Source organism: Coffea arabica, chromosome 6c (assembly GCF_036785885.1).
Source record: "Coffea arabica cultivar ET-39 chromosome 6c, Coffea Arabica ET-39 HiFi, whole genome shotgun sequence".
Classification (NCBI taxonomy): Eukaryota; Viridiplantae; Streptophyta; class Magnoliopsida; order Gentianales; family Rubiaceae; genus Coffea; species Coffea arabica.
This window is the reverse complement of record NC_092320.1, coordinates 32,517,323-32,589,411: the sequence shown is the minus strand read 5'-3', so window position 1 is coordinate 32,589,411 and position 72,089 is coordinate 32,517,323. Positions and strand designations below refer to the sequence as shown.

The 72,089-nt window shown below is 37.8% G+C and overlaps 2 protein-coding genes across 2 annotated transcripts; one reads left to right on the top strand and one right to left on the bottom strand.

The window, feature by feature from the left end:
- The first annotated feature begins 21,970 nt into the window (after positions 1 to 21,970).
- On the top strand, positions 21,971 to 23,129 carry LOC113694137 (uncharacterized). Its single transcript, XM_027212992.2, has 2 exons — positions 21,971 to 22,441; positions 22,627 to 23,129. Exons 1-2 carry the CDS (start codon positions 22,013 to 22,015, stop codon positions 22,738 to 22,740), a joined length of 543 nt encoding a protein of 180 aa, XP_027068793.1. The 5' UTR covers positions 21,971 to 22,012; the 3' UTR covers positions 22,741 to 23,129.
- Positions 23,130 to 23,568: 439 nt separating this feature from the next.
- On the bottom strand, positions 23,569 to 24,132 carry LOC140008737 (putative UDP-glucose flavonoid 3-O-glucosyltransferase 3). Its single transcript, XM_072053600.1, has 2 exons — positions 24,017 to 24,132; positions 23,569 to 23,878 (listed from the first exon to the last, which is right to left on the bottom strand). The coding sequence occupies exons 1-2, from the start codon at positions 24,130 to 24,132 to the stop codon at positions 23,569 to 23,571; spliced, it is 426 nt and encodes a 141-aa protein (XP_071909701.1).
- Between the last annotated feature and the right edge of the window lie 47,957 nt (positions 24,133 to 72,089).

Sequence of the window (72,089 nt, the reverse complement as noted above, 5' to 3'; positions counted from 1 at the left end):
CACTAAATCTACCCAATTTACCCTGGACATAATTTCAGTGTGGTCAGTGCCTTTCCTAAGATTGGCAAAGAATTGATATAGCATTTCAGGATAATAAACGTTAGGCATAGAAATGATATGTGACCATTTCTGGAATTCAAAGAGACGCAGAATGGACTCTAAACCTATCTTGCGAAATTCAGAGGGATTTATGGCACGTTGAGGAATAAAACCTTTTTGGGATATCCAGGAGTGTTTTTCTTTGGCAGCATCATCAAAGAATGGGGAGACTGTGGTTGATTGGGAGAGCGGTTGAGATGTAGTCCCTTGTCCGGATTCAGGCTGAGAGGAAGACTGTGAAGTTTGAGCCTTTACTGCTCCCTTTTTGACGCGTTTGGAGAATCTTTTGGCCCTAGGAGAATCAGCATCCTCATCCCTGAGTGTGTTTTTGCGTCCGGCAGTCACTTTTCCTCCTCTTAAATTCACCATTGTGTGAAATGCGTGAGATGTATGATGCTAATGATGCACACAGTAGTATGGGAGCGAATTACACAAGAATTTTGGGGTAAACAAGCCTTGAAAATGATTGAACAGAGTGGCTATGAGAAAATAGGGTTTTGAGGAAAATTTAGGAACTGTCGAAATGTGATGAGATTTGGTAAAAAGATCAGGAAAATGAACTCGCGATGATCAGGAGAAGTTTTTGGTTGAGTCAATTTTGGAATGAGTGCTTCAGAATAGCATGAATTTAAGGTGAAAGGAGAGACAGTTTTTAGTCCGAGAGAGAAGAGAAGAAGAAGGGTCTGAAGCAAATGAGGAGGGAAGTTACTTAAAAAAATGTACCGTTGCACTGTCGGACGGCCGAACGAAGTCGTGCGTCCGACAGTTTCGTCCGAACAGGTGCTTTCTGGGAAAATAGCTGAAGAACATTATTGGACGTCCGTTCATCTGCTTTCGGACGTCCGAAAGCTTTGAATAGGAAAAAAAAAATTTTAAGATGATTTTTCAATTATCCCTAATTTTGATCTTAGATGTATGAATTGATCCAATGACAAAGCTTTTGTAAAAATATCAGCAATTTGATCTTTAGAACAAACATAATTCACACAAACTTCACCTTTTTGAGCAAGATCGCGAATAAAGTGGTGCTTTATATCTATATGTTTCGTTCTAGAATGCTGAATTGGATTTTTGGTCAAATTGATAGCACTAGTATTATCACAGAATATAGGCATGCAGTCATATAACAATCCAAAATCATTCAAAGAATGCTTCATCCATAAAAGTTGAGCACAACATGCACTAGCGGCAATATATTCCACTTCGGTTGTAGACAAAGAGATTGCATTTTGTTTTTTGCTAAACCAAGAAACTAAGCAATTTCCAAGAAAGTGACAAGTTCCACTAGTACTTTTTCTGTCCACACGACAACCACCAAAATCCGCATCCGAATATCCATATAGAGCAAATTCACAAGTGTGAGTACTCGTAAAAACTATTATTTTATGCCTAAATTATGGCTTAATGTGAGAACCCGTAATTTTTCCATTTTCTAGGTTTTATTATATTTCCAGGTTTTCTTATTTTCAATGGTTTGTTTTCTGCACTTTTTGTATCCGGAAAATTTTCTAGATAAATTTTATGAGTAAATATAATTTTTAAAATGATTTTTCTAGTATCGGTTAGTTTTTGAGAAATTAAGAGTGTATATCGGACGTGGGACCCACTAGTGCGAAAAGTTCGGAAAAATTCGGCCAGTTCGGTTAAGTTTTGGATACTGGGTTTAATTTATCGGGTGTTATTAGATATTTAGAGGTGCCAAGTGCATAGGTGTGAGAAAGACAAAAAGGTTAGGCATGACATTAATGAGAGGGACAAGTGTCTTGACATGTGTCACTTGGAGATTAAATCCTACAATTGACTTACTATTCAACCTTTTACCAATTACTAAATAAAACCAAAAATTGACCAAATATCTTCCATTTTTCTTCAAGCTTGGCTGAATTTCTCTCTAGGAAAGGAAGAAAGAAAACCTCTTCAACTTCTTGATTCTCTCTTGCTCAAATCCAAGAATTCAACCATCTAAACTTGTTTTTGTTCCATAGAAACACTTAACGGAGTGATAGTGAGTTGTTTGGTGGAGTTTCTTGGAAAGTTAAGGTGACCAATAGCTCTCTCTCTCTTGTTCTTAAGGTAAGTTGTGAAGAATCACCCTCCTTCTTTAATTGATGCTTAAATCATGATTAGTGGTGGTATAAGGTGCAACTTTACGGATTATTTCTTGGCTTTGGTTGAATTGGTGAAATTTTATAATGTTTGGGGATTTTTCTATTTTCATATGAGTATGATTATGTGGTCATGTATGATGATTGGAAATGATGTTTAAGGACTCTATGAGGTGGAAAAAGTGGACAATTGCAATCAATTTCTGTTTTGGACCAAAAATTGAAAAATTAGGGTTCTTGATTCTTCATTCTGCCCGAATTTATATCTCATAGTTAGAGGCCGAATTGGCCTTAGCTCAAAACATGAAAGTTGTGTAGAATGATATTTTATAGGTGCCTACAAAAGTTCAGATCAATCAGAGTAGTGTAGAATGAGATAAGTCGAAATTACTATTGCTATTCTGGTTTTACCCGAAATTGGGATTTGTGACTGTTATTGGTTGTTTTGGTCTAGATTGCTTCCGAATTAGTTGTTGAGACCTTCTGAAGAAATTTAACCCTGTTTCTTAGCTTTCATCTGGTTTTGGAATTTCTGGATTTGGACTTGTAGAGCCTGAGTTATGATATTTCCGCTAGAATGTGTTTTGGTGAATCTGTTTTACGTTTTTGATGTAGTATTTTGCATTTTTGACCTGTTTTCACTCAAAACTGGGCTGAGTGACCTTCTGTGATGTTGTATCCCTGTCTTTTAGCTTCGAAATGGTGGGTCTTACACCTTCATCCGATAATCATAGGGCATTTGGTGCCATTACCGCAAAAAGAGGTCAAAAACTGTTTTTCAAGGCCAAAGCTAATTGCATTTTCGAATTTTCTGGTTTTCTCTACTGTTTGTATATGTTCATGGAACCCTATTGGGGTCATATTTGGCATTGATTTATGATCAGTTATCGAGTCTCATTGTACTTGTTTGTATGTTTTAAGGCTTACTTTTATTCCGGTCATTTCCTAGTTAACTTTTACTTTGAGCCTAGTGAATGACTTTTGGGAAATGAGATGACTTTTGTGTGAGATGTTGGGACTGATTTGAGGAAATAATGAAGCCTTAATGGCTGGAAAAGTAAGGAATCCAGGGGAAGTGCTGCCCAATTTTCTAGGCCGTTTGGTTCTTTAAGTTGGATTTGCCTCTTGATAGAAATAAAAGGCTTTTGGGTTGTTTGGCGCCTAGGTCTTCATGTTATCTTTTTGTTCCAAGAAAATCATGTTTTCCACCCTCGCACTAGTATTTATTTGGCAAGGCGTACGACGTGTAGTCGAGCCTCACTTGCGCATTCCGTTTACTTGATTTTGGATGTGAAACCTTCAATTGGTTTATTTTGATTATTTTAGGGTTTTTGGCGATTAAGGCCAATCTGAAGTGAAAACTTTTGAAGTTGAACCGGTGAGTGTACCACTCCCCTCCATTGCTGTTTAACTTGATTTCTGCTCTGCAATCTGTTTAATTTGTTTGAGACGAGGGTGTACTTTATCACACTCGTTCTCTTGTCTGTTCATATGCCAATTTTGAGTGCCTATCTGAATCTGCCGTCTGAATCTGCTATCTGAATATGCTATTCTGTATCTGTATCTGAATCTGTTATCTGTGTCTGCATCTATTCGGATTTCTATGACCTATGAGCTCAATCCTGTGGCTAAGTTATTCGAGTCGGGCCGGCAAGGGCCTGGACGATTAGATAACGAACCACGGTAGTCTGTTCGGGGATTTTTGGGTATTGAGACCCTTGATTCCGGTATACTCGAGTATTACCATTTCTGTTCGGTTACGGTGAGCGGGCCCGATAAAGGGGGTGTTTGGTGGACGGAATTCGGTGTGAAGAGGGGTCTACGGACGTTTTGGTTCTATATACGTTGACGGAGAGTCAACCGGTTTGGATCAAGTACTGCGCTGGAAATTTGGCTCCTGAGAGCCACCCGTATCCTTCTGATTTGAATCATTGGTTCCTTTGCTTTACATCTGACATGTGTATCTGATTTGTAAAATGTGAAATGCCATGATTTTTCTGCTATATGTTTGGTACCTCATTGAGCGCAAGCTCACCCCTTTCTGTCCCTTTTGTTTTCCTTACAGGAAAATAAACACTTTTGGTCTGGATTTGACAAATGGCTGCCAAATTGAGCTAGTGGAACATATCTTTTGTATAGCTCATGTATTAAAACTCTAAGTGTACTTTTGGGGCGTTTTCTCTTTTGATTTGGCAAATCGTGTATATGTATCAACTTTTGAAAACTTTTGTATGTCATTTTGGATTGTAATCGCTAAAGTTCAGATGTGAATGTTTGCGTGCTCTTTCGATTGGGTTCTGACGGGTCGGTTATGTGAGGCCCCAGTTCGTACTACGTTGATATATTCATTAATTTGGCGGTAACGTTTGGTTTTGGGAGTATTTCGAAAACCCTAAGTAGGAATTAAGATTTAAACCCTAAGTTCCGGTTAAGATTGAAAACCCGTTTTTTTTCTACATTTTTTTTATTAGAAAATTCCCCAGATAATTTTATGAGTAAATATAGTTTTTAGATGATTTTTCTAGTATTAGTTAGTTTTTGAGAAATTAAGAACGTATATCGGACGTGGGACCCACTAGTGCGAAAAGTTCGGAAAAATTCGGCCAATTAGGTTAAATTCCGGATACTGTGTAAAATTTATCGGGTGTTAAGAGATAAGTAGAGTGTGTGAAATGATTGATGTGAGAGAGAAAAAGAAGTGATAAGATTGCATTAATGGAGTGACAAGTGTCACACAACCATTGGTTAGACTTTGTGGCAACTATTCACACTTTTGACTTTTGACCAAATTGAGTAAATATCTTGAAAAAATTGCTAAAAAATCACCATTTCCTCCTACTCCATGGCCGGCTCTCACTTGGACAAAGAAGAAGAAACTCTTCAACAATTTTAGCTTCCATTTAGCTCAATCTTCCAAAACCATTCACCTAAATTAGTTTCTACTCCATAAAATCCTACCACTTGGTGCTAGTGAGTGCTTTGGTGAAGTTTTTGTGGAGAGCTAAGGTGTTCTACAACTTCCTCTCTCTTGTTTACTTGGTAAGTGGTATATGAACACCCTCCTATATCTAATGATGTTGAATTTATGCCTAATGGTGGCTATTGTGTTAGAAATTGTGGTTTATTTCATGGTTTGGAATGATTGGTTGAGTTTTTATTTTTATTTTTGGAATTTTCTGGTTTCATATGATCTTGATGGTGTGGTTGTTTTTGATGGTTGGTAATAAGGGGTTTTGGCTCTAGTAGGTGCATTTGATAGGAAATTGCAATCAATTTTGAATTTGGAAGAATTTCTGGAAAATTAGGGTTCTTGGTTGAACATTCTGTCCGAAATTTTAGGTCATAGATAGAGGCCGAATTTGACTTTGCTCAAAACATGAAAGTTGTAGGTATTGATGTGTTTGAGGTGCCTGTAAAATTTCAGGTCATTTGGTTTAGTGTAGAATGAGATATGACGAAATTACTGTAGCTGTTCTGCTTTGGACAGAATGCGAAAACTGTACTGGTAATTGGCCATTTTGATTGGAATTGGTTTGGATTTTGAAGTTGGTGTCTTCTGATGAAATATAGCCGGATGTCTTAGCTAACATATGCCTTTGGAATTTCGGCATTTGGACTTGTATGGACTGAGATATACCGATTACAGTTTTCTGTGTTTTGCAAACCTGTTTTGGTAATTCTGGTTTCGTATTTTGCATATTTGACCTAGTTGTGCTAGGATTTGGACTGAGTGGCCTTCTACATTGTTGTACCCCTGTTTCTTAGCTTCGAAACGGTGGGTCTTACACCCCCATCCGATAACCGTAGTGAATTTGGTGCCATTACCGCATATTGAGGTCAAATACGGTTTGTGATTCTGGTACGTTTTTGGAAAGTTTATGGCTGGAACTTTGGCTTCACATTTGACTGAGTTACAAGCTGTTTGGGCTTCCGACCAAAACACCAAACTTATAGCCCTATATCAGAGCTTTCTAACGCCCTTGGAATTTCATGAATCGGATTTATAAAACCTGAGATATAGCCGAGCAAACAAGGCCTGCCCGTGAAAATGACCAGAAATCTGTTTTGGTCCTGATGACCAATTTCCGTTCCGAATTTGGATTGCCGACCTTCATGAAAGTTGTTCCATTTGGAATGAACTATCTAACTGCCAATTTTCAGCTCTTTTGACCATGTGTAGCATAGAAAACAGTTTGCGCTCAAAACTGACCATTTGTGCATTGGCCAGATTTCGTAAGTGATTGTGTTTGGTTCATTTGGGACTAAAGCCTCCAGTTTCAGTTCTGGATGTCTTCATAACAGTTGTTGTTCATCCTTTAAGCTTCGATTTGGCATCTCATCCGCCTTAATCCGATATTCGTAGCTCAACTTATGGGTGAACTAGAAATGAGTATCAAATCTGCCGTTTGCCGTTTCCGCACGCGTGCGTGTGCCCTTTCCGTACTTGCGTGTGCCGATGTTGCTGTTTTATTTGTTTTGGGCACGTTAGTGGCCGTTTATGACATCATGTGATGCAATCTTCTATTTCAGATCGTGGTGAGCTAGGCGGAGCTGGTGGGCCCTACTAGCGAACACGCACGAAGTGATTTTCACGTTTGTACTACTTTTGTACTTTGTGTAAGTATTCAGGCCAGTTTGGTGTGTTTTCTTTGCTATGTGTTTGAGATATGTGAAAAGGGCACTTAGGCGAGGGTGTACTTTATCGCACTCGGCCTAAACCCTAATTTGAATGTATAATTGTACTTGGCATATGTATATGAACCTTTTGGAACCAAAACCCTTGAGCTTGTGGCTCGGGGCGACTTTCGAATAAAGTTTGTGAAGTTTGCAAAGTTTGTGATTTTGAATAATTTTGTGAAGTTTGTGAGTTTAGGGCGAACTCTTGACCTGGTTGGACTATTCGAGCCGGTTAGGGCTTGGTCGAAGGCAGTCCAACTTAGTCTGAGGTCACCAAGTTTGTAGGTTCATTTTATGAACCAATTTTGTGAATCCGGTTCACCGAGAAGGTGACCAAGTTTGTGACCCGAGCTTGTGACTCAAGCTCAAGTTTGTGATTTCGTTCGCCCGGGCAAGTTTGTGAGGTGACTGGCCAGTGAGGGTGATAAGGTGTCGGTGGGTGTACAAGTGAAGTTCTACGGACTATTATTTGCAGTCGACGGAGTGTCGGCAGGAGATCACGCATGGCACATGAGGTGGCTTTGGAGCCACCTGTATCCTTATTATGTGATGTTACTTTTCTGCTTTTGCTTTACTCTTATTGTGTAACTGTTACGTGAAATTTATGCTTTCGCCCCTGTTTACTTACTAAGCATATAGCTTACCCCATTCCTTTTGTTTTCCTTAGCAGGGGCCGACGCGGGGACTTTTGGCTCGTATACTAGTATAGTTAGATTGGCTTGTAATAGTTGAATAGTTAGGATGTTTGTTTTTGTTTTGGTGGTTTGACTCGATACTTTTGGAGAATGTAATTATAACTCTTTTGGGGTTGTATATATTGTTTTTGGTGCTCTTTCGAACTTTAAGTTTTGAGTCCTGGCGCGAGCTAGGCAGGCGGCCCGCCGATACCCTTGGGTTCGCCCTTGGGAGAAGTGGGGTCGTCACAGGTTACTATTCATGGCCGACTCCGGATTTCATTTTTTTTATTTTGGATTATTTTACCATTTTAACTTGTTTCCACTCGTTTGTAAGTTCCAGATCACAATAGATAGCTCTAGTCTGCATCGTTAGTCCTGGCGAGAGCTGGGCAGGCGGTCCGCCGAACCCTTTGGTTCGCCTTAGGGTGAGGTGGGGCTGTCACAGGTGGTATCAGAGCCTGCTTCGCGTGGTCTCTGCGCGGAGTGAGCCTGGACTAAGTGGTGAATAGGTATGAAAAAATAAGTGCTCGTTTGAGCCTAAGCTCTGAATTATGAACGTTATAGGCCTTAAAACTTTTCCGTGGTAATTGAGGACCATAGATAGGTACGTCTGGTAGGAATTTCGATTGTAGATGGTTTACTCTTGGGACTGGCCAGCTCGAGAGGTGAATTGTCTTATTTCGGATTCTTGTGCCTGAGTACTCCAGAGTTGAGGCGGTGTTAAGTATGTGAGATTTGCATTTTGGGAACATGAATGGGCTTTGTTCGGCTGGAATGAGTCCAAGAGGTTATTGGATATCGAGTTTGCATAGTAAGTGACGTGAGGGATCGGACGGGGTTATTTTAATTGGGTCTGGGACTAGGTCTGGTTACTTTAAATTTTGAGGGTAAAATTTCGAGGGCGAAATTTCTTTAAGGGGGAGAGAGTGTGAGAACCCGTAATTTTTCCATTTTCTAGGTTTTATTATATTTCCAGGTTTTCTTATTTTCAATGGTTTGTTTTCTGCACTTTTTGTATCCGGAAAATTTTCTAGATAAATTTTATGAGTAAATATAATTTTTAAAATGATTTTTCTAGTATCGGTTAGTTTTTGAGAAATTAAGAGTGTATATCGGACGTGGGACCCACTAGTGCGAAAAGTTCGGAAAAATTCGGCCAGTTCGGTTAAGTTTTGGATACTGGGTTTAATTTATCGGGTGTTATTAGATATTTAGAGGTGCCAAGTGCATAGGTGTGAGAAAGACAAAAAGGTTAGGCATGACATTAATGAGAGGGACAAGTGTCTTGACATGTGTCACTTGGAGATTAAATCCTACAATTGACTTACTATTCAACCTTTTACCAATTACTAAATAAAACCAAAAATTGACCAAATATCTTCCATTTTTCTTCAAGCTTGGCTGAATTTCTCTCTAGGAAAGGAAGAAAGAAAACCTCTTCAACTTCTTGATTCTCTCTTGCTCAAATCCAAGAATTCAACCATCTAAACTTGTTTTTGTTCCATAGAAACACTTAACGGAGTGATAGTGAGTTGTTTGGTGGAGTTTCTTGGAAAGTTAAGGTGACCAATAGCTCTCTCTCTCTTGTTCTTAAGGTAAGTTGTGAAGAATCACCCTCCTTCTTTAATTGATGCTTAAATCATGATTAGTGGTGGTATAAGGTGCAACTTTACGGATTATTTCTTGGCTTTGGTTGAATTGGTGAAATTTTATAATTTTTGGGGATTTTTCTATTTTCATATGAGTATGATTATGTGGTCATGTATGATGATTGGAAATGATGTTTAAGGACTCTATGAGGTGGAAAAAGTGGACAATTGCAATCAATTTCTGTTTTGGACCAAAAATTGAAAAATTAGGGTTCTTGATTCTTCATTCTGCCCGAATTTATATCTCATAGTTAGAGGCCGAATTGGCCTTAGCTCAAAACATGAAAGTTGTGTATAATGATATTTTATAGGTGCCTACAAAATTTCAGATCAATCAGAGTAGTGTAGAATGAGATAAGTCGAAATTACTATTGCTATTCTGGTTTTACCCGAAATTGGGATTTGTGACTGTTATTGGTTGTTTTGGTCTAGATTGCTTCCGAATTAGTTGTTGAGGCCTTCTGAAGAAATTTAACCCTGTTTCTTAGCTTTCATCTGGTTTTGGAATTTCTGGATTTGGACTTGTAGAGCCTGAGTTATGATATTTCCGCTAGAATGTGTTTTGGTGAATCTGTTTTACGTTTTTGATGTAGTATTTTGCATTTTTGACCTGTTTGCACTCAAAACTGGGCTGAGTGACCTTCTGTGATGTTGTATCCCTGTCTTTTAGCTTCGAAATGGTGGGTCTTACACCTTCATCCGATAATCATAGGGCATTTGGTGCCATTACCGCAAAAAGAGGTCAAAAACTGTTTTTCAAGGCCAAAGCTAATTGCATTTCCGAATTTTCTGGTTTTCTCTACTGTTTGTATATGTTCATGGAACCCTATTGGGGTCATATTTGGCATTGATTTATGATCAGTTATCGAGTCTCATTGTACTTGTTTGTATGTTTTAAGGCTTACTTTTATTCCGGTCATTTCCTAGTTAACTTTTACTTTGAGCCTAGTGAATGACTTTTGGGAAATGAGATGACTTTTGTGTGAGATGTTGGGACTGATTTGAGAAAATAATGAAGCCTTAATGGCTGGAAAAGTAAGGAATCCAGGGGAAGTGCTGCCCAATTTTCTAGGCCGTTTGGTTCTTTAAGTTGGATTTGCCTCTTGATAGAAATAAAAGGCTTTTGGGTTGTTTGGCGCCTAGGTCTTCATGTTATCTTTTTGTTCCAAGAAAATCATGTTTTCCACCCTCGCACTAGTATTTATTTGGCAAGGCGTACGACGTGTAGTCGAGCCTCACTTGCGCATTCCGTTTACTTGATTTTGGATGTGAAACCTTCAATTGGTTTATTTTGATTATTTTAGGGTTTTTGGCGATTAAGGCCAATCTGAAGTGAAAACTTTTGAAGTTGAACCGGTGAGTGTACCACTCCCCTCCATTGCTGTTTAACTTGATTTCTGCTCTGCAATCTGTTTAATTTGTTTGAGACGAGGGTGTACTTTATCACACTCGTTCTCTTGTCTGTTCATATGCCAATTTTGAGTGCCTATCTGAATCTGCCGTCTGAATCTGCTATCTGAATATGCTATTCTGTATCTGTATCTGAATATGTTATCTGTGTCTACATCTATTCGGATTTCTATGACCTATGAGCTCAATCCTGTGGCTAAGTTATTCGAGTCGGGCCGGCAAGGGCCTGGACGATTAGATAACGAACCACGGTAGTCTGTTCGGGAATTTTTGGGTATTGAGACCCTTGATTCCGGTATACTCGAGTATTACCATTTCTGTTCGGTTACGGTGAGCGGGCCCGGTAAAGGGGGTGTTTGGTGGACGGAATTCGGTGTGAAGAGGGGTCTACGGACGTTTTGGTTCTATATACGTTGACGGAGAGTCAACCGGTTTGGATCAAGTACTGCGCTGGAAATTTGGCTCCTGAGAGCCACCCGTATCCTTCTGATTTGAATCATTGGTTCCTTTGCTTTACATCTGACATGTGTATCTGATTTGTAAAATGTGAAATGCCATGATTTTTCTGCTATATGTTTGGTACCTCATTGAGCGCAAGCTCACCCCTTTCTGTCCCTTTTGTTTTCCTTACAGGAAAATAAACACTTTTGGTCTGGATTTGACAAATGGCTACCAAATTGAGCTAGTGGAACATATCTTTTGTATAGCTCATGTATTAAAACTCTAAGTGTACTTTTGGGGCGTTTTCTCTTTTGATTTGGCAAACCGTGTATATGTATCAACTTTTGAAAACTTTTGTATGTCATTTTGGATTGTAATCGCTAAAGTTCAGATGTGAATGTTTGCGTGCTCTTTCGATTGGGTTCTGACGGGTCGGTTACTATTCATGGCCGACTTCGGATTTCATTTTTTTTATTTTGGGTTATTTTACCATTTTAACTTGTTTCCACTCGTTTGTAAGTTCCGGATCGCAATAGATAGCTCTAGTCTGCATCGTTAGTCCTGGCGAGAGTTGGGCAGGCGGTCCGCCGAACCCTTTGGTTCGCCTTAGGGTGAGGTGGGGCTTTCACACTTAATAAGTTATTTAATTGGATTTTATTTCCAAGGAATATTTTCTAGTCTTATTAGACCTAAATACATGGTAATATAACTTCGTTATATTTTTAAAATGATTCGTTTCAAAAATTAATTTCCTGGAGTGCGTTTAGTAAAAATAGTGAATAGTGCTTGGAGATTTTATCCGCGTAGGAGCATAATAAGCTTGGAATATTTGAGACTTGTACTATGGTTCTAAAATAGGTAATCTTATGAATAAATACTCAAGTGATAGTTAGTAGTGCAATCGTTATAAGAATTTCTCGGAAGTTTCGCGTTATAACGTTAAATTTGACGGTACGCGTTTTCACACGCGCGACTTTATTTGAGGGACTTTAGACCCTTATTTCGGGACAATTAAGAGTGAAGAATATTTACATGAATATAAATGTATTGGAGGTTCAGTGCACTAGTGTACCAAACGCGCGAGAAAATCGAGCCCTAATCGCGCCAAACACGCCCTAATGAGAGTTGACTTTTGGATGAATTTACACCACTCATTTCACCTTCTCTTGGAAGCTAACTTGGATCAAATCACACTCTCTCTTCTCTCTCCTCATTGCCGACCAGCCCTCCCCTCTCTCTAACTCCATTGCTTCAAAATTTCACCTCACAAATCTCACTCAAACTACCCCCAAATCATCTCCAAATTCAACCAAACTTGCACCACACTTAGCTTAATACTTGAGGATCATTTTGAGCTGCAAACAAGGGCTGAAAATCACGGTTTTTCTGGGGTAAAAGAGGGCTGAAAATTCTGCTTGAACATCAAACCAAAGTAAGTGATGATCCACTCTTGGAAACTTGAAGTTTGGAAGCTATCTTACCTTGTTAAGTTCATGCATGCATTTGGTTAGCTTGATATGGTTGTAAAATGTGAAAGTGGGCTCTTTGTATTCCCACACTTGGGTTGTTGTTGCTGATTAGAGGATTAATGTTGGATTTAATGGTAGTTTAATGGTTATAATGATGGATTCATGGAGTATTATTGTTGGAAACTCAAAGTAGAGGTCATGACAAGAAATTTCCAAAACTGCCCCTGTTTTGTTCGGCCACTATAAGGCCAATTTTTGGTGATTTATTGGAATGAACCTGATGTTTATATGTTATACTATATGTGTAAAAATTTTCGTTGGAAAACATTAACGTTTGGATGGGCAAATGAATTTATTCGTGAACTAGGCAAGCTGGAAAATCATTTTCGGGTAACCCTGTCCAGCGGTAGCATTTTGGCCATAACTCTGTCCTCGGGTGTCAAAATCAAGTGCCATTGGTGGCATTTGAAACTAGACATTCCTGGATTTAATTAGAGATAAAATGTACATTCTGATTCTTTGTGAGTGATCCGAACCAAATGTTTTAAGATAGCTGTCCTGTCTCTCGGATTTGCTGGAATGGTTTGTAGAGGCAGCAACTTGAGGCTCAATTTTGTGCTGGTTGCTTGCCGAATTTCAGAACATTTCCTTCTGTAAACTTTTAGTCCTAAGAATGTATTTTCTAACGCCATAAACCATGCCTCATTCTGAGTTAAATTGATTGAGTTGTGACTAAAACAAGAGGACTGCCCTGTTTTGGAAAAACGTAGTATTTGGACTGATTTGGGGCAAAACTTGGGAATGATTTTATTAATTGGAGTTCTTGATGCTCATCACTTACCAAAGGTATCATGGATGTATCTTAGACCTTTATTTCACAAATGAACCATGGTTGGATAGTTTTCATGGTTAAACGATTTGAATTTGGAAATGGAAGTCAAAAGGCAGATTGCCTTAGAATTTTTCCTGAACTTTGGTTGACTAATTAACTATCTTTCCGAAGGTATTTTTCCCTGAAATTTGATAGAGTGGTACCTTTCATATGGGAGTAAAATAATGCCAATTTTAGTACCAATCCAAGTTCGTTTCGATACCTAATTAAATTTCTAGTGTTGGAGGTTCAAATCTGGAAATTCTTCTCCAGTCTTGAATTTCCCCAACTTCGGGCTACCGTATCTCGGTACTCGAAACTCCGATTCTTGATCCGCTTGTTTTTTTATAAACCTCACTTGTAACACTAATTGAGCTACAAATTTCAGAGGCCGGTTTGCAACGTGTGAATCGTGCCAAATTTCCAAAGTTGGCCGAAATCCAACTTAATTCTGCCTTGTAAACCAATCCTGCATCTTCAAGCTCATTTTTGAACACTTTCCACTTCGATTCATGGAAAAGTGTCTTCTAGGAACTTATAACACTTTTCAAAAGGTTTCCAACGGTATAAATTTTACCAATTTTGGGCTTATATCGAGAGAGATATGAATTTTCAAAGATTTAGAATAAAACTGAAATTTCTCAAATTTCAAGGCAAAGGAGTTTTTCCAAAACTTTTAATTCTCTTGGTATTATTCAAACGTTTTGCCCTCGATTTTCATGATAAAAACTCAAATAATATTGTACATAATAAAAGGCAAGTTGAACCTCGATTTACGTGTAATTGAGGTTCCTTTTGCGAAATAATCCTTAGATTGTACTAGTGTACAATCTTCTTGATAAGTGGGTTAATTGTGTGATTATCCACTATTAATTGCCAGGCGCACAAGGAGACCTTCAAGAGGACCTCACAGTGGACACTTGAGCTCCCAGAAAACAATTCTTATTGAATTGCTCGGTGAGTGTCAAGTATGTGAATTTTGATACTTGCTTATTTGTGATAATTGTTGGAAGTTTTAAGAATAAGGGCGGGTGCGTACTTTATCGCACTCGTTCTAATTTCTAATGAATGAATGAAATGTATTGAATGAATGAATGAAATGCAATGTTATGTCATGAATACATGTGTCGATGGAGTGAACCTCCTCGACTTTCAAATGAATGGGGGACGCCCAAACTCATAGGCCGACCTTGGACTCGAGCCGGCAATGGGCTTGGTCGGGAAATTGGGCGAGCCATGAGATATATATAACCTCGACCTAATGAGAGGTCTTGCTTGGCATACTCGTGGAGTATCGCCTTATAAATGACTTGTGGGCCCTTGAGGTGTATGGTGGACGGAGGGAAGTAAGTGGTGATCTATGGAAATGGAAATACCGACCCGGTTGACAGGAGGGTCAACACGGGAAGGTATACGAATGACATCGGCAGAGCGAGTGGAACTTAGCTCCTGAGAGCTACTATATCCTTGAATTGTTTCTGATTACTTTTTCCTGTTCGAATGATTGATTATTGAAAAGACATGGTTTTATTTATTAAATTTGGGATTGTTATTTGACAAAGTACTTGCATGTGTGTTCTTGGCCTCACGAGCGTTTTGCTCACCCTATAGTTTTGTTTTCCTTAACAGGACCGAATCTTGGAGAAGTATGGAGAAACCATCCGTTGTACTTTTGTTAAGACTCCTGCTATATATTTTGACTAGACCCTGGTTTGAGTTGTATTTTTGGAAATTGTAAACTTGAAAAGTTTGGGCCCTGACGTGTATTTTGAATTTAAGTCGTTTTATGATTACCCGACGTACTGGTTACACGTTAAGTGACTTGTTAAGCTTGAACGCTTCCGCATTATTGTATTCATGTTGCTCTCTTCGAAGTGTTTAATTCTGTTTTAAATTGAATGGAATTGGTTGAGTCCTGGCGAGAGTTGGGCAAGCGTCCACGGATACCCTTTGGTCCGTCTTAGGGAGATGTGGGGCGTCACAACAAGGTCTAGCATACCAAAGACCATAATCTAATGTACCTTTCAAATACCTAAAAATCCTTTTAACAGCGTTCAAATGTGATTCTTTTGGACATGATTGAAATCTAGCACACAAGCAAACAGCAAACATAATATCAGGTCTACTTGCGGTTAAATAGAGTAGGCTTCCGATCATACCTCTATAGTGCTTTTCATCCACATGTTTACCTTCTTCATCTTTGTCAAGTTTTGTAGAAGTGCACATTGGAGTTCCAACTTGCTTTGAGTCCTCCATGCCAAATCTTTTCAGCAATTCCTTGGTGTATTTTGCTTGATTTACAAAAATTCCCTCTAGGGCTTGATGTATTTGAAGTCCAAGGAAGAAATTTAATTCTCCCATCATACTCATTTCAAATTCACTTTGCATAATGGTGGAAAAATCCTTGCATAGATACTCATTAGTAGCACCAAAAATAATATCATCTACATATATTTGCACAATAAGAAGATCATTTAGCACTTGCTTAGTAAAAAGTGTGGTGTCCACTCAATCTTTCATACCAAGCTCTTGGAGCTTGTTTTAGTCCATATAATGCTTTTGAGAGTTTAAACACATGATTTGGAAATTTTGCATTTTTAAAACCGGGGGGTTGATCCACATATACTTCTTGATCAATAAAACCATTTAAGAAAGCACTTTTAACATCCATTTGAAACAATTTGAAACCTTTGAAGCAAGCAAAAGCAAGAAGCATTCTAATAGATTCTAATCTAGCTACAGGAGCAAATGTTTCATCAAAATCAATTCCTTCTTCTTGTGCATATCCTTTAGCAACTAATCTAGCTTTATTTCTTACAACTGCACCTTTGTCATCCAACTTATTTCTAAATACCCATTTCGTGCCAATGATAGGTTGATATTGAGGTCTATCAACTAGTGTCCAAACCTTATTTCTCTCAGATTGATTAAGTTCCTCTTGCATTGCCAAAAACCAGTTTTCATCCTTTAAGGCATCATTGATATTTTTAGGTTAAAAAAGAGAGACTAAAGCAAAATTGTCTATCAATTTCTTAGATGAGGAACGAGTCTTTACCTTCTCGGATGGATCACCAATTATAAGCTCTCTTGGATGATTTTGGCTAAATTTCCAAGCTCTGGGAAGGTCTTTGAATGAATCATCATTCTTGTCTTCATCTTCCTTTTCTTGATCTTCATGAGTTTCATCCTCCATTTCCTTTGCTTCGGGATTAGAGTTTACTTCATCTCCAATTGTTAGCTTTTTCATTCCTTCACGAACACCTACATCATCATCCTCACACGAACATTTGGAATTATCATCATTAGTTTCATCAAATGTTATGTGTATAGTTTCTTCTATCACAAAAGTTCTTCTATTAAAAACTCTATATCACCCAAGTATATCTAGAATAATCATCAACAATCACAAAACAATATCTCTTACCTCCCAAGCTAGTAATTTGAGTAGGACCAAATAAATCAAGATGCAAGAGTTCCAAAGGTTTAGAAGTTGATACACTTCTTTGGTTTAAAGGAAATTTTTGTTTGCTTCCCAAATTGACATACATCACAAATTTTGTCCTTTTCAAAACTGATTTTTGGCAAGCCTCTAACCAACTCCTTTTTTGAAATTTCCTTTAGTAATTCCATGTTAAAATGACAAAGTCTCCTATGCCACAACCAAGGATTTTCATTTGAAGTTTTAAGACATTGGAAGCTAGATGAATCAAGTTCATCAAGAACAACAATATAAATATCGTTAAACCTCTTACCTTTGAACACAACATTATATTTAGAGTCAAGCACAATGCATTTATGCTTTTTGAACAACACATTCAAGTCCTTATCATATAATTGACTAACACTAAGCAAGTTATAACCTAAGTTATCAACTAAGAGCACATTATGAACAAAAGTTTCACCATCCTTACCAACATTTCCTATTCCAATAGTCTTAGCTTTCACGTCATCACCAAATGTCACCTTTCCACTTGATTTTGATTTTAGATTTATGAACAAAGATGGATCACCGGTCATATGCCTTGAACAGCCACTGTCGATGAACCATTTGGACTTGTTTGAGCCTTTTCCCTGAAAAGAGAGAGTGTTTGGCACCCTTTCATTTTTGGGTCCACAATAGTTAGCATTGTGTCTAACTAACCACATGCATCTCATTCCTTTGTTCAGATTTTTTTTCACATAACAATCTCCTTTCAAATGTCCTTTTTGACAACAAAAACTACACATAATGGAAGAGTCTTTAACATGTAATGATTTGATAAATCTCAATCCACTCCTTCTATATGTTGTGAAACCATGTGTATTTTTGTTGTGTGCTAATGTTCTTTCATGAGCAGTAAGAAAGGTGGTTGATATGTTCTTTTTGAAATAATCTTGTTTTCTAGCTTTTAAGGTCTCATCCAAATTGTCCATCCTTTTCTTCAAATCACCATGTCTTTCCTTTAGCATTTTACAAAGACTTGTCTTTCTGTCAAGTTCATCTTGAACATCAAATCCGGCTCTTACAAGGCACTCATTGTCAGCTTTTAGTTGTTTATTTTGTTGAAAAAGACTTGCATTTTCTTGAATGAGAAAAACAATTTTCTGTTTTAGCTGCTTGTTTTCATCATAAGATTCCTTCAATGCATTATGCAATTTTTCAACAAAGGATTCAAGATCATTATCATCTTCATCATCACTTTCAGATTGAGAGTGTATGGAAGTTACCTCATTATCTCCAATAGCCATGAAGGCCATTTGAGCTGATTCTTCCTTTTTTTCAACTTCGCCTTCGGAGTTACATTCATTCCATGTAATCTGGAAGTTGTTGAACCTTAGCTTTCGATCAGCTTTTCCATCTTTCTTTTTCTTCAGGGAGCATTCGTTTGCTTAGTGTCCAGGCTGTCCACATTCGTAGCATTTGTCCAATTGTTTCTTGTTGAATTCTTGTTTTCCTTTGTTCCTTGCGTTTGAAGACTGATTCTGGAATTGATTGCTAGGTCCTCCCCTTCTAAACTTCCTTTTATTCGAGATTCTCTTGAAACTTTTTGTGATGAGTGCAAGATCGTTGTCATCACCATCCGAGTCTTCATCATCCAACTGAGCTGGATCATCTTCACCTTGAGCTGCTTTTAGAGCTATGTTTCTCTTTGCTCTCGCGTCCTCTTCCTCAAGCACTTTAGTTTTCAACTTCAACTCATAGGAGGTTAGTGAGTTAATGAGAGATTCAATAGGCACATAATTCAAATCCTTAGCTTCCTCTATTGCAGTCACTTTATTTTCCCATTCTTTGGCCAACGCATTGAGAATTTTCCTGTTTTTCTCTCCCAAGGTGTACTCTTTGCCCAATACTTCGAGATCTTTGATTAAGTCATTGAGCCTACAATACATTTTGTCAATATTCTCAAGGGGTTCTATTTTAAATGATTCATACTTTGTGACCAAGATAGACTTTTTCTGTTCTCTCACGTTGTCACTACCCTCATGAATTTCTCTTAGCTTATCCCACATTTCTTTGGCAGATTTACATCCTTTTATTCTAATTGATTCATTTGAGTCTAAGGCACTATAAAGAACCTTCATCGCTTTGGCATTCAATGTGAGATTGGTTCTATCTTGAACATTCAATTCAGCTCTTGTTTTTGGCCGAAACAAACCTGTATCTGCATCAAGAATGTTAGCATCATGCGGTCCTTCATTCACAATAAACCATAGCTCAATATCAATGGATTGCAAAAACATAATCATTCTTTCTTTCCAACTAACATAATTGGAACCAGTAAACATGGGAGGCCTAGTGACAGATTGCCCTTCAACAAACATGGCATGATTGGTTGTCATCTTTACTCCAAGCCGTTTGAGCTTAATCTCTAGGAGACCAAGCTCTGATACCAATTGTAAGACCCAAAGACAACCTAAGAAGGGGGGTGAATTAGGTTGATTAAAAACTTAATTGAGTTTATGCACTTTTTCCTTAACAAAAAATTTACCTTCTTTTCTAGTAGTGATCAATCAAGTAAATTTAAAGAAGAGAACAATGTTGATCAGAATTAAGAATATATATAAGCAATGAGAATTTTATTAAACAAAAAGAATAAGATAGAGTATCAAACCGATTGTCTACCAAGCTTTCCTCAAACTTGAAGACCAATCACAAGGATGAACACCTTCTCTTTGATGAAAAGAAATCAACTCAATGTACAATGGAGGGATCACTTCCTCCTTGCCCCAAGCCTCACTTAGTCAAGCTAAGAAGTTTTACTATCGCTCAGATAACCCTCAACAAAGCTACACTATTGAAAATTTCAAACACAAGAGAAGTGCTTACAAGAAATTCACACCACTTGGAGAACAAATCTTGCTTAGGAGACTATTTTCTAGCTAAAATATCTCTTGAGATCTTGTAAACAAAGTGTGTAAAAGTTCCTTCATGGTTCAAAAACGTTTGTATTTAAAGGGGACCAAAAATGAGGTTCATTAATGCTTCAAACGGATAGAAAACAGATGAAGAGTCAGCTAGCCGTTGCGGCTGTCGGACGTCCGACAGATTATTCATCGTCCTATCCCATCGTCCGAAAATCAGCCAAGTTGTCGTTCGGACGTCCGATGGGATTTTATCGTCCGACAGATTTTGCGTCCGAACGTCGTCAGAGAGTCATCAAAACTTTGCGAAATTTTTCGGACGTCCGACGCGATCGATGTGTGTCCTAAACGTGCATCCGATCCTCCCGGACGTCCGATGCTTCCTCACGAGCGTCCGACAGCTTCCTTTCAGACGTCCGACATGAGTGCCCTGATTTTGCTTCTTCTTTTGGTTGATTTTCTTTTCTTGACACCTTTGTACCTGATTCTCTAAAAAGCAAAACACTTATATTTGAAGAGAATTAGATAAACATTTCAAAGTGTTTTGTGATCATCAAAATCAAGAATAACATTGTGACAACTTAGGATTTTAATTGGGAGCAAATTGCTTGTCATCCGTCCTCCTCCAGTAAACTTTTTCACCTCTTATTAACGTCTTGTCTTTTGCTGTACTAAGGTTTCGATTGTTCACCATCATTAAAAAAAAAACAAATCTTTTATCTTTTGTTTTCATTGGAAAGAGCAAAAAAGTAAGAAAATAAAGGTAAAAAGGTAGGTAAAAAAGACTTGAGATGTGTTATTTCAACTAAAGGATTTTAGAATTCAATGAAAACCCCAAAAGTGCATGAGTGACAAAGAAGCATTTCATAATTTCTTGATGAATAGTTTCTATTTTAAGACTTTTCTTTTGAATTTTTATTTCCAGTTTAGCAATGGTTATGAGTAATTGAAAGTAAAGGGGGAAAATGGAAGAAAAAGAAACCAGTCACCATCTTTTCTTTTTCTTCATTATCAGCAAGTTAAAGGAGCTTCCATTTTTAATTGTAGTATTGAAAAAGAGACTAAAGAAGAGGAGTGCTCCTTTTATTTCTGCTTTTTTTTCTATCAAATAAAAATATTTATTCTAATTTGTCACTTAAAAAATTGACAAAATCAAACAGATAAAATAAAAGACCAAGAAGAGAAAAGGAAAAATTTTAGTCTAGTCGTTATAAAAAATGTTGATACAAAAGAAAAAGGCCAAGATGAGAGACGTGAAGGATGCCGCTCAAAAAGCAAAACGTCACCATGAAAGTGCATAGTTGTATTTGAGGTAAGACGCAAAATGAAGAAATTTGTTCTCATTAAAAATGCTGAGCTGTCGTAATGTTACTGGTGTCTGCAAAGGGCGCGAATTCAAATCAGCCGGAAACACGTTTAACAGTTAGGATTAAATATTAATGTTATTCAAATTATAAAGTTTAAAGAAAAAAATGTTTGAGTTCCAAAAAAAAATAGAGAAAAACATTTTAAAACCTATTTCTTGAATAACAACTTACTTAATGGAGAAAATCTTAAATTTACTCTATATAGTTAAAATTCAATTAAAGTTCATTTACAGAACAAAGTTAAATTTAAAGTACGTACAAATAAATTGTACAGGGGCTGGGGAGTGGATGTTCCGACGAGACAAGTACAAATAAATGTATGGGGGTTGGGGACGAATGTTCAAATAAGATAAATACAAATAAATTGAATGATAGGTGGAAGGTGGATGTTCATATAAGACAAGTGTACTATTGTAATTTCTGAATTTTTTAGAACAATGAAGTATAATACTTCCTTATAATGTTAAGTGGGATTTAAACTTTTGACTTACTTCCTTGTAATGTATTAGGTAGGATTTAAACTCCCGACCAAATGCTGACCTAATGCATGATAGAGTTTTAAGAGACTAAACCTGGCCAATTGAACCAAAACTCAATGGTTTCAAAAAGGTCAATCAAATTAAAAAAAGAGGCCGAAACTATAGATCTTCAGAAATTAGGAGGGAGTATTTACTTTATTTTATTTCTTTTCTTTTGGGAGCTAAAGGAGGCAAATATTGGCAAACGACAACGTTGGCACACGTGATCCTGCATATTTTATAAAGCAGTTATTGATATTTGGACCGTTGCGCATACATTAACGTGGCAAATTCCAACGGCTACTTTTCTCTTGGTATCTTTTACTTCTGCTTTACCCTTTTTCGAACAACTTGCATCATTACAGCTTTTCTCTTGGCTAAAATTCCATGGAGATGAACCCCGAGATTGCCCCTTTTGGGGGCGCATTGGTGATGGTGGTGGAGTACCTAGAATCCTCTATGTGCAGAGATCTGCTCTCCAAATTCCCTGACAATTCGGCCTTTGATTTTGACTATTCACAGAGCTCCATTTGGTCCCCTTTGATCCACAGGAAATTTCCTTCAACAACTCCCATCAGTAATGACCGCAGAAATGTACTGAGCTGCGGCCTCTCGAGAAAGCTTGTTTACAATGATGATGAAGGGCTGACCAAGATCAAGAAAGTGACTGCAAATATCAAGAGAAAGTTCACTGATGCTGTTTCTGATAATCTCCTGAAGTATCAAAAGATGAGGAAGAGAAAGAGGAGGAACAGTCTTGATTTTACTCCTCGCCCTTCTTCTAAGCTTCCTTCCACTAGTCCAACACCAAGAAAGGTACTATCATTCACTATTCAGAAATCAAAAACTTAATTTTCGGTGACTTTATTCTGATTAATTATCTGAGTGGTATATTTTTGTGGTGATTTGACTATTTTTCTTGAGGTGTAGAGTAGTGCTACTAATAGCTATATGTTTTTATCTTTAGCAGTCTCATTAATGAGATAAATTTTGTTGTTTAGGGATGGGTAAAGGTGCTGAAAGCTGCTTCTAAGCATTTCAAAAAGAAGAGCAAGAAGAGAGACTCGTATACTCAGATCAACTTCTCAAGTTGTTTCACGTCAACAGACTCCTGAGAACTGCTTTTCTAGTTTTCTTCACATCGGTCATCTTTTGCTGCCATGTTTCCCATTCTTTTATGTAATTCGATTACTATCATCAAATTCTATTAATAGACCGAATTACTGAGTAGTCTTTAGAAATTTATAGGTTTTGCACATTTTCGAACTTCTATCTTGTCATCATCCTAAAGGTTTAACAGATTTTGAAACTGCAGTTAGGTTGTAACCATCCTAATGCTGCTATTTAGATTACTGGAAATTAACACATACTCTTGCTTAGAAAATTGGGCAGTTCCAGGATGCTGTACACGCTAGTTGTAGCTATCAAGATGAATCATGACTGAAATATTATTCATCTTGAATATTTGAATGTCACACGACATGCCTACGGATATTAGCCACAATGTGACTGGAAAAAAGAACTGTTGTAGTTATGTTCGTATGTTATGAGCAAGATAACATCAGCAGTAGTGGGTAACTATGATTTCCTGATGGCAAAAAAGCCTTGCTCAATTAAGTGTATTGTTGAGTTGGCTTCCCATTGACATAAACAATGACAAAGTAGTTGTGGATTTACATAGACCAAATACACGGCCTGAATAAAGCTTATTGGCACAAGGTACTCAATGTTCTGATTATTTGTTCTAATCTGTTATGATGAAAGCTTGGCAATAATCACAAAATGCAGCTAAATTTGAAGTTACAAGATCCAATTGTCCTTGAATTCTTGAGTATTATTAGTTAGCATACTATACGAGTCTGCAGTATGTTGAACAGGAAACTTGATATGCTATCCACAACCCATAACTTACACTGGTACTAAGCATCCATAAGTTACACCCGTCATTTTTGCGCTACCAAAGGATCTTCAATGAAACGTCTAAGTGAAATGAAAGAAGAGCCACCATCCATCAATGCTTCTATAGCCTTCTTTCCAATCTCCTTAACTCTCCTTCGCACAGGATTTTCATCGTCCATCAAACACCTTATGGCCTTCTCTATCTCATTAAATGGTACAAGCTTATGAGGATTCTTAAAACGGTAGTCTAAGGTCAACTGCATGGCTAATTCCAAATCTTTTACTAATTGAAAAGCATTAGATTGTTGTTCAGCGTATACAGGCCATGTTGCAATTGGCACACCATTCCACAAGCTTTCCAGTATAGAATTCCACCCACAGTGAGATACAAGGCCACCAACTGCTTCTTGGGCTATAACACAAAAAATACCTTTTTCTTTGTTCGCTCCAAAAACACTTCTGGCAGAATCTCAGAAAAATTGGTATACTAACTCGCTTTGCACTGAATTCCTTTGGTGCTGCCGCCCGTGCAACCATAAGAATCTATATCCACTTCGCTCCAGAGCAGCTGCCATCTCTGCTATCTGGGGATGCTCAAAACCTCCCATGCTTCCAAAACAGAGGAAAAGAGCAGATGAAGATGGCTGGTCATCAAGCCATTTGATAATATTTTCGGAGTTGGGATGCCTTTCGACCTCAAAGTTGATCACAGCTCCCAACCGTATAAATTGGTGCTAATTCCTTATCTGATCCCAGATACTCAGTTGCATGGGAGATTCTAATTCGGCAAATGTATTTATGATAAAGCCTTTTGTCTCTCTAAATCGTGTACCTTGATATAACATTGATCCATAACCCCCAGTCTTATCAAACAGAAAAGATGGTAAAACCCTCGAGGGTACAGGGTGGGAATAGGTAGTTATGATTGAATCAGGATCTGAAATGCTAAATTCACCCCTTCTCAGAATGGCGAATGGGGAGATAAAGCATAAGCCCAAGAAAAGCAGCATTAGATGTGAATAAAATGTAGGAAGCAACACCAAGCTCATTAGCTACATCAATCATTGATGTGCAAAACAAATCGATCACTAACCCGGCGAGTTGAGTACAGGGTTCGACAAAGTTGGTTGGTCATGGCATTTTTGACGAGGGCTTTGTGCTTCTCAATAAAACAGCAGTGAACTTCTCGATCGAGCTCATCGGTTCTGGCGATGGTGGATCAACAGAAGGGAGGTTAATGAATCGGATATTAGAATTGGCGGCCGCCAATTTTTCAATGTATGAATCAAGTTTAGGTGGAGTAGCCCGCTTTATGACTAGAACAGTTACTGATTTGCGTTCTTCTCTTTCAAGAAGCTGCTTTGCGAACCCGATTATGGATGCTGTGTGGCCTCTGCCTGGTGCAGGAACAAAAACCAGCTCTGTTTTCATCATCATTGGATGTGTTGATTGGACTTTCTCCTCCCTTTGTTCCGCGGAGACAATGTGATATACCGCTTTCCATTTTGTGGTTCTCGGATGACCGTCTCAAAACTTGCAGTGGAAAATTGTGGAGGAAAGCAAAGGAAACCATCTGACGGATGTTCTGACATCATGTTTAGATATCGTTCGATTTCCTTCTACATTCTTTTCCACCCCTAGATCGGCAAACCATAGTTTTGGCGCGGGTTGCTTTCCAAACGAACTTGAGCTTCCGAAAGGTTAAAAAATCGATTTAAATCTTGGAAACTAGTTAACCCGATCGGACGGAATAGTGAACCGTCAATCCGTTCCTATTTAAATCAAACCAGTCTGATGCTTGATTTATTCATTTATGTCCGCTTCTTCAATGCAATCAAGTGGTTTGTTTGGACATTTAATGCATTAATTAATGAAATCGGTAATCGGTGAATCAGAATTGAAATCGATAATTTGGAATTTTGAAGTTGAAATTTTGGCATTAGAATTTTCGATCGAATTTGATTTCGGATTCACTAACTCTGACTTGAAATTCGTTCCGAATTCAATTCAAAATTCGATAAATTTCAATTCAGGAATATAAAAATTATTATTATTATATAAAAGTTATATTACATATATATATATAATATTATATATATCTATATATATGAAAAACGAATTTGAAATTGAAATAGGAATTCTGAATTCTGATTTGAAAAATCTCATTACTGAATTCGAACCAAATTCGCATAATTCAAAATCGGAAAACCCGATTTTAGTTTCGAATTCCGAATTATCAATTTCGAAAATTTCGAATTCAGTTGGTAAATTAGAATTTTTCAATCTTGCACACTCCTAATACATTCTTCCTTGTACCACATTTATATTTTTGCTATCAACTCATTTAATTCTCTTAAGTTTTCAAATCTTCTCCATTTTCATGCGGCATTATGAATTTGTCATTTTAGTTTCCAAATTATATTTTAGCTCTAAATTATTTACAAAAACCCAACTTCTATGTAATTTTATCTTATTAACAAAACCATATTTTTGAATATTTTTTGTTTGAATGAATTTGATTTCTAATTCAATAGGTTGACCAAATATGTATATGTAAAGTATAAGGTCAGATTAACCTAAGACGGGGTTGAATTAGATTGATTTGAAATCTAAGCATGATTAATACAAATTTTGTTTAAAATAAATTTACAAAGTTGCCTAGGTGATTAATTAAATAATTAAGCACCAACTTGAAGATGTAGTAGAATTAAAGCAATGAAAGCACTTAAGCACATAGAAAAGAAGTAATTAGAAATAGGGAATAATAATTGCAAACCACACTAACTCCCAAGCTTGGACTCAAATTCGGAGTTGTACGCACTATTGAGTTTTTTCAATTTGGTAAAAGCAAATCAATCTGTACAATAGAAGACTTCCTTCGTGCTCACACAAAACTCCTTATTGAGTCAAGAAGTTTTACAACTTACCGAATCAACCCTCACAAATCTATAAATTGAATACACTCACTCACAATTGAAAAACTAAACAATCTATTGCACCTACACAAAAATTAGAAGAAAGAGAAAGAGCATGTGAGGCCCTGAAATTTTACTTGTCTTTATAACTCTTATTTGAACTTACTTGCCTTAGATTCTTGGGTGTTTAATGGTTGAATTTGAGCCAAGGGAGTGAATTTTGTTAAGGAAAAGTTTAATATTCTCAAGTTGTTAGAAAATCTGGAATTTTCGCAGGAGGCTTTGCGCAGTTTTGGGAAATTGGCTATAAACTTCGTATAGAAAAGTCGGAATTGAGTTCCATTTGTTGCATTTGAAACTAGACTCATAGAGCTTCCTACAGTGTAAAATTTAGAGTTTGATTCAATTTTTATAAATACCAGAAAATCGGCAAATTTGATTGAAAATTCTGCCCTGCACAAGTAAAAATAGGAATGTTGTAGTAGCTTATGGCTCAATTTGGACCAACTTGTGAACTGAATCTCTTTGAGGTGTCTTCTAAAGATTATTAGTGTTTGAAGTCTAGTTTTTATCAGGCTAAGTTGTATGAATTTTTGACATTTATAACTCACGTTATGATTTTTCTAAAGGAATGATGCATGCTAGGTTTTTTTTTTGTGCATTTTGGTAATGTGATTACTTGGTGAGGTGTGTGTACTAAATTTGGTGGATAAGAGCGAGTATTAATTAAGAGAAAGTATGTGATTTGAAGTGACAATAATAAGTTAGTGTATCATAAGTTAAAACACAAGTACGAGAGAGTTAAGGGAAAAATAGGCTTAAACCGACATGCACCATTTGTTACCGATTGAGCAAACCACTTGACCACAACTTTCTTACCCTAATCTTCTTGTTTTTATTTCATCTAATCAGCCCTAAATTAAACCCTAAACTGTGATGCCCCCACTTCTCCCTAAGGCGAACCAAAGGATATCCGCGAGACGCCTGCCCAGTTCTCACCAGGACACGGTACAAATCCCATCAGGCTTAATACAAAACCAGCCAACACAACTAGATAAAGTAAGAAAGTGCGAAAAAAACTTTCGAACTTAACAATATATAACGATTATCCAATCCTTATATTGGATTTCCAAAAGTTACAACAATACCCAAAATATACAACATCCGGAATATCTAGCCAATTACATTAGAAACCTTAAGCCAAAAGTACATTAGAAAGGGGTTTTTCCGAGGTCTATTCCAGATCCTTTCTTGTTAAGGAAAACAAATCTACAGGGCGAGCAAAACACTCGTTAGGCCAAGAACACACATGCAAGCACGTTGTTCAAGTAACAATCCCAATTTACAAGTAGAGCAATAATATTGCAATAATTAACAATCCAGTGAAATGTAAACAAAAACAATTCAAGGATATGGTAGCTCTCAGGAGCTAATTTCCACTTGCTTTGCAAATTTCATTCGTATATCTTCCCGCGATGACTCTCTGTCAACCGGGTTGATATTTCCAATCCTTAGATCTCCACTTACTTTTCATGTCCGTCCACTGTACACCGCACCGGGCCCGAACGACATTTATAAGGCGATACTCCACGAGTATGCCAAGCGAGATCTCTCAAATAGATCAAGCTTATCATGGAATTCTCATGGCTCAGCCTATGAGTTTGGGCATCCCCCATGTAACATTTGTGTGTCGAGGAGATTCACTCCAGCGACGTATGCAGCCATAACATACTAATTCATGTCATTCAAGCATGTGATACATTCAATCATTCATTTAAGTCATTCATGGTTCATTCATTCAATTCAATCATGAGTCATTTATTTCAAATGAGAACGAGTGCGATAAAGTACATACTCGCCTCCATTTTCAACATCTCCAAGCAATTATAGCAATTAAGCATGTATCAAGTATTCATACACTTGACACTCACCAAATAAATAAAGAAGAAATGTCACTCGAAGTTCAGGCGTCCACCGTGGGATCGTCTTGAAGGTCCTTTTGGGTGCCTGAGCAATTAATAACGCATTATTACTCAAAATCACTTAAAACCCCCAAGTATCAAGAAAGATTGCACACTAGTACAATCTAAGAAAATCTTGCAAGTACAAGTCTTAATTACTCGTAAATCGAGACTCAAGGGTGGGGTTTTAAAACACAAGAGAAATCTGGTTTTCATCTTTGAAATCAAGTGCAAAACGATCAAGTGATGTCAAAGGAAGAGAGAGAGTTTGAAAACTCCATTTTCCTTAAGTTAGGAAATTTCAGATTTGTCGCATGTACTTTGAAAAATCATATCTCTCTCCGTACAAGTCCAAAATTGAAAAACTTGGTACCGTTGGAAACTACTTCCAAAGTACTAAATGTTTTTAGAAGACACTTTTCCATGATTCCAATTGGAAGATATTCAAAATTTGGCCCAAAGTTGCTGTTTTGGAAAGTCAAGACAGATTTGGGTTGATTTTTGACAAAGTTTGGAAATTCGGTAAAATTCACACAATAATAACTAGCCTTTAAAATTTGGAACTCAATTAGAGTTACAATCAAAGTTTTCAACACAACAAGTAGAATAAGAATTAGAGTTTCGAGCACGAAGATGTGGTGGCTCAAAGTTGCTGAATTTCCTCTTTGAACAAAAATTTTTCAGGTTTAAATCACAAACTTTGGGACTTTGATTGAATATCGAAATGGACTCGGAATGACACCAAACTTAGCAGTATTAAACTAAAATATAAGGGATATTCCTCTGTAAACTTTCATAGAAAAATACCTACGGAAAAGTCGGTTAACAAAATCATTAAAGTCTCACAAGTTTCCAAGGCCAATCTGCCGGGTATGTAAATTTTCCTTTTCTAATTATTCGGCTAATGAAAATATCTCAAATATGGTTCATTTATATAGACAATGTCTAAGAAACATCCAAGATGTGTTTGGTAGGTGATTAACTCCAAAATTTCGAAACAACAAGTCCCAATCAAGGTTAAGGCATCAACTAGCCAAAAAGAGGGTTTTCAATCCCTGAGTCAGTTTCGAACTTCGGCCACAACTCACTCAATTCAACTTGGAATTGAGTGTGGTTGATGGTGTTGAAAACTAGATTCATAAATCTACAATGTTTTAGAAGAAATTGTTTTAAAAATCTGTCTACAACTAGCTCATATTCGAGCATCAACTTGCTGCTTAAGACAGAGCTTCCAGTAAAACGAGAAACAGGACAGGTAAATTTACAAGGTTGGTACGGATCACTCAAGTGGAATCAGGACATGAATTTTATACCGTTGGAAAACTGGGAATGTCTAGTTTCCAGTTCCACAAACAATACTCAATTCCGACATCAGAACAAAAAGTTGTAGCTGGTTGAAAAATACTGCCAGAGCAATATGGGAAAAATTCCAGTTTTGATGAACTTTCGAAATCACAACATTTGGCCAACCAAATCACGTAATTTTTTGTGAAAACCTTTCACACAGCCCACACAACATATATACATCATAAACAAGTCAATTGAACATTAAAAAATGCTCTAAGGGTCACGGCATTGATAGGGGCAGAAAAGGAAAAATTCCCCTTTTCACTTCCTTTGAGTTTCCATCCACAATATCACTTATTTCTACTAAATTAAGCAATAATCCAACATTAATAACATCAAAACTCATCAAACCAGTCCATCAAGCCATAATGGGAGTTCATAGAGCCCACACACCAAATTTCCAACATAAATAAAGCTACCCACACGAATATATAAGCTTATAAGTGCAACATAACTTCCATATGTCAAGATTTGAGGGGTTGATCATCACTTACTTTCTTAGATGATCAAGGCAGAAATTTCGGTCCCTTGGAGCCAAAGAAAAACCTTGGAAAGCAAGCTTTTTTCCTAGCTTGAGATGATCTCCAAGTGTTTAGTAAGTTGTACGTAAAATTTGAGGTGATTTGGTAAAGAGGTTTTGGCTGCAAATGAAGTTTCCAGGAGAAGCTAAAATGTGTGGCTCTAAATCGTTTCAAAAGTCAACTCTCTCTCCCGCGCGTACGCGTGCGTTTCGTGCTCGATTCCTCTCGAGTTTGTTTCATTTATACACCAAACCTCTAATGCACTTCCAATCATATTATTATTATTCACTCTTAATGGTCTAAAAATAAGGGTCTAAAGTCCCTCAATTAATCACGTGCGTAAAAACGCATAATCCCGATTTGTGTGCGATAAAGTGGAATTTTCAAGAAATTCTTATAACGATAGTATAACTAACTAACACTTGAACACTTAAACATAAAAATACCTATTTTAAGACTAATGTACAAGTCTCCAATTTTTCAAGCTCATAGTACTCTCAAATTGGTTATTGTCTCCAACCGCACATTCACTATTCTCACTTAACGAGCTTTCAAAAATAAATTTTTCGAATCAAGGCATTATTAAAATACTCGTAGGTCATAGTTTCATGTAATTAGGTCTAAAGAGGTTGAAATAAAATATTCGGAGTAAACGGGCAATTAAATATTTAAATAAGCTAGCAATAGGAATTTAAAATAAGTAAATTTTACGAGTCCTCACATAAACCAGCCGAAATCTTGGACCAAAGAAAGGAAGAAAAGAAAAAAAAAAGAAAGGAATCTTGATCTGCCAAGTGTTGGCAATCAAAGATGAGATGACCAAGGCAAATTCCTTCCTTCTTATCTTTCATTTTGGCTACATTTCTTCCATTTTTCCTTCATGGTGGCCGAAACTGGGGAGAGAAAAACAAGAGAGGAGAACTTCCAACTTCATCTTGAATTTGCCTTGTGTGAGTTGAAATCTCAAAATCTAAACTGATTAAACTAGTTCCTTGGTACTTAAGAAGCTTGGAGTGGTGAATTTCTTGGGAGAAATAGCTTGGTTCTTCACTTTCTTCAAGTGTTTTGGAAGGTATAAGTCTAAAACTTCCTTTCTCTTTCTTATTTTAGCAAACTATGGAGTAGATGCCTTCAATCTTGAAATATATTGGATGATACTCTAGTTTTGGTGTAGATTGTTGGATTTTCAGCTAAGGTTTTGCCATTTTAGCCTTGCTTTATGTTGTTCAACTATCTTATGTTGGTATGGAGCTTGGATATGGAATTTGTGAAGTGATTAGTAGTATGATTGTGACTTTTAGCTTTAAAAGATGAATTTCCAGCTTTGTTAAGGAATTTCCAGCTTTGATATTGGATGGTTACTTGTTAGAAATGAGTTACAATTTAAGGTTTTTAGCCTAGATGAAGAGCTATCTTGATATGCTTACTTATGGTGTTTGAATTGGGTTGATTTGAGAAGAAAATAAAGCCTTGAAATGGCTGAAAAATTAGGAAAATACAAAGGAAATGCTGTCCGTTTTATTTCGTGAAGTTCAAGCAAGTGAAATTGGAACTTGAGTGGTGATTCTTGGTTGAATTGAACCTAAATTGTTTAGGAATTCCCCTTAATAGAGATGTATAAGCTGAAATTTTTGCCAAAACTTATATATTTTATAAAGAGAAAGTAGCGACTACTTTAAACAACATTTTCTTGTTTTTTATACCAAGTTGCGAACTTAAAAGTTTTAAACGCTTCTTTATCGAAACTAAAAGAGCGAGCATGAATTTTCTAGAGTTTGATAAGTAAAGTGAGTACTACTTAAATGAGTTCTATTTACTTGGTTTTCTTTAAGTGAAACTCTTATATTTTGAAACCCTAATTGATTTCAAGTTGTTATACGATATTTTATCGCAGATTTTGACTCTAACCAAGGAGTTGAATCTGAACTTGGTTTTGGAAAGCAGTAAATCATTGGTGAGTGTTCCAACTGCATGTTCCCTGCTCATTGTTGCGAAAAATTTACTAAACACCTGATTTGGCATTCATAGGCGAGTGTGTACGTTATCGCACTTAACCTAACTCAACTAAACATTTGATATCTCATTCATGCATGTACAAGTAACTTGATTTGCATGTTACCTGTATATTGACTTGAGATGCTTGAAATGCGTGGATATGTGACATGCTAGGCATTATTTGTGACTTGGTCAAGGCCAGGCGAGTATGCCCTTATTCGCACTCGTCTCCCCCTTCTTGAATGATCTTGTACTTGACTCGTGTTTGTACTTGTGCTTGACTTGTAAGTGCTGAGCGGCAGTATGTACCACACTCAATTCGAGTGGGAGGTGCCTCTCATTCTGTCTCCGTACTTTTATCTTTGTTAAGTCGATGGGAGATGTTATCTCATCGACTATACTGACTGCTTGGGAACCCAAACCTCACTAGCTAGTTAATTGAGTCGAGCCGGCAAGGGCCTGGTCGATTAGATAACGAGCCATGGGTCTCCTGTTTTGTCGAGTGGAGTATTATCTCCTCGACTAATTGGTATGCTCAAGTATTACCACTAGTGTTTATCTTGGAGTTTGGGCCCGGTAGGGGGTTTGAATGGTGGACAGAGATTGGAGTTAAGCAGTGCTCTACTGGACTTGTTATAATTCCATGGTTGACGGAGTGTCAACAGATTTTGAATAAGTGGCCACAGAACCTGCTCCTGAGCAGACTGTATCCTTTTACCTGGAAATGTTGGATATCTAATAATTTGCTATTTGAAGTGTTATTGTTCATTTTTATGAACTCTTATGCTTGCTACTTTGATATTTTAAGTTTTATACAACGGTCAACTCGCTACTTGGGTTGCATAATGTTTTGGAACCTCACGGAGTTTTGACTCATCCTATTAGTTTTGTTTTCCTTACAGGTGATACAAGCATAGGCATGAGGCTGGTATAGGCTGGTATCATCTAGTTTTGACTTTTGTGATTGTAATTGCGCTAGTGCTTGATTAGGGTTGAGAGTTATCGAGAACTTGAATCTTTTGTTATATTGGGAAATGTATGAATGCTTGAGATAGAACTGGGTATAAATGTACATCATAAATTTGGGAACTGCTGTTTCGTTTACTTTTGAAGTTGAAACCCGTTTTATTGAAGTAAGTGAGCGAGTCCTGGTGAGAGTTGGGCAGGCGGTCCGCTAAACCCTGGGGTACGCCCTAGGGGGAAGTGGGGTCGTCACAAAGCATGTTAGGTTAAAATCACTCTTGGAAACTTATCATCATTGTTAGCAAAAGTCTCTGTTCAATTCTGGAACTACTCTTTATATAGGTGTTGAAAAATCGTGCAGAAATAAGGACAACGGTCAAGTATTAAATGCTAAAAAACTAGCCATTGGGTTTATTGGACATCCGATACTTAAATTAGCATCTAAAGCAATCGCCTGATAATTTTAAAGGGATTTTCATTATTTTCTTTGGATGGCCGGTTCTTTGAGTTTGTGTCCGATCGATAATAAGTTCAAGTTCCATCTTATTTTGTGTCGAACATGTGAGGCCCCACAAATTAGGTTCTTATTTCTTATCTTGTTTTTTTTTTCTTGCTTGCTTTGAATTTGTGGTTACTTTGATATTTGAGAAGCGTTTTAACCCTAACACTTTATTTACCTTGGTGCATGTTTAATTTGATGCGTATTAAGTTCCGTATTGCATGATACTAGTGTGCCCAACTAGTAAGGTGTGTGCAATAAATTTGGTGAATTAGAGGAAGTTTTGGATAAAAAGATTTTGCATATAGAAGTGTTAAGAGTTGATAGGTGGAAAAGAAATATTTAAGGTTAATTAGATGGGCATTAGTTGGTTGTTTGCCATTTGTTGATCATCTACCTAGGGTTGACCTTGATCAAGACCAAGTTTTCTTTTTATCCAACCAAGTTATTATTCCATCACAATTTTTCATTCCTTTCTTTCTCAGTTGGCCAAAATTTTTGAAGGAGGAAAAGAGGGGTATGTAGGTCATCAAATAACCATTAATCCTTGCCTTGCCAAGTGTCACTCATCCATGGAACTTTGACCAAGATCAAGACAACTTTCTTACATCATTAAACTTCCATTTCACCCAACAAACATTTCTTTTTCTTGAGCTATGGCTGGACGAAATTTTAGAGAGAAAAGGAGAGAAAAGCAACAAACTTCAAGCCTTGATTCCTTGCTTATTTAGTGAGGGGAAAAGAGAGAAACCCTAATTTCCTCCATAAACCCTTGAGTAAAGCTTGGAAAGAAGTCTTGCTTGGAGGCAAATTTTGGAGGAAACTTGGACTTGTTGCTTGGTTGAAATTGCTAGCAGGGGTATTGGTTTGAAACCCTCTTGTAGACACCAAAATTTCATTTATTTGATTTTTTAGCTTCATTTCTTATTTAATTCGATTTTAGATTTATTGGTTAGCTTTGTTATTCTCATTTTATTTTATTTTATTGATTAAATGATATTTAGCGTTTTTAATTGTCTTTATAAATTAGGTTCATTATTTTATTTCTAAGATATTTTTGTATTAAATTTTTGAAAAAGGAAAATTTTCACAAAAAGTTGTTTTTAATCCTCTTAGATTCAATTTGAAAGACAAAAAATATATAATTGACATTTGAAAATTTTCAATTTGTTTGTTCACTTAAATTGATTTTTTTGAAGAAAAGAAAAGACAAGAAATAATAATGAAAAAAATAAAAAAATCCCACGCGCGCTTGCGGGGGTACGCCCGCCATTTCCTTCAATACTGGTACGATAGTTTCAGCACAGAAGTGAAAATTGCAACGGCCATTTTGAGTTTCAATCCCACTTGTTCTTGTTCTTGTTTTTTTCTTTTTCCTCAACCATTTACCACCTCATACCCCTAATATACATCAAGATATTTCTAGAAAAATGCCATCCAATGACTCAAGTTTTCTGCAGAAACCCACCCTTCATCCTCACCTTTGAGGTGAGGGTTTTGGGGTTGTTGGTTCCTATAAAAGGGATCTAAAAGCAAAAAACGCAGCGAAAAAAGAAAAGGGATAGTGGGAGTCGGCGTCTAGGAAAGAAACGAAGAAAAATGAGAGAAACCAAGCTAGGTAGCTACGACTGAGGGCGGCTGAAAAAAGAGAAGAAACTAGGTTTTTTTAGGCAGAGGTTTTGGAAAAAGCTACGGAAAAGAAAAAGCTTCAACAAGGGAAAACTAAGAAAGCTGAAGGCAAAGGAAAAACCAGAAGAATGGGGACTGAGTGAGAGCTTTGAAAGGCAAGCAAGGGAAAGAGAGCAGAGGGAGGTTGAGGAAGAAAAAAGCTGCGGGTGAGAAACCGAAGAGGGTGGCTGTGACGACCCCACTTCTCCCAAGGGCGAACCCTAGGGTATCGGCGGGACGCCTGCCTAGCTCGCGCCAGGGCTCGAAACACAAAGCTAAGAAAACTATATTAAACCACAAGAGAACTTTTGGCTTAATATATCATACATGGTCACATAATATTAATCATATGAAAACAGAAAAATCCCACATAAATAGAAAAATTCACTAATTTTAACTAAAATCAAGAAATAATCCACCAAATCACACTTATAACCACCACAAGTGTGGCGACCCCACTTCCTCCTAAGGCGAACCAAAGGGTTGGCGGGCCGTCTGCCCAACTCTCGCCAGGACTCACGCAAGCATTCTAACCCAAAACCTTTCAAAAAATAACCGAATCTATTACAAAACAATTCCTCTGAAGAAGACCGTCACTAAAACCACATTAACTTCAGAGATAGCAGTGATTTAAAATAGCCAATCGACGGCTCCTAAACATTTCACGCATTGCGAACTGCGGAATAGAATCGTACCGTCCCAACTAAAAAAAAATTCATACAACAAAATACAACAATCAAGCCAAGCATCCAAATTAAGTTTTACACATTTTCCAGCTTCAAGTGGCAATCCAAAATAAAAAGTACATTATCCAAATTTAACACACTACAGCCCACACAAATAGTCATAGTATACAAATACACTCCAAAAGGAAAACATAAATAAGTATCCAAACTTTCAATTTCCAGAACCTGTTAAGGAAAACAATAAACGTGGGGTGAGCTAAAGCTCAGTGGTGCCCCAAAACATGCAATCACATAATATCAAACAGCAGTTAATAACTTAGCAAAATTTAAACAGTTAGGAAAGCGTATAACAGCACAAGGTAGGATACAGGGGCTCTCAGGAGCCATTTTCCTCGCTTGATCACCATTTATCGTAGTTGACCCTCCGTCAACTCTCACTACTTATAATCCATGTAGAGCGTCTCATTTTGATACCTAACCCGTCACCATTCATACCCCTGTCCCGGGCCCGCTCACCGACTAAGGACGCAGTATACTCGAGATATACCCGTAGATGATTGGTCGAGGGATTCACCCAACGACATTATTGTAGTTAGATTCATGCGTCGAGAGATTCACCCAACGACGTAACTACATTTAGATTCATGGTAGTTGGATTCAGAAGTCGAGGGATTCACCCAACGACGCAACTACATTTAGATTCAAGGATTCAAGAGAAAAATGTTTTGCACAAGTCACCACTCGAACGGCTAGTGCGATAAAGTACACACAGCTCACTTCGATGGATCAAAAACCAGTTTTGCAAATTATCACATATCGAGTCAAGAAAGCACTTGAACCAGGTAAACATAGAACAGGCAGGGACACTCACCAAGAGTGAAGTTCAGATATCAAGTTGGGAATCGAATTCCGCGTCCTCGCAATATCCTAGAATACAAAATTTTGAAACTATAAGTTTCTATTCAGTTTTTAAGCTTATACACATCGAGGTATATCTGATATATTACTAGTTTACTTTCCCTTAGTAAATTCAAGAATCTACTTAGGTTGAAACTTGACAAAAGTAGTAGAAATGTTTCTTATAGTTTTCCTTGAGATACTTTTCTTTATGAGAGGGTAACTAGTATTATTTTCTTGAAATAAGTCGACAAACCTCTTAACGTCAAAGTTAGGAAGATACTTTGAACATTTCTTTAAAGCTATGGTTCTTGCAAAAATTATCACTAAAAACTATTTTACTTAAAATAAGGTTTCTTGCCGAGCAAGTTTATATGCTTTTAACTAAAATTATTAAAACTCGTATTTTGGAACTTTTTGTGAGGACGTAGTCCGTTCGTACGTTGAGATTAGGGTTATTCATTATTTTGTACGGTTAAATTAAGGTTTTAAGGTTAAGGAGAAACCCTAATCTCGGCCAGGATTGAAAACCCTAACTTTGCTTACGATAAAACCCTAATTTTCTGCGGTATTCTAGTGTGTGTTTTGGCACAAGAAAAAAATAGGATTCGTTATAGTTTACAGAGGTTTAACAAGTTTGAAAATGGTTAGTAAACTCTGGTTTAGTAAACCTCTAGTGTCACAATGTTAGAAAGCTTAAGTGGAGTTTTATTTATCGCCCGTCTTTTTCCACATTTTCTTTATTAGAAAAATTCCCCAAATAAATTTTATGAGTAAATATAGGTTTTAGATGATTTTTCTAGTATCGGTTAGTTTTTGAGAAATTAAGAATGTATATCGGACGTGGGACCCACTAGTGCGAAAAGTTCGGAAAAATTCGGCCAACTAGGTTAAGTTTTGGATACTGGATTTAAATTATCCGGTGTGAAGAGATATTTATAGGTGTGAAGAGATATTTATAGGTATTAAGTGGATAGGTGGAGGAGAGAGAAAAGAAAGGTAGGCAAGTCATTAAATGAGGGACAAGTGTCACCATTTGAGTGGTCCAACCTTAAGACCACTATTCATTGTCTTACCATTGACTAAATAAATCATAAAAATCACCAAAAATTCCCCATATTTCCTCTAAGCTTGGCCGAACCACTTCCTCCAAGAAAAGAAAGAAAAGCTTCCAAGTTTCTTGCTCCAAACTTGTCCAATCTCACAAACTAACCATTTAATCTTGATTTCCTTCCATAAAACCTCTTAGTTTAGTGCTTGTGAGGTGTTGTGTGGAAGTATTTGGGAAGCCAAGAAGACTTATAGCTCTCTCCCTCTTGTGTTTAAGGTAAGTTGTGAAGAATCACCCTCCTCCTTTAATTGATGCTTAAATCATGCTTAGTGGTAGTATAAGATGCAAGTTTATGGATTATTTCTTGATTTATGGTTGAAATGATGAAGTTTTATTATTTTTGGGGATTTTTCTGTTTTAGTATGAACATGATGGTGTGGCTATATATGATGATTGGAAATGGTATATAATGATTCTAGAGGGTGGAAAAGGTGGAAGATTGCAAGGAATTTCTGTTTTGGAAGAAATCTGGAAAATTAGGGTTCTTGGTTCTTCATTCTGTCCGAATATTTTGGTCATAGATAGAGGCCGAATTGGCCTTGTCTTAAAACATGAAAGTTGTAGGTAATGACATTTTATAGGTGCCTGTAAAATTTCAGGTCAATCGGAGTAGCGTAGAGTGAGAAAAGTCGAATTTACCCTTGCTGTTCTGGTTTTGGCCGAATGTAAGAACTGCCATTGTAATTGGTTGTTTTGGTTGGGATTGCTTCTGAATTGGTTGTTATGGTCTTCTGATGAAATGTATCCTTAAATCTTAGCTTTCATATGGCTTTGGAATTTCAGAATTTGGACTTAGGTAGCCTGTTTTATGATGTTTGTGCTAGAATACGTTTTGTGAATCTGTTTTTGCGATGCTGGTGTAGTATATTGCATTTCTGACCTAGTTACACTCGAAACTGGATTGAGTGGCCTTCTTCAACATTGTAGCCTCTTAGGTCCTGAATCTACTTGTAAAATTGCAGGTCAAACGGATTAGTGTATCCTGAGTTATGGACAAAACCATCAGGCCTGTTTTAGACGTTCGTTTGTGTACGTTTTGAATTTCAGTTTCTGACCGTGGGTTTTTCCGTATTGATCCCATTCGATCTGGGTGTCGACTCCTTCACAAGAAATTTAGATCTTGGTCTCAGCTTCGAAACGGTATAAAGTGTGTCGAAATCCGAGTTCCGTAGCTCCTGTTTTGATCAAAACAATATCGATCGTCAGAACTGCCTTGTATTTGGACAGTTCTGACGGGTACTTTGGCACTGGATTTTCGTTCTGTTCTGAATGGATTCAGGTCTTGGCCAAAACATGAAAGTTTTAGCCTTATGTCTCAGATTTCTAATGCCTTTGGAATTTACTGATTTGGACTTGTGAGCTAGAAGTTATGGTCTAGTAAACAGACCCTGTTTGTCATTCAAAGTGCAAACTTCTGGTACCGTTTTCCATGATTTCAACTTGTTTTGATTCGGATCCAGTTTAAGGTGTCTTTATCAGAATTGTAGACCATCCTCATAGCTTCGAAACGGTGTCTCGTTCACCTTGATCCGATATTCCTAGCCTAACTTTTGATCAAAACGGTTTGAGATGGCCGATTTGGCCGTTTCCGTTTGCCGTTCCGCGCGAGCGCGTGCGCCCTTTTGCCGATTCCGCACTTGCGTGTGGCGATTTTTGCCGTTTTGCTTGTTTTGGATCTGTTAGTAGCCGTTTGTGATATAATGTGTTAAAATCTTCTATTTCAGACAGCGGTGAGCTAGGCGGAGCCGGTGGGGCCCACTACTAGCGAACGCGCGAAGCGATTTTGCTTTAGTACTAGTTTCGGTATTTTGAGTAAGTATTCAGGCCAGTTTGGTGTGTTTTCTTTGCTATGTGTTTGAGATATGTGAAAAGGGCACTTAGGCGAGGGTGTACTTTATCGCACTCGACCTAAACCCTAATTTGAATGTATAATTGTACTTGACATATGTATATGAACCTTTTGGAACCAAAACCCTTGAGCTTGTGGCTCGGGGCGACTTTCGAATAAAGTTTGTGAAGTTTGCAAAGTTTGTGAGTTCGTGGGCCCGATCTAAGACTTGGTTGGACTATTCGAGCCGGTTAGGGCTTGGTCGAAGTCAGTCCAACTTAGTCTGAGGTCACCAAGTTTGTAGGTTCATGTTATGAACCAATTTTGTGAATCCGGTTCACCGAGAAGGTGACCAAGTTTGTGACCCGAGCTTGTGACTCAAGCTCAAGTTTGTGATTTCGTTCGCCCGGGCAAGTTTGTGAGGTGACTGGCCAGTGAGGGTGATAAGGTGTCGGTGGGTGTACAAGTGAAGTTCTACGGACCATTGAGTGTGGTCGACGGAGTGTCGGCAGGAGATCATACATGGCACATGAATTGGCTTTGGAGCCACCCGTATCCTTGTTATATGATGTTGTTCTTTTCTGCTTTTGCTTTATTCTTATTGTGTAATTGTTGCTACGTGAATTTACGCTTTCGCCCCTGTTTACTTACTAAGCATATAGCTTACCCCATTCCTTTTGTTTTCCTTAGCAGGGGCCGACGCGGGGACTTTTGGCTCGTATACTAGTATAGTTAGATTGGCTTGTAATAGTTGAACAGTTAGGATGTTTGTTTTTGTTTTGGTGGTTTGTATAAGGACCCTTCTTAGGGTCTATCTTCTGCTGGTTGTGGTTGTAGTATATTAGAGTGGTTTGACTCGAGACTTTTGAAGATGTAAATATAACTTTTGGGATTGTATATATTGTATTTAGTGCTCTTTCGAACTTTAAGTTTTGAGTCCTGGCGCGAGCTAGGCAGGCGGCCCGCCGATACCCTTGGGTTCGCCCTTGGGAGAAGTGGGGTCGTCACAGTTGGTATCAAAGCTTAGGCTTCAGATTTCTGTAGTGTATCCTAGGCTTGAAGTTTAGGATGCCGGACTGTGGGATACTTGGCTATTAAGGTAAATATTGAATGCTAAGATTTTGATATTGACTTTTGTAATTTTTTCATAAGGCAAAGTGGGGATTGAGTTGATTGCACTTGGAGATGGCCAGTCCCAGTGTGAATCGATTTGGTTCTTACTTAATATTGAAGTTAGCTATTTGGACCTATTCTTTAGGTTTGCAACCTAGGGCCGCCGGGGCGGTGCTAGTGGATTAGGTAGGTTCCGTAGGGAAGGCGCGTAGGGCCGTTGATGGGATTTCCTTTTGACTATCTGATATGTTTATTTTGTTATATCTGCCATGTTTATTTTGTTATAACCGGTATGCCTGGTTTCTTTTGTTACCCGGTGATTGACTACATTTTTGGAGCCGTAGTGCTCACGTAAATAATGGATTTTGCACCAACCGGATGTTGGATAACTTGTATATTTTTAGTGTGACTTTGTAAAAATATGTATATTTGAGTATAATCTTTTGAGCTTATTTGTTTGAACCCGGTTTTTGAACTTATTTGAGTACTTGTGTGGTTGTAGACCGGCTACTACTCGTGTGGTTGAACTTTTGAGGCATTGCCTGTTGTGTACTTGACTGCTTTTGAGGATTATTTGATCTGATTAGTGCAAGTTGGAATTTCGAGGATGAAATTCTTTTAAGTGGGGGAGATTGTGAGGACCTAGTCCGTTCGTACGTTGAGATTAGGGTTATTCATTATTTTGTACAGTTAAATTAAGGTTTTAAGGTTAAGGAGAAACCCTAATCTCGGCCAGGATTGAAAACCCTAACTTTGCTTACGATAAAACCCTAATTTTCTGCGGTATTCTAGTGTGTGTTTTGGCACAAGAAAAAAATAGGATTCGTTATAGTTTACAGAGGTTTAACAAGTTTGAAAATGGTTAGTAAACTCTGGATTAGTAAACCTCTAGTGTCACAATGTTAGAAAGTTTAAGTGGAGTTTTATTTATCGCCCGTCTTTTTCCACATTTTCTTTATTAGAAAAATTCCCCAGATAAATTTTATGAGTAAATATAGGTTTTAGATGATTTTTCTAGTATCGGTTAGTTTTTGAGAAATTAAGAATGTATATCGGACGTGGGACCCACTAGTGCGAAAAGTTCGGAAAAATTCGGCCAACTAGGTTAAGTTTTGGATACTGGATTTAAATTATCGGGTGTGAAGAGATATTTATAGGTGTGAAGAGATATTTATAGGTATTAAGTGGATAGGTGGAGGAGAGAGAAAAGAAAGGTAGGCAAGTCATTAAATGAGGGACAAGTGTCACCATTTGAGTGGTCCAACCTTAAGACCACTATTCATTGTCTTACCATTGACTAATGTAGACACCAAATTTTGGTGTAATTTCATTTACTATTTATTTTTTTAGTTTGTGCTTGTTTTATTCACTTTTTAGTTTTTAGTTTTTTAGTTTTTTATGTTGTTATTGTTTTTTTTAAGTTTTTAGCATAGAATTTCTCGAAAAGAAAAGAAAAAGCATTCAAAAAAAAATATGTTTTAATTGTTTTGATTTATATTCAATGTTTTCTTGGAAAAAATGAAAAATGAAAATGGAAAAAAAAAAAGAAAAGGAAAAAAGAGGAAAATGATAAAAATTGCAACTTTGCTGTTTATTATTTCTAGTTTATTTATTTATTTTTATCTGATGTTAATCAAATTGTTGGTTTTTACTTAATTTTATTATCATTTTTGGTAAATTATTTAAAAAAGGAAAAAAAGGGAAAAGAGGAAAGAAAAAGAAAAGAAAATTAGCATTTCATTTTTTTATCCTTTTATGCCTATTTCCGCTCATTGTATTTAATTTTTTTTCTTCATTAGTTTTTTTTATTAATTAGTTATCTATATTTTGTTAAGTTGTTTTAAAAAAAAAAAAAGTGTAATGCGGCATGCAAGCTGCGTTTTGTCGCAGCTTGCAAAGAAGGGCTCTTGGGCAGCTCCTTGGCAGCAAATATGGAAGAAAGGACTGGAGGTTTTAGGGTGAGGGAGGTTCCATATAAATAGAAAGAGAGCCAGTAGCCGCAAGGGGGAAGTAACGAACGAACGGCAAAAGAAAAAACCAGAGAAGAAAGTGGTGCGGCGGCTGAAAAAACTGAAAAGAAAGGATCAAGGGAAAAAAAACGCAAGAGTGGTGGGGCTGGAGAGAACAAAAACAGGTTGAATTGAGGGAGAGGAATCAAGAAAAGTGACGGTTGGACATCTGAGGAAAGGGAAGGAAACTAGAGAGAGACTGGTGGCTGAAATCAGAGATAGGAAAAGAAAAACGGGAGGAAAGTCTGAGAGGCAGAGGAAGAAGAAGCTGGTTCTCGCTGGAATTCATTTCTCCGTTGTTCAGACGTTGTTCGGCCATTCAAAAGGGATTAAAGGTAATCCTTCCATCACTTTCGTTCATGATTTATGAGATTTCATATCAGAAAAACATTAAAATTTCTGCAGCTATTGTGGCCGTGCTCTTTTGCTGTTTTCTCTCTTTAAAATTTCTAGTTGTGGATCCGATGGGGTGAGGAATGGGTTGACCCATGTGGTTTTGTGTTTTCCTTGCTAAGAAAATAGATCAGACTTGTTCTCATCCATTTCTCATGACAGTTGTTGCTTCCTTTGTTGTTCATTTCCTGTTAGAGTGATTAAATGGTTCGGTTAAAATTTCCTGTTGAGATGTTGCTTAGAAAGTAGGTTTGGTCTGATTTGTTGGAAGCGGAAATCTGGGGGTTTCGACTTGTTTTCTTTGGGTTGTTTTTGGGCGCAATCTGGGTAGAAAATTCTGGGAATGCATGGTGTTGATCTGGTTTGTTTAAGTAAGAAACTGTGAGCTGCATTTTCCGGAGCAGCAAAACCGAAAGCTCTTGCGTTCTCCTTGTCGTTTGCCTTCCTACGACCCATTCACTAAGTTTCGGTTATTCAATTGGCTGTTTGACCCTATATTGGAAAAGGTTTGATGTTTAAATGGTTTGAATGAGGCAGCTAAATTTTTTCCTGGGTCTCAATGCTATCACCGTTGGTTTACCAGAAGCTAGCTGCATTTTCCGTATGCTTTTCATGTGTTGTTGCTTGGATTCTCAATGGCTGCTTCATGTTGGTATGGTTCTTGCTTATTGATGAGTCGTATACTAATGGACCTTAGGTGATGAGCTCGTTGTTTTGGGTTTGAGAATTACTTAGGGATTGTTGAATGCTTAAAGACGTACGAAAATTGCAGCAATTTAGTTCTTCAAATGCCTGTCTACTTTTCCAGAATTTGGAGGGAGTTCTTTCTAAGTTTTTTTTCTCTGCAATGTTTGGATGAAGACAATGAGTGTTTTGTTGCTAATTAAAGCTGTGTGTTTGGATAAAAAAAAATCTGATTTGCATGATGGAAATGAAAGGAAATGCCGTGGCTGGGATTTTGCTAAGTTGCATAAGTTACTTTGCATACTTTTACATGAGTTTTCCTTTTATGTTTTGCTTGTTAGATGTTAAAGTTCTATACCTGTTTGTTTAGTTTAGAGTCTGTATATTGGGTTAGGAAAGTTTGATCAAAATTTGATTGGAAACTTGAGTTTTATGAAACAAAATTGCAGCAGCGAACCTTAACTTGAGCATAAGTTGGGATGAACCTGAAACCTTTTTCTTTCCTCTTGCCCTGTCTCTTTCTTACATAGTATCTTGGCTGGGTATTTTTGAGGTCTCGTGTGAGTTTGGAATTTGAATATTTCTCCTTGTTAAAATTTTGTTTACCACATGAGACTGCTGAAGTTCCAAAAGTCAGGTTTGTTTTGTCGAAAATCTCTTCCTATGGCAGAAATTTTTCATGCGTTGGGAATGAAGCTGCTTGAGCTTATTTCAGATTTTTGCATGATTGATTGTCTGATGTTTGGGGTTTAAATTCTCAAAGTTTCATGTTGCAAAGTAGAGGAATGTGTGGTAGTGTGCTTGGATTTTAATTGAGCTTGAAGGTTAGTGCTGAATTGCCGAAACTTAAGTATAGCAGAAATTTATAGAAAAGAATTGAAGTTTGCAGAAAGCTTTGGCCGAAATGCTTGTTTGCAGAATGCATTGCTTACGTTTGTTGCATGAGTTTGCATGAAAAATGACTTCCAAAAATTGCACTTTGCCCCCCCAAGTTCCCTTTTGTGGCACTATGGCCCAAATAATTGAAAATGTTCATCAATTTGATCCTTCAAATTTCCTTTTCATTTCAAATTGGATCCCTATTTGACGAATATGGATTTGCTTGGTTATTTGAAGGGCTTCAATGGTTCAATTTCATAGCTATTAGTGGTTCCTTAATTTTTGTTTTTGAAAACTTGTGTTGTTTGATTCACTATTTTGGTGCATTAATCCTTTGTTTAATGGTTTTAGTCCCAAGTTAGAACCTTTTCCACTTAGTAGCTTCACGAACAGGGGAGGTATAACTTTCTTTTATCCTTTTTGTCTCTCCTATGTGACCCTACGTGTTATGTGAATATGCATGTCTACTTTGCTTTCTTTGTCCTTCCTTATTTCATTTACTCCTGCTTTTCGTCAATTTATTCTTTTGTGGGGTATGTGTACACCTCTTGGCTTGTAATAGATAGGGCTTGGAGGAGCATTTAATGAAGACCTATCGAAGACGTGTGCCTAGCTAGCGAATGTAATAGTTAGGGCTCTAATTGTCTTATGTGTCTTGCATGCTTATTTGCTACGTGTTAATTTGCTTTGTTAGGGCCTTGCATCTAGTCGAGCATGCTAAATGTTATGTGCTATGTGTTTACGAGTGTTTGGCATGTCTACTCGCTTTCCATGGCCATGAATGAATGTGATGGATGAATGTACGTCTCCGCTAGTCCAACGCTAGTCGGAATTCATAGAATGGGCTAGTCCAACGCTAGACCCTTAGGGATTTCCCCTCGTTAGTACATGTTTGCATGTTCATTACATGTCATGCATTCTTTTTAGTTTTATCATTTTGCATGCCCCTCGAACCCCTTTTCCCTCCATTTTAGGATTTTTGCATTTCATGCTAGTTATAGGGTTCATTTGCTTGAGAGTCCCCTTAAATATGGGATATACACGAGTGTGGCTTTTTCTAAGCCTTAGCACGCTTGTATTCCCTCTATAAAAGGGCAAATTGAGTCACGATTTAGGTCTCCCCGTACCCAATATGCATGAATTCCTAGGTCCATGCATCCACTCTCCCATTTTTACCCTCATTACACTTTCATTCTGCACACGTGCACTTTTATATTTTCACTTGCACACAAACACTTTTATCACTACTTGCACACATGCACTTCATATTATCATTTCAAATACCGTACCTTGCCCACTCACATGTACATTTTCATTTACATATTTATTATTTTTTATTACTTTTTCAAACTCATGTTCTCACATTGCATACATACATTCTATTCATTTGCATCCCACTCGCATTATTCGTGACTTCTTCAAAGGATCGTTATTGGGCTTCACAATTAATGTGATTGGCACCACTCAACCTTTGAAGGGAAATTTTCCCCAATCCCCCTAGGTCTAGGGTTTGCATTCATGTAGTGCATCCAAATGTAATAAATTCTTTGATTAAAACAAGAAAATCTTTGATTAAATCATGCAACTAGCCTTGGCTAGGTCAAAGGGGTGCCTTGGATTTTATCCTTGCCTTCCCCTTTGTCAAATGTGACTCCCGAACCTTTTTCTTTGGTTTACGTGGACTAGGAGTCGTTTAAAAGGGGTTTCTTACTACTTTTTCCTATTTTTTCTTTAAAAATTCATTTTTTGGTGACTTGGTACACCTTAACTCATTACCAAGTGGCGACTCCAATTTTTATTTCAAAAACCCTTTTTAAACTATAATTTTTGGGTCAAATCGTCGCATTCTCAACCCCCCATTTAGACCCATTTTTTTCTTTTAAATCACAATTTATTTTTCAATCACAAAAAATACATTTTTTAAACCATTTATTTTATTTCATGAAAAAATGGGGCGCGACAGTTGGCGACTCCACTGGGGACTTGAGAGTCCGAGCAATCGATTTAGTCAAATTCTTTTCTTCTTTTAAACCTTTTTATTTATCACATTGGATGTTTAGGGTTACATTTTTCCCTTTTCTAGGATTTTTGCATTTCGCGTATCAACTCACTTCCTCACACGTTCACCTACGATTGTTTTGATGAATGGATGCTTGTATGTGATTCCGCGCTTTGCATTGCATTTGGGAGGGGATTCTACCTTAGAGCCTTGCGTGGGTTCTCGATCCCTCCCCTCCAAAACGTGCACTATCATACGCGCATACGCTTTATTATTCATCCCTCTTTATTTTCTTTTTAGTGGCTTGTCACGCCACTCCACCCTAGTAGGATAAGGAGACCCACTTGGACGTGTGATCGTGGCACGACGTGTGCGTAGCACGATCCAATGGGTCACTCGATCTTCCGCTTTAAACTTTGGGTTAATAGCCTTTAGTTTTTAGTCGAAGGTTGAGGATTTTTATAGATTCACTCAAACATGCAGCCGTAACACGACGTGTGCGTAGCGGTGTTTGGGGAATCGCTCGAGCCACCGACAAAGAACCTTGGGATTGATGACCCTTGGTTTCTAAGTCTAAAGGCTCGGGGACCTGAGCTAATCGAGTCTAGATGCATTAGCGAAACCCAACCTCATGCATCCATATAGTTCACCTAGGGTAGAGTTGACCTTACCCTAATTTAGGAACACTATTCACGAGGGGAGGGGTCCCACCCCTTTTTCCTTATCTATCTTTTTGTTCAAATGTGTTATGTGGTTATGTGTTGAACTAACTTTCCTTGTCTCTTGCTTTTGCATTCACAACCCTAGCAAATAAGAGGTCTGGCATGACCTTCTTTTAAGAACCCTACCTGTGTAGATAGGATATGGCACGTTTAAGAAGCTTTTGTATATTTTTGTTCATAAATTAATAATGCCATACCATTTTAGGCCTACCCTGGCGAATAAAGGGTTCCTTAGGTCATGTTTTATTTCGAATTGCATATTTTATTGCTTTAATAAAATGGCATCATGCATCTACCTTAGAAGGGAATGCCACATAGGGAATCCCATTTTAGAAATAAACCACCCCATGTCTCGGATATATAATCCAATGAGACCTGCACGTTTACCTTTCTCGTACCATCCAAAGGGGTAGTGCACAAGGTAAGGTAAGGATCCGATCCTTTTAAAGAGAATAAAGCAACTTTTGCACATTAGGATATGAGCATCTAGGAATCACTTTTTGGCCATTTTTTTTATCAAAATTGGTAAAATTCCCTTGCGTAAAGGACGTTAATTGGAAGAAATTCACAAATAATTCCTTATCGTTGAGACAATTAATAAATTGAGGCCAAATCGTGATTTTAGAAGGCTCATAGACTATTTTTTTGAAACCACCAATGGCCGAACGATTCAGTCGATCCGTTTTGTCATTTAATTTTGAATGAACCATCATTTTACCAATTTACCCTTTTTAGGGTTATTCGGTCTACTTTTGAATAAATCAATTTCATTTGACCAATTTACCCTTTTTAGGGTCGTTTGGTCAATTTTTGAATAAATCAATTTCATTCATTTCGTTTGACCAATTTACCCTTCTAGGGTCATTTGGTCGATTTTGGAATAAATCAAATTCATTAATTCATTTGACCAATTTACCCTTTTTAGGGTCATCTGGTCGATTTTTGAATAAATCTTCATTTCATTTCATTTGGCCAATTCACCCATTTTTAGGGCAATCTAGTCGATTTTCTGAATAAATCACCAATTTTTCCATTCTTAGGGCGATCTTATCGATTTCGAGTAAATCATTAATTTCGTCCGATTCGTTTGACCAGTTTACCCTTTTAGGGCGATCCGGTCAATTTTGAATAAATTCTCGATTTCGTTCAATTCATTTGACCAAGTTCCTTTTTTTTAGGATAATCCGGTCAATTTTGAGTAAGTTTTTAAATTTCACTCAATTCATTTGACCCGTTTCCTTTTTTAGGGTAATCCGGTCGATTTTAAATAAATGGTCAATTTCATTTGACCAATTAAGGTTTCGATGTCGAAATTCAAATATGGAAACTTAGTCGATTTTGAGAAAACCATCCTTTGCATTTGATCAGTTGGAGTTTTGACCCGTGCTTCACTGAGAAATTTGTCAACGAATTCCAATCTCTTCGATAGGAAGTTCGTCAAAGTCAAACCTGTGCGTTTTTGCAAATTCTTGTATCAATCAAAAGTGATCAATCCCTTCGGACGAGGTCCTCGTTTTGACAAGTGTCTCTCGTCACTCCAATTGACCAAATTTTTCAAAAATTATTTTCACTCAATGAGTTGATCAGATCCATCAGGTATGGTATAGTGCCTACCTCAGAGGATTGCATTTTCATGCTAGGCCTACCCTTGGCACAAAAAGGGCTCCCCCGTAGGACATGCATCCGATTTTTTTTAGATATTTACTAACTCTTGTCTTTTTCTTTTCCTTTTCTTTATTTTCTTGGAATAACTAAGCGAGGGTTAAATCTAAAGGCAATTTTTCAAAAATTTTCAGGTAATATTTAAACTTAGCTTTTCGTCGAAACCCCATCATACCACGATCTCGTAATCAAGCCTAGAGGAGTCGTGAAAACATGAGTTCACAACCGGAACAGTCAGATAGGTCTGCTACTACCGCTCAACCCGAGACTGCAAGTTTGGGGATTCAGTTGACTGAGATGCTTACCAAATTCGGAGAGATGGCGTCTGAGATGGCCGCCCAAAGGAAGTTGAGTGATGAGCTAATTAGCAGCGGAGTTCAATCCGAACCTGTACCCGCCAGATAGCCTGAGCAAGAGCCATTGGTCCTACCTTCGGTCCAAGCCCCTATTACTCCATCATTTCCTATTACACCCGAAGAAACTTTCACCTATCCCACCACAAATTTGCTATCCACTTACCCTCCTCATCCTTCATTTTTTCTTACTCACATACGAGGTCCACAACCCCAAATCACTTCAAATATACCACCTGAGCCACACACCTTTTATCACACTGCTGCCGAGCCTTTCTTGCCAGATCATACTGTTCAAACCAAGGCAGAAATGAGGGAATCTTTCGCTCCCGTTGATATAAAGCTGCTCAAACGCCTTGATCATTTTGATGAGTTTATGAGGAAGAGTCAGGGGTTGAACAAGCAAGGAGTCCTGGATTACGATGAGCTTTGCCTTTTTCCCAATGTGAAATTGCCTGAAGGGTTCAAAACCCCTAAATTTAACAAGTATGATGGGACGGGTAATCCCAAAACACATCTCCGACTGTTTGCCAACAAGTTGGGAAGGCCCGTAGATGATGAGAACCTGCCTCTAAGGTTGTTCCCGGAAAGTCTGGAGGGGGATGCCCTTGACTGGTACTCAAATTTGAAGCCTGAAGAAGTAAGAACCTGGATTGACTTGTCCAATGCTTTTGTAAGGCAATACGAGTATAACTGCGAGCTGGCTCCAACACGAAACACGTTGGAAGGAACAAAAAGAAAACCCTCCGAGGATCACAAGACTTATGCCAAGAGATGGAGGAAAATAGCTGCCAAAGTCGAGCCACCGATGACTGAGGACGAAATCATACGCACTTTCATTAAGGCACATGATCCTCCATATTTCGAAGAAATTTTTCGCATGACTGGATGCTCGTTCGCTGCTATTGTCAATAAACTTGAGGAGTACGATGACTTCGTGAAAGCTGGGAAGATTGTTAATGTCTCTACCCTCAAGTCACAGTTGGATGGTTTGCAAGGTCAGGGGACTAGTGGGAAGAACCCGCAATTCCAAAAGAAAGAGGGGGAAACTGCCTTCACATGGAATCAAAACCCTGTCCCAAGACCCAGACCTCGACAATACCCTACCTACTCAAACCCTTACCCCTACTACTCAAATCCTCGTCCTGTTTACCACACCAATATCACTCATCCTCGACCTCGCCCAAATTATGCCAACCCGCCTACAACCCCTTTCCAAATATCTCAACCAAGCTTTCAACAAGCTCGTCCTCGGGCTCCTTACCACCAAAGATTTTCCCTACCAAATAGACCCACCTACAACTATCCCCGACCCACTGAAACCTACAATCAAAGCCGTACCCGAACCTTCGCCAACCTAGGCAGGCCTTTGGACCAATTGTATGAGCAATTGAAGGTTGCCAACAAAATAGGCGTGATTCCCCCTCCAACTTACCTTCATGGCATGCCTGTTGGGTACAATCCACATGCTATTTGTGCCTATCATTCGGGAGTACCTGGCCACTCAACCGCCGATTGCAGGGCACTTAAGCACAAAGTCCAAGACATGATCGAGGCTGGGGAAATAGTGCTAAAGGGAAAGGGTGAACAAGGACCAAGTATAAGTACAAATCCCTTTCCTAAACACAAGGACATCTTTGAGGCATCCACCTCCAATGACGAAATTTGAAAATCCTAAAGGAGCTCTGCACAAGTTGGATGGCTGACTATCTTCCCCCTCGAAGATAATTTCGATAAATCTAGGGGTTGTCATTTGCTAAAGTTCACAAAAACTTTTTCTTGCATGTGTGAATAGTTTAATGAAAGCGCCTTTTGCAAATTGAGTGTTGTCTTGTTTTCGCTTTGATTTGGAGTTTCATGAAATGCACAATTGGTTTTATTTGTTTATTTGATCATTGTCATGAATTTTTTTAATTCTTTTAGATGGCCAAAGATGAAATTATTTGATCCTTTGAATATCACTGTTCTGGAATCTGATGAAGCCCTTCATTAAAAAATCTCTTCTTTTGAGAGAAAACCTTCATTGAGAAAGCCTTCATTGAGAAAACCCTTCATTGAGAAATTCTTCATTGAAAAATCCCTTTCCTGCCAGGTTGGAAGCTGATGGGTTAAAGCAGCGTCATCAACGATTGATTTTGATTGATGAGAAACCGTTGAATGCTATGTGCCATGGCCAAATGTTGCCAAAACCCATGGCCTGTGTTCATAACAAAAAGGTCCGCCACCGATCCTTTGAAGGAGGAAACAAAGTGCTAAAGTGATTTTGCTAATGAAAGATGAAGCCAAAGGCAAAAATTGCTTCAAATTGGCAAAGCTCATTAGGCGTTCAAAAGGTATTACCTGGCGGAGCAATCATTTTGGGCAGAAACAGATGGACAGACATTCCTGCAACCTATCAACTCAGATATGTGTAAGAAGTTTTATTTTTGATTATGCAAATTTCTTTTGGAAATCATGCAAGGGACGAGGCAACGGTCAGGCCATCTTCCTTTTCAATCAAAACATTTCATCCCTGGTCATCCCTTTTGAGCTATTAGAACAATAATTTTCGTTTGGCAGCCCCTGAGAATTGCAAACCCCACACTGGGGCAAATTCATTTTGAAACGAGATTATCAGAGAGGGAAAAGGAAAAATCCCCATACTGGGGCAAATTCATTTTGAAAAGAGATGATCAAAAGGAAAAAGAGTAAAAGAGAAAAGAAAACCCCACACCGGGGCAATTAGTTTTAAAGAAAAATGCAAAAGTGAGGAAATGCAATGAAAATGCAAAGAGAGAAAATCCAATCAAACTGGGGCAAATTTTCCTCAGCTTCGTTCAAAATTTGGAAATGATTTCAAATGATGCAATTTCAGGTCATTTCGCACCTCTCTCATCAAAATTTGTTTTCAAGCCTTAACTTTTCTTGAAATACCCCACCTGACTCCATTACAAAAGCCCAAAGTCCTGGCTTTCGTCACTTGCTATATTTCTATTGGAAAGTTTGCTAATCAACTGACAAGTGATGTCCATAATGCCTTCGCTTAATCTTACAAGGGAAGTGCATTTTACTGATATCAGAAATCTTTAACTCATACTCCTGAGGCGATTATGGTTGAGCTCTTCCATTGCTTCCTTACGTAAAAACCCGAAAGGGCACCTCAAAAAGAAAAAAAGGAAAAAAAAGAAAAAAAGAAAAAAGAGAAAAGACAAAACAAAACAAAAAAAGGGGGGGCAACCTTGGTAAAAACCCGAAAGGGCACCAAGGTAGGATTTTGCAGCGAGCGAGCACGAGGAAAAACAGCTGGTGATTTGGTTTATTTGGATTTCTCATTTTGTCATACTTCTGTCAATTTTGAATTCCAGAACAAAGATATCCAGAGAATTGAATATGACATTTGTTGGCCAAAACTGTGTCATTTTGTAAAACATTCTTTTGCAAATACATTCTTGGGAAGCTCATTTTTCCAAATTACTTGCATTCATGGCATTTTTGTAGAATTTAAGCACAAATGGTTATGTGTGCATTCTTGTGCATATTTATTCTTTCATGACATGTGAATTTTCTTGCATACTTCATTCTTTATCTTTGAATTTTGGTGAATAACAATCCCCGTGGTTTATTCAAAGCACACTTGGGTTCAGTCATCTCTTGAAAAGGGTTAAGGTTCAACAAAGTCAGTTACGCAGACTTCACAATATGGCAAAGCACATACCTGATCAGTTTGTAAATCGGAAAAGCCTTAGGGTGAAAAATCCAACTCAATCGACTGCCGCAGCAAAAGTTGATAAAGGCCTTGAAAGACTCATGTTTACACGATTCTCAAAGGAAAACGGATCAAATGATGGTGGCAATTTCTTTGTTTTTTCTCTCTTTTGCAGAAAATTGCATACACAGATGAAAGTAAGCACACCTCGCACTGGAATCGGTGTCGGAAAGAGTCCTCCGGTGAACAAAGGCAGATTGAAAATGTCGCAAGCAAATTTCATCAAAAAATGCAACAGCATGGCGATACAGAATCAACTCTGGACTCACATTGCAAAAATTCATCATACTGGGGCAAATTAATTTTTTGGAAAGATTTTCAAAAGTCAAAAAGAAGAGCAAAGGAACAAAATCATCAATCAAAAATCAACACAAATTTTATCACGGCAGGCTCGGGTTTAATCCCACTGACCGATTGTCAAATCATTTTCGGGTCAGTCCCACGATCAAAAGCATTTTCGGGTCAGTCCCATGATCAAAAGTTTATGCGGGTCAGTCCCATGATCAAAAGCATTTTCGGGTCAGTCCCACGATCAAGAGCTTATCCGGGTCAGTCCCACGATCAAAAGCATTTTCGGGTCAGTCCCATGATCAAAAGCATTTTCGGGTCAGTCCCACGATCAAGAGCTTATCCGGGTCAGTCCCACGATCAAAAGTATTTTCGGGTCAGTCCCACGATCAAGAGCTTATCCGGGTCAGTCCCATAATCAAAAGCTTATTCGGGTCAGTCCCACGATCAAAAGCATTTTCGGGTCAGTCTCATGATCAAAAGCATTTTCGGGTCAGTTCCATGATCAAAAGCTTATTCGGGTCAGTCCCACGATTCAAAGTTTATTCGGGTCAGTCCCGCGATTCAAAGCCTGTTCGGGTCAGTCCCGCGATTAAAATCTTATTCGGGTCAGTCCCACGATCAAAAGCATTTTCGGGTCAGTCCCACGATTCAAAGCTTATTCGGGTCAGTCCCACAATTCAAAGCCTGTTCGGGTCAGTCCCGCGATTCAAAACTTATTCGGGTCAGTCCCGCGATTAAAGCTTGTTCGGGCCAGTCCCATGATTTGAATTTCCTTCTCTAGTCAGTCCCAATTTTAATTTTTCTGTTCGGATCAGTCCCGTTTTAAATTTCTGTCTGGGTCTATCCCATTTAAATTTCTGTCTGGGTCTATCCCATTTAAATTTCTGTTCAGGTCTATTCCGTGGGTCTATCCCATTTACATTCCTGTCCGGGTCAGTCCCATTTTCAATCCATGTTCGGGTCAGTCCCGTTTTAAATTCCTGTTCGGGTCAGTCCCGCTTTAAGTTCCTGTTTGGGCCAATCCCGTCTTTAAATTTTGTTCGGGTCAATCCCGCTTTAAATCTCCTGTATAAGTCAATTCCATTTTAAAAGTTTTGCCAAAAGGGGTCAGTCCTTATTTCTAAAACGTCCACCGTTCGTGACGTTTGCCACCGAATAAAGCAGGTAAGTATTTGGTGTCTACTTTTTTGTCTCAAGTTTTTCCAAAACTCAGACAAAGAGGGGCAAACTGTAGACACCAAATTTTGGTGTAATTTCATTTACTATTTATTTTTTTAGTTTGTGCTTGTTTTATTCACTTTTTAGTTTTTAGTTTTTTAGTTTTTTATGTTGTTATTGTTTTTTTTAAGTTTTTAGCATAGAATTTCTCGAAAAGAAAAGAAAAAGCATTCAAAAAAAATATGTTTTAATTGTTTTGATTTATATTCAATGTTTTCTTGGAAAAAATGAAAAAAATGAAAAATGAAAATGGAAAAAAAAAAGAAAAGGAAAAAAGAGGAAAATGATAAAAATTGCAACTTTGCTGTTTATTATTTCTAGTTTATTTATTTATTTTTATCTGATGTTAATGAAATTGTTGGTTTTTACTTAATTTTATTATCATTTTTGGTAAATTATTTAAAAAAAGAAAAAAAGGGAAAAGAGGAAAGAAAAAGAAAAGAAAATTAGCATTTCATTTTTTTATCCTTTTATGCCTATTTCCGCTCATTGTATTTAATTTTTTTTCTTCATTAGTTTTGTATTGCATGATACTAGTGTGCCCAACTAGTAAGGTGTGTGCAATAAATTTGGTGAATTAGAGGAAGTTTTGGATAAAAAGATTTTGCATATAGAAGTGTTAAGAGTTGATAGGTGGAAAAGAAATATTTAAGGTTAATTAGATGGGCATTAGTTGGTTGTTTGCCATTTGTTGATCATCTACCTAGGGTTGACCTTGATCAAGACCAAGTTTTCTTTTTATCCAACCAAGTTATTATTCCATCACAATTTTTCATTCCTTTCTTTCTCAGTTGGCCAAAATTTTTGAAGGAGGAAAAGAGGGGTATGTAGGTCATCAAATAACCATTAATCCTTGCCTTGCCAAGTGTCACTCATCCATGGAACTTTGACCAAGATCAAGACAACTTTCTTACATCATTAAACTTCCATTTCACCCAACAAACATTTCTTTTTCTTGAGCTATGGCTGGACGAAATTTTAGAGAGAAAAGGAGAGAAAAGCAACAAACTTCAAGCCTTGATTCCTTGCTTATTTAGTGAGGGGAAAAGAGAGAAACCCTAATTTCCTCCATAAACCCTTGAGTAAAGCTTGGAAAGAAGTCTTGCTTGGAGGCAAATTTTGGAGGAAACTTGGACTTGTTGCTTGGTTGAAATTGCTAGCAGGGGTATTGGTTTGAAACCCTCTTGTAGACACCAAAATTTCATTTATTTGATTTTTTAGCTTCATTTCTTATTTAATTCGATTTTAGATTTATTGGTTAGCTTTGTTATTCTCATTTTATTTTATTTTATTGATTAAATGATATTTAGCGTTTTTAATTGTCTTTATAAATTAGGTTCATTATTTTATTTCTAAGATATTTTTGTATTAAATTTTTGAAAAAGGAAAATTTTCACAAAAAGTTGTTTTTAATCCTCTTAGATTCAATTTGAAAGACAAAAAATATATAATTGACATTTGAAAATTTTCAATTTGTTTGTTCACTTAAATTGATTTTTTTGAAGAAAAGAAAAGACAAGAAATAATAATGAAAAAAATAAAAAAATCCCACGCGCGCTTGCGGGGGTACGCCCGCCATTTCCTTCAATACTGGTACGATAGTTTCAGCACAGAAGTGAAAATTGCAACGGCCATTTTGAGTTTCAATCCCACTTGTTCTTGTTCTTGTTTTTTTCTTTTTCCTCAACCATTTACCACCTCATACCCCTAATATACATCAAGATATTTCTAGAAAAATGCCATCCAATGACTCAAGTTTTCTGCAGAAACCCACCCTTCATCCTCACCTTTGAGGTGAGGGTTTTGGGGTTGTTGGTTCCTATAAAAGGGATCTAAAAGCAAAAAACGCAGCGAAAAAAGAAAAGGGATAGTGGGAGTCGGCGTCTAGGAAAGAAACGAAGAAAAATGAGAGAAACCAAGCTAGGTAGCTACGACTGAGGGCGGCTGAAAAAAGAGAAGAAACTAGGTTTTTTTAGGCAGAGGTTTTGGAAAAAGCTACGGAAAAGAAAAAGCTTCAACAAGGGAAAACTAAGAAAGCTGAAGGCAAAGGAAAAACCAGAAGAATGGGGACTGAGTGAGAGCTTTGAAAGGCAAGCAAGGGAAAGAGAGCAGAGGGAGGTTGAGGAAGAAAAAAGCTGCGGGTGAGAAACCGAAGAGGGTGGCTGTGACGACCCCACTTCTCCCAAGGGCGAACCCTAGGGTATCGGCGGGACGCCTGCCTAGCTCGCGCCAGGGCTCGAAACACAAAGCTAAGAAAACTATATTAAACCACAAGAGAACTTTTGGCTTAATATATCATACATGGTCACATAATATTAATCATATGAAAACAGAAAAATCCCACATAAATAGAAAAATTCACTAATTTTAACTAAAATCAAGAAATAATCCACCAAATCACACTTATAACCACCACAAGTGTGGCGACCCCACTTCCTCCTAAGGCGAACCAAAGGGTTGGCGGGCCGTCTGCCCAACTCTCGCCAGGACTCACGCAAGCATTCTAACCCAAAACCTTTCAAAAAATAACCGAATCTATTACAAAACAATTCCTCTGAAGAAGACCGTCACTAAAACCACATTAACTTCAGAGATAGCAGTGATTTAAAATAGCCAATCGACGGCTCCTAAACATTTCACGCATTGCGAACTGCGGAATAGAATCGTACCGTCCCAACTAAAAAAAAATTCATACAACAAAATACAACAATCAAGCCAAGCATCCAAATTAAGTTTTACACATTTTCCAGCTTCAAGTGGCAATCCAAAATAAAAAGTACATTATCCAAATTTAACACACTACAGCCCACACAAATAGTCATAGTATACAAATACACTCCAAAAGGAAAACATAAATAAGTATCCAAACTTTCAATTTCCAGAACCTGTTAAGGAAAACAATAAACGTGGGGTGAGCTAAAGCTCAGTGGTGCCCCAAAACATGCAATCACATAATATCAAACAGCAGTTAATAACTTAGCAAAATTTAAACAGTTAGGAAAGCGTATAACAGCACAAGGTAGGATACAGGGGCTCTCAGGAGCCATTTTCCTCGCTTGATCACCATTTATCGTAGTTGACCCTCCGTCAACTCTCACTACTTATAATCCATGTAGAGCGTCTCATTTTGATACCTAACCCGTCACCATTCATACCCCTGTCCCGGGCCCGCTCACCGACTAAGGACGCAGTATACTCGAGATATACCCGTAGATGATTGGTCGAGGGATTCACCCAACGACATTATTGTAGTTAGATTCATGCGTCGAGAGATTCACCCAACGACGTAACTACATTTAGATTCATGGTAGTTGGATTCAGAAGTCGAGGGATTCACCCAACGACGCAACTACATTTAGATTCAAGGATTCAAGAGAAAAATGTTTTGCACAAGTCACCACTCGAACGGCTAGTGCGATAAAGTACACACAGCTCACTTCGATGGATCAAAAACCAGTTTTGCAAATTATCACATATCGAGTCAAGAAAGCACTTGAACCAGGTAAACATAGAACAGGCAGGGACACTCACCAAGAGTGAAGTTCAGATATCAAGTTGGGAATCGAATTCCGCGTCCTCGCAATATCCTAGAATACAAAATTTTGAAACTATAAGTTTCTATTCAGTTTTTAAGCTTATACACATCGAGGTATATCTGATATATTACTAGTTTACTTTCCCTTAGTAAATTCAAGAATCTACTTAGGTTGAAACTTGACAAAAGTAGTAGAAATGTTTCTTATAGTTTTCCTTGAGATACTTTTCTTTATGAGAGGGTAACTAGTATTATTTTCTTGAAATAAGTCGACAAACCTCTTAACGTCAAAGTTAGGAAGATACTTTGAACATTTCTTTAAAGCTATGGTTCTTGCAAAAATTATCACTAAAAACTATTTTACTTAAAATAAGGTTTCTTGCCGAGCAAGTTTATATGCTTTTAACTAAAATTATTAAAACTCGTATTTTGGAACTTTTTGTGAGGACGTAGTCCGTTCGTACGTTGAGATTAGGGTTATTCATTATTTTGTACGGTTAAATTAAGGTTTTAAGGTTAAGGAGAAACCCTAATCTCGGCCAGGATTGAAAACCCTAACTTTGCTTACGATAAAACCCTAATTTTCTGCGGTATTCTAGTGTGTGTTTTGGCACAAGAAAAAAATAGGATTCGTTATAGTTTACAGAGGTTTAACAAGTTTGAAAATGGTTAGTAAACTCTGGTTTAGTAAACCTCTAGTGTCACAATGTTAGAAAGCTTAAGTGGAGTTTTATTTATCGCCCGTCTTTTTCCACATTTTCTTTATTAGAAAAATTCCCCAAATAAATTTTATGAGTAAATATAGGTTTTAGATGATTTTTCTAGTATCGGTTAGTTTTTGAGAAATTAAGAATGTATATCGGACGTGGGACCCACTAGTGCGAAAAGTTCGGAAAAATTCGGCCAACTAGGTTAAGTTTTGGATACTGGATTTAAATTATCCGGTGTGAAGAGATATTTATAGGTGTGAAGAGATATTTATAGGTATTAAGTGGATAGGTGGAGGAGAGAGAAAAGAAAGGTAGGCAAGTCATTAAATGAGGGACAAGTGTCACCATTTGAGTGGTCCAACCTTAAGACCACTATTCATTGTCTTACCATTGACTAAATAAATCATAAAAATCACCAAAAATTCCCCATATTTCCTCTAAGCTTGGCCGAACCACTTCCTCCAAGAAAAGAAAGAAAAGCTTCCAAGTTTCTTGCTCCAAACTTGTCCAATCTCACAAACTAACCATTTAATCTTGATTTCCTTCCATAAAACCTCTTAGTTTAGTGCTTGTGAGGTGTTGTGTGGAAGTATTTGGGAAGCCAAGAAGACTTATAGCTCTCTCCCTCTTGTGTTTAAGGTAAGTTGTGAAGAATCACCCTCCTCCTTTAATTGATGCTTAAATCATGCTTAGTGGTAGTATAAGATGCAAGTTTATGGATTATTTCTTGATTTATGGTTGAAATGATGAAGTTTTATTATTTTTGGGGATTTTTCTGTTTTAGTATGAACATGATGGTGTGGCTATATATGATGATTGGAAATGGTATATAATGATTCTAGAGGGTGGAAAAGGTGGAAGATTGCAAGGAATTTCTGTTTTGGAAGAAATCTGGAAAATTAGGGTTCTTGGTTCTTCATTCTGTCCGAATATTTTGGTCATAGATAGAGGCCGAATTGGCCTTGTCTTAAAACATGAAAGTTGTAGGTAATGACATTTTATAGGTGCCTGTAAAATTTCAGGTCAATCGGAGTAGCGTAGAGTGAGAAAAGTCGAATTTACCCTTGCTGTTCTGGTTTTGGCCGAATGTAAGAACTGCCATTGTAATTGGTTGTTTTGGTTGGGATTGCTTCTGAATTGGTTGTTATGGTCTTCTGATGAAATGTATCCTTAAATCTTAGCTTTCATATGGCTTTGGAATTTCAGAATTTGGACTTAGGTAGCCTGTTTTATGATGTTTGTGCTAGAATACGTTTTGTGAATCTGTTTTTGCGATGCTGGTGTAGTATATTGCATTTCTGACCTAGTTACACTCGAAACTGGATTGAGTGGCCTTCTTCAACATTGTAGCCTCTTAGGTCCTGAATCTACTTGTAAAATTGCAGGTCAAACGGATTAGTGTATCCTGAGTTATGGACAAAACCATCAGGCCTGTTTTAGACGTTCGTTTGTGTACGTTTTGAATTTCAGTTTCTGACCGTGGGTTTTTCCGTATTGATCCCATTCGATCTGGGTGTCGACTCCTTCACAAGAAATTTAGATCTTGGTCTCAGCTTCGAAACGGTATAAAGTGTGTCGAAATCCGAGTTCCGTAGCTCCTGTTTTGATCAAAACAATATCGATCGTCAGAACTGCCTTGTATTTGGACAGTTCTGACGGGTACTTTGGCACTGGATTTTCGTTCTGTTCTGAATGGATTCAGGTCTTGGCCAAAACATGAAAGTTTTAGCCTTATGTCTCAGATTTCTAATGCCTTTGGAATTTACTGATTTGGACTTGTGAGCTAGAAGTTATGGTCTAGTAAACAGACCCTGTTTGTCATTCAAAGTGCAAACTTCTGGTACCGTTTTCCATGATTTCAACTTGTTTTGATTCGGATCCAGTTTAAGGTGTCTTTATCAGAATTGTAGACCATCCTCATAGCTTCGAAACGGTGTCTCGTTCACCTTGATCCGATATTCCTAGCCTAACTTTTGATCAAAACGGTTTGAGATGGCCGATTTGGCCGTTTCCGTTTGCCGTTCCGCGCGAGCGCGTGCGCCCTTTTGCCGATTCCGCACTTGCGTGTGGCGATTTTTGCCGTTTTGCTTGTTTTGGATCTGTTAGTAGCCGTTTGTGATATAATGTGTTAAAATCTTCTATTTCAGACAGCGGTGAGCTAGGCGGAGCCGGTGGGGCCCACTACTAGCGAACGCGCGAAGCGATTTTGCTTTAGTACTAGTTTCGGTATTTTGAGTAAGTATTCAGGCCAGTTTGGTGTGTTTTCTTTGCTATGTGTTTGAGATATGTGAAAAGGGCACTTAGGCGAGGGTGTACTTTATCGCACTCGACCTAAACCCTAATTTGAATGTATAATTGTACTTGACATATGTATATGAACCTTTTGGAACCAAAACCCTTGAGCTTGTGGCTCGGGGCGACTTTCGAATAAAGTTTGTGAAGTTTGCAAAGTTTGTGAGTTCGTGGGCCCGATCTAAGACTTGGTTGGACTATTCGAGCCGGTTAGGGCTTGGTCGAAGTCAGTCCAACTTAGTCTGAGGTCACCAAGTTTGTAGGTTCATGTTATGAACCAATTTTGTGAATCCGGTTCACCGAGAAGGTGACCAAGTTTGTGACCCGAGCTTGTGACTCAAGCTCAAGTTTGTGATTTCGTTCGCCCGGGCAAGTTTGTGAGGTGACTGGCCAGTGAGGGTGATAAGGTGTCGGTGGGTGTACAAGTGAAGTTCTACGGACCATTGAGTGTGGTCGACGGAGTGTCGGCAGGAGATCATACATGGCACATGAATTGGCTTTGGAGCCACCCGTATCCTTGTTATATGATGTTGTTCTTTTCTGCTTTTGCTTTATTCTTATTGTGTAATTGTTGCTACGTGAATTTACGCTTTCGCCCCTGTTTACTTACTAAGCATATAGCTTACCCCATTCCTTTTGTTTTCCTTAGCAGGGGCCGACGCGGGGACTTTTGGCTCGTATACTAGTATAGTTAGATTGGCTTGTAATAGTTGAACAGTTAGGATGTTTGTTTTTGTTTTGGTGGTTTGTATAAGGACCCTTCTTAGGGTCTATCTTCTGCTGGTTGTGGTTGTAGTATATTAGAGTGGTTTGACTCGAGACTTTTGAAGATGTAAATATAACTTTTGGGATTGTATATATTGTATTTAGTGCTCTTTCGAACTTTAAGTTTTGAGTCCTGGCGCGAGCTAGGCAGGCGGCCCGCCGATACCCTTGGGTTCGCCCTTGGGAGAAGTGGGGTCGTCACAGTTGGTATCAAAGCTTAGGCTTCAGATTTCTGTAGTGTATCCTAGGCTTGAAGTTTAGGATGCCGGACTGTGGGATACTTGGCTATTAAGGTAAATATTGAATGCTAAGATTTTGATATTGACTTTTGTAATTTTTTCATAAGGCAAAGTGGGGATTGAGTTGATTGCACTTGGAGATGGCCAGTCCCAGTGTGAATCGATTTGGTTCTTACTTAATATTGAAGTTAGCTATTTGGACCTATTCTTTAGGTTTGCAACCTAGGGCCGCCGGGGCGGTGCTAGTGGATTAGGTAGGTTCCGTAGGGAAGGCGCGTAGGGCCGTTGATGGGATTTCCTTTTGACTATCTGATATGTTTATTTTGTTATATCTGCCATGTTTATTTTGTTATAACCGGTATGCCTGGTTTCTTTTGTTACCCGGTGATTGACTACATTTTTGGAGCCGTAGTGCTCACGTAAATAATGGATTTTGCACCAACCGGATGTTGGATAACTTGTATATTTTTAGTGTGACTTTGTAAAAATATGTATATTTGAGTATAATCTTTTGAGCTTATTTGTTTGAACCCGGTTTTTGAACTTATTTGAGTACTTGTGTGGTTGTAGACCGGCTACTACTCGTGTGGTTGAACTTTTGAGGCATTGCCTGTTGTGTACTTGACTGCTTTTGAGGATTATTTGATCTGATTAGTGCAAGTTGGAATTTCGAGGATGAAATTCTTTTAAGTGGGGGAGATTGTGAGGACCTAGTCCGTTCGTACGTTGAGATTAGGGTTATTCATTATTTTGTACAGTTAAATTAAGGTTTTAAGGTTAAGGAGAAACCCTAATCTCGGCCAGGATTGAAAACCCTAACTTTGCTTACGATAAAACCCTAATTTTCTGCGGTATTCTAGTGTGTGTTTTGGCACAAGAAAAAAATAGGATTCGTTATAGTTTACAGAGGTTTAACAAGTTTGAAAATGGTTAGTAAACTCTGGATTAGTAAACCTCTAGTGTCACAATGTTAGAAAGTTTAAGTGGAGTTTTATTTATCGCCCGTCTTTTTCCACATTTTCTTTATTAGAAAAATTCCCCAGATAAATTTTATGAGTAAATATAGGTTTTAGATGATTTTTCTAGTATCGGTTAGTTTTTGAGAAATTAAGAATGTATATCGGACGTGGGACCCACTAGTGCGAAAAGTTCGGAAAAATTCGGCCAACTAGGTTAAGTTTTGGATACTGGATTTAAATTATCGGGTGTGAAGAGATATTTATAGGTGTGAAGAGATATTTATAGGTATTAAGTGGATAGGTGGAGGAGAGAGAAAAGAAAGGTAGGCAAGTCATTAAATGAGGGACAAGTGTCACCATTTGAGTGGTCCAACCTTAAGACCACTATTCATTGTCTTACCATTGACTAATGTAGACACCAAATTTTGGTGTAATTTCATTTACTATTTATTTTTTTAGTTTGTGCTTGTTTTATTCACTTTTTAGTTTTTAGTTTTTTAGTTTTTTATGTTGTTATTGTTTTTTTTAAGTTTTTAGCATAGAATTTCTCGAAAAGAAAAGAAAAAGCATTCAAAAAAAAATATGTTTTAATTGTTTTGATTTATATTCAATGTTTTCTTGGAAAAAATGAAAAATGAAAATGGAAAAAAAAAAAGAAAAGGAAAAAAGAGGAAAATGATAAAAATTGCAACTTTGCTGTTTATTATTTCTAGTTTATTTATTTATTTTTATCTGATGTTAATCAAATTGTTGGTTTTTACTTAATTTTATTATCATTTTTGGTAAATTATTTAAAAAAGGAAAAAAAGGGAAAAGAGGAAAGAAAAAGAAAAGAAAATTAGCATTTCATTTTTTTATCCTTTTATGCCTATTTCCGCTCATTGTATTTAATTTTTTTTCTTCATTAGTTTTTTTTATTAATTAGTTATCTATATTTTGTTAAGTTGTTTTAAAAAAAAAAAAAGTGTAATGCGGCATGCAAGCTGCGTTTTGTCGCAGCTTGCAAAGAAGGGCTCTTGGGCAGCTCCTTGGCAGCAAATATGGAAGAAAGGACTGGAGGTTTTAGGGTGAGGGAGGTTCCATATAAATAGAAAGAGAGCCAGTAGCCGCAAGGGGGAAGTAACGAACGAACGGCAAAAGAAAAAACCAGAGAAGAAAGTGGTGCGGCGGCTGAAAAAACTGAAAAGAAAGGATCAAGGGAAAAAAAACGCAAGAGTGGTGGGGCTGGAGAGAACAAAAACAGGTTGAATTGAGGGAGAGGAATCAAGAAAAGTGACGGTTGGACATCTGAGGAAAGGGAAGGAAACTAGAGAGAGACTGGTGGCTGAAATCAGAGATAGGAAAAGAAAAACGGGAGGAAAGTCTGAGAGGCAGAGGAAGAAGAAGCTGGTTCTCGCTGGAATTCATTTCTCCGTTGTTCAGACGTTGTTCGGCCATTCAAAAGGGATTAAAGGTAATCCTTCCATCACTTTCGTTCATGATTTATGAGATTTCATATCAGAAAAACATTAAAATTTCTGCAGCTATTGTGGCCGTGCTCTTTTGCTGTTTTCTCTCTTTAAAATTTCTAGTTGTGGATCCGATGGGGTGAGGAATGGGTTGACCCATGTGGTTTTGTGTTTTCCTTGCTAAGAAAATAGATCAGACTTGTTCTCATCCATTTCTCATGACAGTTGTTGCTTCCTTTGTTGTTCATTTCCTGTTAGAGTGATTAAATGGTTCGGTTAAAATTTCCTGTTGAGATGTTGCTTAGAAAGTAGGTTTGGTCTGATTTGTTGGAAGCGGAAATCTGGGGGTTTCGACTTGTTTTCTTTGGGTTGTTTTTGGGCGCAATCTGGGTAGAAAATTCTGGGAATGCATGGTGTTGATCTGGTTTGTTTAAGTAAGAAACTGTGAGCTGCATTTTCCGGAGCAGCAAAACCGAAAGCTCTTGCGTTCTCCTTGTCGTTTGCCTTCCTACGACCCATTCACTAAGTTTCGGTTATTCAATTGGCTGTTTGACCCTATATTGGAAAAGGTTTGATGTTTAAATGGTTTGAATGAGGCAGCTAAATTTTTTCCTGGGTCTCAATGCTATCACCGTTGGTTTACCAGAAGCTAGCTGCATTTTCCGTATGCTTTTCATGTGTTGTTGCTTGGATTCTCAATGGCTGCTTCATGTTGGTATGGTTCTTGCTTATTGATGAGTCGTATACTAATGGACCTTAGGTGATGAGCTCGTTGTTTTGGGTTTGAGAATTACTTAGGGATTGTTGAATGCTTAAAGACGTACGAAAATTGCAGCAATTTAGTTCTTCAAATGCCTGTCTACTTTTCCAGAATTTGGAGGGAGTTCTTTCTAAGTTTTTTTTCTCTGCAATGTTTGGATGAAGACAATGAGTGTTTTGTTGCTAATTAAAGCTGTGTGTTTGGATAAAAAAAAATCTGATTTGCATGATGGAAATGAAAGGAAATGCCGTGGCTGGGATTTTGCTAAGTTGCATAAGTTACTTTGCATACTTTTACATGAGTTTTCCTTTTATGTTTTGCTTGTTAGATGTTAAAGTTCTATACCTGTTTGTTTAGTTTAGAGTCTGTATATTGGGTTAGGAAAGTTTGATCAAAATTTGATTGGAAACTTGAGTTTTATGAAACAAAATTGCAGCAGCGAACCTTAACTTGAGCATAAGTTGGGATGAACCTGAAACCTTTTTCTTTCCTCTTGCCCTGTCTCTTTCTTACATAGTATCTTGGCTGGGTATTTTTGAGGTCTCGTGTGAGTTTGGAATTTGAATATTTCTCCTTGTTAAAATTTTGTTTACCACATGAGACTGCTGAAGTTCCAAAAGTCAGGTTTGTTTTGTCGAAAATCTCTTCCTATGGCAGAAATTTTTCATGCGTTGGGAATGAAGCTGCTTGAGCTTATTTCAGATTTTTGCATGATTGATTGTCTGATGTTTGGGGTTTAAATTCTCAAAGTTTCATGTTGCAAAGTAGAGGAATGTGTGGTAGTGTGCTTGGATTTTAATTGAGCTTGAAGGTTAGTGCTGAATTGCCGAAACTTAAGTATAGCAGAAATTTATAGAAAAGAATTGAAGTTTGCAGAAAGCTTTGGCCGAAATGCTTGTTTGCAGAATGCATTGCTTACGTTTGTTGCATGAGTTTGCATGAAAAATGACTTCCAAAAATTGCACTTTGCCCCCCCAAGTTCCCTTTTGTGGCACTATGGCCCAAATAATTGAAAATGTTCATCAATTTGATCCTTCAAATTTCCTTTTCATTTCAAATTGGATCCCTATTTGACGAATATGGATTTGCTTGGTTATTTGAAGGGCTTCAATGGTTCAATTTCATAGCTATTAGTGGTTCCTTAATTTTTGTTTTTGAAAACTTGTGTTGTTTGATTCACTATTTTGGTGCATTAATCCTTTGTTTAATGGTTTTAGTCCCAAGTTAGAACCTTTTCCACTTAGTAGCTTCACGAACAGGGGAGGTATAACTTTCTTTTATCCTTTTTGTCTCTCCTATGTGACCCTACGTGTTATGTGAATATGCATGTCTACTTTGCTTTCTTTGTCCTTCCTTATTTCATTTACTCCTGCTTTTCGTCAATTTATTCTTTTGTGGGGTATGTGTACACCTCTTGGCTTGTAATAGATAGGGCTTGGAGGAGCATTTAATGAAGACCTATCGAAGACGTGTGCCTAGCTAGCGAATGTAATAGTTAGGGCTCTAATTGTCTTATGTGTCTTGCATGCTTATTTGCTACGTGTTAATTTGCTTTGTTAGGGCCTTGCATCTAGTCGAGCATGCTAAATGTTATGTGCTATGTGTTTACGAGTGTTTGGCATGTCTACTCGCTTTCCATGGCCATGAATGAATGTGATGGATGAATGTACGTCTCCGCTAGTCCAACGCTAGTCGGAATTCATAGAATGGGCTAGTCCAACGCTAGACCCTTAGGGATTTCCCCTCGTTAGTACATGTTTGCATGTTCATTACATGTCATGCATTCTTTTTAGTTTTATCATTTTGCATGCCCCTCGAACCCCTTTTCCCTCCATTTTAGGATTTTTGCATTTCATGCTAGTTATAGGGTTCATTTGCTTGAGAGTCCCCTTAAATATGGGATATACACGAGTGTGGCTTTTTCTAAGCCTTAGCACGCTTGTATTCCCTCTATAAAAGGGCAAATTGAGTCACGATTTAGGTCTCCCCGTACCCAATATGCATGAATTCCTAGGTCCATGCATCCACTCTCCCATTTTTACCCTCATTACACTTTCATTCTGCACACGTGCACTTTTATATTTTCACTTGCACACAAACACTTTTATCACTACTTGCACACATGCACTTCATATTATCATTTCAAATACCGTACCTTGCCCACTCACATGTACATTTTCATTTACATATTTATTATTTTTTATTACTTTTTCAAACTCATGTTCTCACATTGCATACATACATTCTATTCATTTGCATCCCACTCGCATTATTCGTGACTTCTTCAAAGGATCGTTATTGGGCTTCACAATTAATGTGATTGGCACCACTCAACCTTTGAAGGGAAATTTTCCCCAATCCCCCTAGGTCTAGGGTTTGCATTCATGTAGTGCATCCAAATGTAATAAATTCTTTGATTAAAACAAGAAAATCTTTGATTAAATCATGCAACTAGCCTTGGCTAGGTCAAAGGGGTGCCTTGGATTTTATCCTTGCCTTCCCCTTTGTCAAATGTGACTCCCGAACCTTTTTCTTTGGTTTACGTGGACTAGGAGTCGTTTAAAAGGGGTTTCTTACTACTTTTTCCTATTTTTTCTTTAAAAATTCATTTTTTGGTGACTTGGTACACCTTAACTCATTACCAAGTGGCGACTCCAATTTTTATTTCAAAAACCCTTTTTAAACTATAATTTTTGGGTCAAATCGTCGCATTCTCAACCCCCCATTTAGACCCATTTTTTTCTTTTAAATCACAATTTATTTTTCAATCACAAAAAATACATTTTTTAAACCATTTATTTTATTTCATGAAAAAATGGGGCGCGACAGTTGGCGACTCCACTGGGGACTTGAGAGTCCGAGCAATCGATTTAGTCAAATTCTTTTCTTCTTTTAAACCTTTTTATTTATCACATTGGATGTTTAGGGTTACATTTTTCCCTTTTCTAGGATTTTTGCATTTCGCGTATCAACTCACTTCCTCACACGTTCACCTACGATTGTTTTGATGAATGGATGCTTGTATGTGATTCCGCGCTTTGCATTGCATTTGGGAGGGGATTCTACCTTAGAGCCTTGCGTGGGTTCTCGATCCCTCCCCTCCAAAACGTGCACTATCATACGCGCATACGCTTTATTATTCATCCCTCTTTATTTTCTTTTTAGTGGCTTGTCACGCCACTCCACCCTAGTAGGATAAGGAGACCCACTTGGACGTGTGATCGTGGCACGACGTGTGCGTAGCACGATCCAATGGGTCACTCGATCTTCCGCTTTAAACTTTGGGTTAATAGCCTTTAGTTTTTAGTCGAAGGTTGAGGATTTTTATAGATTCACTCAAACATGCAGCCGTAACACGACGTGTGCGTAGCGGTGTTTGGGGAATCGCTCGAGCCACCGACAAAGAACCTTGGGATTGATGACCCTTGGTTTCTAAGTCTAAAGGCTCGGGGACCTGAGCTAATCGAGTCTAGATGCATTAGCGAAACCCAACCTCATGCATCCATATAGTTCACCTAGGGTAGAGTTGACCTTACCCTAATTTAGGAACACTATTCACGAGGGGAGGGGTCCCACCCCTTTTTCCTTATCTATCTTTTTGTTCAAATGTGTTATGTGGTTATGTGTTGAACTAACTTTCCTTGTCTCTTGCTTTTGCATTCACAACCCTAGCAAATAAGAGGTCTGGCATGACCTTCTTTTAAGAACCCTACCTGTGTAGATAGGATATGGCACGTTTAAGAAGCTTTTGTATATTTTTGTTCATAAATTAATAATGCCATACCATTTTAGGCCTACCCTGGCGAATAAAGGGTTCCTTAGGTCATGTTTTATTTCGAATTGCATATTTTATTGCTTTAATAAAATGGCATCATGCATCTACCTTAGAAGGGAATGCCACATAGGGAATCCCATTTTAGAAATAAACCACCCCATGTCTCGGATATATAATCCAATGAGACCTGCACGTTTACCTTTCTCGTACCATCCAAAGGGGTAGTGCACAAGGTAAGGTAAGGATCCGATCCTTTTAAAGAGAATAAAGCAACTTTTGCACATTAGGATATGAGCATCTAGGAATCACTTTTTGGCCATTTTTTTTATCAAAATTGGTAAAATTCCCTTGCGTAAAGGACGTTAATTGGAAGAAATTCACAAATAATTCCTTATCGTTGAGACAATTAATAAATTGAGGCCAAATCGTGATTTTAGAAGGCTCATAGACTATTTTTTTGAAACCACCAATGGCCGAACGATTCAGTCGATCCGTTTTGTCATTTAATTTTGAATGAACCATCATTTTACCAATTTACCCTTTTTAGGGTTATTCGGTCTACTTTTGAATAAATCAATTTCATTTGACCAATTTACCCTTTTTAGGGTCGTTTGGTCAATTTTTGAATAAATCAATTTCATTCATTTCGTTTGACCAATTTACCCTTCTAGGGTCATTTGGTCGATTTTGGAATAAATCAAATTCATTAATTCATTTGACCAATTTACCCTTTTTAGGGTCATCTGGTCGATTTTTGAATAAATCTTCATTTCATTTCATTTGGCCAATTCACCCATTTTTAGGGCAATCTAGTCGATTTTCTGAATAAATCACCAATTTTTCCATTCTTAGGGCGATCTTATCGATTTCGAGTAAATCATTAATTTCGTCCGATTCGTTTGACCAGTTTACCCTTTTAGGGCGATCCGGTCAATTTTGAATAAATTCTCGATTTCGTTCAATTCATTTGACCAAGTTCCTTTTTTTTAGGATAATCCGGTCAATTTTGAGTAAGTTTTTAAATTTCACTCAATTCATTTGACCCGTTTCCTTTTTTAGGGTAATCCGGTCGATTTTAAATAAATGGTCAATTTCATTTGACCAATTAAGGTTTCGATGTCGAAATTCAAATATGGAAACTTAGTCGATTTTGAGAAAACCATCCTTTGCATTTGATCAGTTGGAGTTTTGACCCGTGCTTCACTGAGAAATTTGTCAACGAATTCCAATCTCTTCGATAGGAAGTTCGTCAAAGTCAAACCTGTGCGTTTTTGCAAATTCTTGTATCAATCAAAAGTGATCAATCCCTTCGGACGAGGTCCTCGTTTTGACAAGTGTCTCTCGTCACTCCAATTGACCAAATTTTTCAAAAATTATTTTCACTCAATGAGTTGATCAGATCCATCAGGTATGGTATAGTGCCTACCTCAGAGGATTGCATTTTCATGCTAGGCCTACCCTTGGCACAAAAAGGGCTCCCCCGTAGGACATGCATCCGATTTTTTTTAGATATTTACTAACTCTTGTCTTTTTCTTTTCCTTTTCTTTATTTTCTTGGAATAACTAAGCGAGGGTTAAATCTAAAGGCAATTTTTCAAAAATTTTCAGGTAATATTTAAACTTAGCTTTTCGTCGAAACCCCATCATACCACGATCTCGTAATCAAGCCTAGAGGAGTCGTGAAAACATGAGTTCACAACCGGAACAGTCAGATAGGTCTGCTACTACCGCTCAACCCGAGACTGCAAGTTTGGGGATTCAGTTGACTGAGATGCTTACCAAATTCGGAGAGATGGCGTCTGAGATGGCCGCCCAAAGGAAGTTGAGTGATGAGCTAATTAGCAGCGGAGTTCAATCCGAACCTGTACCCGCCAGATAGCCTGAGCAAGAGCCATTGGTCCTACCTTCGGTCCAAGCCCCTATTACTCCATCATTTCCTATTACACCCGAAGAAACTTTCACCTATCCCACCACAAATTTGCTATCCACTTACCCTCCTCATCCTTCATTTTTTCTTACTCACATACGAGGTCCACAACCCCAAATCACTTCAAATATACCACCTGAGCCACACACCTTTTATCACACTGCTGCCGAGCCTTTCTTGCCAGATCATACTGTTCAAACCAAGGCAGAAATGAGGGAATCTTTCGCTCCCGTTGATATAAAGCTGCTCAAACGCCTTGATCATTTTGATGAGTTTATGAGGAAGAGTCAGGGGTTGAACAAGCAAGGAGTCCTGGATTACGATGAGCTTTGCCTTTTTCCCAATGTGAAATTGCCTGAAGGGTTCAAAACCCCTAAATTTAACAAGTATGATGGGACGGGTAATCCCAAAACACATCTCCGACTGTTTGCCAACAAGTTGGGAAGGCCCGTAGATGATGAGAACCTGCCTCTAAGGTTGTTCCCGGAAAGTCTGGAGGGGGATGCCCTTGACTGGTACTCAAATTTGAAGCCTGAAGAAGTAAGAACCTGGATTGACTTGTCCAATGCTTTTGTAAGGCAATACGAGTATAACTGCGAGCTGGCTCCAACACGAAACACGTTGGAAGGAACAAAAAGAAAACCCTCCGAGGATCACAAGACTTATGCCAAGAGATGGAGGAAAATAGCTGCCAAA

Bases quoted from the DNA above. Each gene is read 5' to 3' on its own strand.
- LOC113694137 (XM_027212992.2), top strand. From the start codon at position 22,013: ATGGAGATGAACCCCGAGATTGCCCCTTTTGGGGGCGCATTGGTGATG. The intron at 22,442-22,626 runs GTACTATCATTC...TTTGTTGTTTAG, and splicing joins CTAGTCCAACACCAAGAAAG to GGATGGGTAAAGGTGCTGAA.
- LOC140008737 (XM_072053600.1), bottom strand. From the start codon at position 24,132: ATGGGAGGTTTTGAGCATCCCCAGATAGCAGAGATGGCAGCTGCTCTG. The intron at 23,879-24,016 runs GTTAGTATACCA...TATACTGGAAAG, and splicing joins AGGAATTCAGTGCAAAGCGA to CTTGTGGAATGGTGTGCCAA.